Raw genomic sequence first — 69,533 nt, forward strand, 5'->3', positions numbered from 1 at the left:
TTCTTTATAGTTTCTTATGAATGTGATGCCACAGAAAAGTAAAAAAAAAAAAAAATCAATTACTTGAGAAACACTGGAAGGAAATTCTAATTTTAGTTATGCACAGACACAGAAACTGTTAGAAGGCAGCTCTAGAACTGATCCCACCCTTTGCCTTATGCTCGCCTAAGCTCTGGATTTCTTAACCAGAGGACCATTTATTGCTTTGCCATATACGTTCTTATGACTGGTCTTCCTGGATGGTTCAATAGTGGTGGTTTCTTGTCATGAGGTGTGTAAGTTTCCTGTGAGACACAGATAAATCTGCCACTATGGCATTCAGGAAATGACAACACTAACTTTGAGTGAGATAGTTAAACAGAGAAGAAAGGAAAAAGGAGTCTAAAGCTGAGACAAAATATGAGGAAGCAACCATTCTGGAAGAACCCTGCAAAATTTATTTAATGAGATTGCGATTAGCTTGGTCACAGAAAGTATGGGATAGCTTCTAAGAGGAATCTTGGGGATAAAGGATTATGAGGTGGGGAAAAAAGATTTCAATCCAGTGAAGCAGAGTAGGCTGCCTTAAATAAAATTAAAGCAGATTTCTAACTCAGCAAAAACAAGGTCCAGGAACCTAGGTATCTGCCTGAATTCTGGCTCCACTCTCACACCCACGTGTAACCAGTCACCAAGCTCTGCAGATTTTGACTCTGGCAAAATGTATGTCCTCCTCTTCATCAGTACCACCTTAGTTCAAGGCTTCATCTCTTCCATGCTGGACTCTATCAGTGGCCATACATTTCTTCTCTTTATTAGTTTTATTCCTTTCAGTCCACATAAACCCTGCTATCCAAATCCAAAATGATTATGTTCTGATCGTGGTTGAAATGCCCTCAAGAGCCCTGAAATATTTAGGAGTTTATGGGTGCTGCTCCCCTTATGTGTCTTCTACAGGCTCGGAACTGAGCTGGCAAATAAAGTCAGATTAAAGAGAAAATATCAGCTTTAATAATGACCATACTAGACTAGATCATGGGACTTATATTTGAGCCAAATGGAGGTTTTCTCTACTCTTCTGTCAATAGACTTTGGGACTTGCTGAGAGTTGTGTTCAGCCAGCAGAGGACCCTGGCTTCTGTGACAACTCACGGAGATAATTACACATGGAAACATGAGCAGGAAGATATTATTTTCTGCTTGAGGACAAGAGAAGAGAGGGAACAAGAGGTCATGAGCTGACATCTTCAACTCAACTCACCAATCAGATGAGCCTCTCTTCCCATGCAGAGGAACAAATAGTAGGAATAAAGGGGCATTGGTAAAAAGACCAAACGAATTTTACTGAATGGTGTTCTTTCCTGGGAATGGAGTGAATGTGTCTTCCACGCTACGAAAATACAGGGGTTTTCCCACCTTCCTACCTTTGGGCCTTACCTCTTGTGGATGGTCCTGCTTGTACCTTTGCATCTGCCATTCTAAAGTGCCTGTGGATACCTGAGCAGCCCGGATGGGTCCCTGCCCTCTTACCATGCTGCTTTCTAGGCCTAGAACTTCTCCATCCTCCCAAGTCTTAATTTGTTTGATCAAAATCTTTCTTTCAATATTCATTTACTCCTTAATCTCCACTGCACCCACTCACGTTCTGTACGGAGCTCCACCACAGCATGTGAGACACAAGTATGTTTACTCTTCTCTGTCCATATTCCGATGCTAGAATGTGATTTCCTTAAGGGTAGAGACCATATCCTTTTATCTATGCATATCTAGTGCCAAGTATATTACCCATAAAGTAGGGGACATTGAATAAAACTCTACTGAGTAACTGAATGTATGGATGCATGCATGAATGAATGAATGATGATTATGCTTAGGAATCATACTTTTATGAACTGTGAAAAAGTTATTAGCAGAGTGTGTTAGAAGAGTGAGCAAAAAAAAAAAAAAAAAAAAAAGTGGTGAAACAAGATAGAAAGCCATCAGTGTAATCTGGATCTTGGTTCTTGCTTTTTTCTTCTACTGCAGCAGAACTGATGCTCACCAGCCTGCCAGAAAGACACTCACAGGAAGCTGCTCTGGCTTACTCTATTAAGGGTTGGTGTAGTCGATGACCCATGGTTCACAGCTCCGCTTTGTCCTCTTGCCTGAAAAGTCATAACTCATCCACTTTCTGGAAAACTCACACTTATACAATTAAAACAGAAAGTAGAAAGGTTTGAACTGAATTGTCTTTGACCCCTAGGCATCCCTCCCCACCTGCTGTTCTCAGGGGGCCCAGGCCACCTGCCAGGAGGTATTTTCACACTCAGAGAGAATACTGCTCCCCATCACAGATGCTGCTCTGATGTCTTCCAGGAGCCTCCTTAAGTCTTCCTGTGTCTCTGCCTTCCCTTAGACACCAAGGCTGGGTTCTCCTCCACTTACACTATAGGAAGGAATAGGTATGTCTTCTTTAGTAAGGATTTACCATAGCTTCCATTCCTACTAAAGGAACTGATACTCTTCGTGAAGTAGAAAAAAAAAATGAACTTTGTAAAACTCCAGTCCCCTAGAGGTATCAGTATCTAAAACTACAACTTACTCTTGCCTTCTCTGACTCTGGGGTGTTGCTATCTTCAAATCTTCCAGGGAGTTAATGAACTCTAGCTTCCATGCATTCACACCCTGTCTGAATTCTCTGTCATGCTATTTGGCCCATGTAGAGCCCTAGTGGACTTCTAGAAATAATAAATTTCATTGTAAAAAATCTTCTGGACAGAGGGGCCTGGCTCTGTCTAAATTACGTTGGAGAGTGTCTGCACAGAAAATATTTGGATTTCTGCTAGCCTGTTCTGCTAGGAAGTTCTTCCACAAACAGCATCACCTCTATGGAACTCTGAAAGTATCTAGTTACTGCCTTGGACAGGACATTATTAGGGAAAGCCCCACCCAACAAAGACATATCATGCTGTTCAAGGTAATTACAGTAATTATTTAAACTTCTACTATCACTACTGCCATAGCAATGATGACGACCATGACTATGACTACTTCTACTGCCATTTATGCAGCAATTACTATAATAAGTAATTCACATATATTATGACATTTAATTCTCTCATAGTGACTTTGGAACCCCAAGCTCAAAAGATGCTATCTAGGGATCTTGGAAGTTAACCTGCTTCATTTTTTATTTTTCCATGCTAACTGTCCTAGTAATCAACTTCATCAAGTAGGAGGTGTGATTTGTTTTATTCTGACATGTTTCATGAAGACTTTATTTGTCTCTGTCTCAGTCTGGCATGCCCCAACTTGGCATGGAACTTTACGTTCCATGCAAGACATTGAACACGGTTCACAGAGACGACTGTTGCTTTGCATCTGGCAGAATAGGCTTCAGTATGTTACCACCTGTGGAATTTCCACGTTAAGCGTTCACCTGGTTGATCTAAGAGGTGTTTATACGTATGTCCAATGCTGCTGCTTTCTGATACCTGTGACTCCATCCTGTTGGTGGCAAAATGTCCTTGCACAAAGAGTGTTGTTTTCTCTCACTTTGATCAGACCTACAAACACACAATTTTATTCCTGCCACTATTACCTTAATTTTTAAGTTGCTTCCCACCCTCCCCCCCAAATATCCGTTAATCTTCTTAATCTCTGGCCATGGTCCCTGGCGTGCATTCAAGTTTAGGTATGCTTCCAGAATATGCCTATTCACAGGTAAATTACTGCCATCTGTCAGATACAGAGTAGCATCCACATGGAACGTGTTAATCATCTTAGAGGATTTGTTGCCACCTCTGTGACCCACCCACCTCATTTCTGCTGCTTTCCACCTGTATCTTTTATACCAACTGTGAATTTTACCTCATACCATTTGCTAAGACCTTAAGAAATATTAATTTTTTTTAACCAAAGAGGCCACATTTCCATAGAGGGTATATAGAAATCAGTGAAGGGATATAGATATTTTGAAAAATCTCCTTAATGTCTATGAAAAACCTGTACCCACCACCAATCCTCCACCAACTTTCTCATGATCCTCTCTTTACTCCTTTCCTTAATTCCCTCCCGCCCACAAAATTTCTATACCTTCCACGTTGGTCAGAACGGGGAGGAATTATAGGCCACCTAGAAACCCATCCGGTAGGCGAGACTTGATGACAAGGTCAGTGACTAGCTTTGGTTCTTGGGGGGGAACAACTTTCTCTTTCAAACACATACAGACCATTTGCCCATGCAGGAAGTTAAAGTAGTATTGTTTTCAACACTTAAAGATGGGAGAGGCCATAAAACCTAGGTTTTGTTTTATGTGAGTCTTTAAAAAGTACATAAATAGAATATGTTTATTGTAAGAATAGTAGAAAACACAGATAAGCAAAATGAGGAAAATAAAACTCAGCTTTAATTAGATTTTTCGGATGTAATTACATTAACACTGTGGTTCTAATTATCTCAGACACTTTTTAACCGGTGAGCAGGGGGGGTGATGTGCAGCAGATAAAATGCACTCTGAAGCCACTTTTTTCTTAACCATATATCCTAGACATCTTATCTTGCTATTAAATATTCTTCTACAGAATTATTTTAATGGCTGTTTGGTTTTCCATATCATTTTGACACATAACTTATTTTTAACACTCATCTCTCCTTGTGAGATATTTTGTATTTTCTTTTTATATTCTTATAAGCAAGGCTTTAATGACCATCCCATATAAATATAAGCATTTCTCAAACTAAAACTATGATAATAGTGAGAATAAAATGTTAAGTATTCAGTTGTTAAAAATTCAATGTTAAGTATTCAGGTAAATGTAAGTACCTGAGCAGGATACACAGAGTCTATGAATACTTTATTTTCAGTTAGTGCCCAGTTTAAAAGGACCTATTATTTTGTGGTTTAGAGTTTCATCCTGCGTAAGGTTCATTTATGAGACAACATCCACCGGGACTATATCTGATCAAAGTGAGTGTGATAAAAGGTGTTCACATGATGCATGCTTTGCTTTGTGTGGGTTAACTATATTAGGATCAGCCTGGGGTACAAAAGGAAAAATGGCAATGTTTTCAGCAATATGCAGCAAGTGTTTTAAGGTTTAGTAAAACATAATTCTAGAAAGTCAGCGATTGACTAAAGAAAATTTTACTTAAGAAATACGAGCTATTGAAACAATGGCCTTATTATTTTAGGACATTCAGAAACAATATATCAAGATAATATGGCACAGTGTTTAAGAGCCAGACTGTGGAACTGGGCTCCCTGGGTTTGAATCCCAGCTCTTTCACTACTGGAAATAGACTATGCTGATTTTGATCATTTTACTTGCTGCTATGGTCTGAATATTTGTGTCCTAGAAAAATTTATCTTGATACTTAATACAATAAGAATAAAAGGTGGATACCTTTTATTTATTTTATCTCTCATTACTAACAATTTAGTCTCCCTCGAGCACAGAGCTGTCATTCATTGTATAGTCACAAGGTAAGTTGCAAACCCAACCCTTGACTAAAGGGATTGTCAAGAATACCCCTGTTGGATATTTAGTGACTCTCCTTGATTTCGTTAATCAGTAATGAATTTCATTAACTCATTAATAAAAGCTGGATCCTTTTAGGGGTCATGAGGGTGGAATTCTTATGAAAGGGATTAGTCTTCTTGCAAAAGAATCTTGGGGGGAGTTGGTTTGCCCCTTCCATCATGTCAAGACACATAGAAGACACCATCTGTGAGAAACAAGGCCCTCATCAGACACGAAATCTACTGGTGCCTTGATCTTAAACTTCCCAGCCTCTTGAACTACGAGTGATAAATTTGTGTTTTTAAAAAATTACTCAGTCTAAGGTATTCTTTATAGAAGCCCTAATAGGCTAAGACACTTTTCTTTACTAGTGCCTCAATTTCCTCAGTCATGTGAAAGGAGATAGTGCCAACTGCAGAAACTCGCTGAAGGTAATAAATAACTGTAAACACGAGACACTTAGAACTGTGTCTCTGACTCATTACAACCCATATGTAAATGTTTGCTCTCATCATGAGTGTCAGGGTCTGGAATTTCTCTGGCACTGAAAGGATCAGCTATAATTGTTTTAGCCCAGGTGTCCCCAAACTACGGCCCGCATGCGGCCCCCTGAGGCCATTTATCTGGCCCCCCGCCACACTTCAGGAAGGGGCACCTCATTCATTGGTGGTCAGTGAGAGGAGCACAGTATGTGGCAGTCTTCCAACGGTCTGAGGGACAGTGAACTGGCCCCCTGTGTAAAAAGTTTGGGGACACCTGTTTTAGCCCTTATATAGGATAAAAGGATAATGGTAAAATGTGGCACTCTTCTACTTCCTTTTTTGCTAATTATACAAAACCTATTCTGAAAACCACATTTCATCCCCTGCTCAGAGGCTCCAGGTGGTGGCCAAGAGTACATCTCTTTTCAAATAGCTGGATCAGGTCCTCATGCTGCTGTGGTCGTTGCTGGTTATCTTCGGTGAGTTCAATAATTTGGCTGAGATCTGAAGTGGCAGCAGAATGAGGTCTACAGTTCCCAAAAGGTTGGAGGTTTTATCGGACCCAGGGAATGGTGGGGGTGCTCAGGTCCTTCCTCCAGCCTGGGCTTCAGAGGCAGATGCAAAGAAGTAGGCTGAGGACGATGAAATTGCTGCACATCCATTAAGCATTAAGCACAATGCTTAGTGTTCAGGGTAGAACGCTTTGCCATTTGCTGGTCATGAATTGCTATTTTAATGTCTTAGATCTCATTGAATAAGATGTTCTCATAGTAAAATGTTCATAATATTGGCATTTAGTATGCCCTTCTCCTCCATGAACACTGATTATTTAATTGTTATCTATAAGATTTGGGTTCAGCAGATGCATTGAGACCCTTTGCTAATGTTCTTCTGTTTAATGTGGACGATGAGGGCGATGACAGCTGCTGCTAGAAAATAAGATTCTTGGCTGGGAGCGGTGGCTCATGCCTGTAATCCCAGTACTTTGGAAGGCCGAGGTGGGTGGATCACCTGATGTTAGGAGTTCGCGGCCAGCCTGGCCAACACGGTGAAATCTTGTCTCAACTAAAATGCAAAAATAAGCTGGGTATGGTGGCAGGTGCCTATAATCCCAGCTACTTGGGAGGCTGAGGCAGGAGAATCCCTTGAACCCAGGAGGTGGATATTGCAGTGAGCCAAGATCACACCACTGCATTCCAGCCTGGGTGACAGAGTGAGACTCCATCTCAGAAAAAAAGGAGATTCCTTTCTCTATGCTGTGGAGGCACTAAATAAGTATTTGTTACTGGAATAAAAGGGCTCTAACATAAAATATGGCCACAGGAAAAAACTGATTTATTGATTTCTTTGAACTCTCATGATGTATGTTTCCTGATGAGCCCTTTATGATCATGTTGTCATGTCTGTCTACCACTTGAAAAGTCTGAGTGTGAGGTAGACTTGTGGGGGATGGCGGAAGAAAAATGAAATCAAGGAGAGTTACTAAATATCCAACGTGGGTATTCTTGGCAATCCCTTTAGTCAAGGGTTGGGCTTGCAACTCGCCTTGTGACTAAACAATCTATTTCTCTAATCTCTCCTTACTAACAATTCAGTCTCTCCTCGAGCACACATCTTGAGAGATTAGGGAAACAGAAAAGAAAGAAAAAATGGAAAGAAGTTTTTGAGCAATTTACCAGAGTAATATAAATTTATCAATTATAAGGGCAAATGCTGTGTGCTAATCTCTGGCTTTTGATCTCCTCACAGCTGCAGTCAATGAACAGGCAGGTGAGTCCTCCTTGTCTTTGTTGTTGGTCTCAGGTGTATCAGTTACCCAGCTACCCCAGGGTTCTGTCATGGTGGCTCTGGAAAGCCTGTGAAGACGTCCTAACAGTACTGCCCTCCAGGCCGACGTGTTCTGAGGTCACGCAGCCTGTTTCCGCCACTGCTTGCATGTCTGGACGACCAGGTCCCACCCAGCCTTCTCAAGGTCCCAGATGCTTGCCTCTGCTTTAAAAGCCTGGCTGTATTGAAGGTCAGTAATGTCTGAAAGAAGGCGTGCAGATTGGAGAACAATTTGGAGAGAATTGTTTTCCTGCCCATAGGACTCTAATGCCTCAATACTGTCTGGCTGCACGCTGAATGTTTTCACGGCTCTGCAAAGTTATTTATAGAGGAAAATGTCAGAACTACAAACTTCTGCAGGGTCAATAAACGTGTCCTCATTGCTTCTCTAGCTCTAGCTCAGGAGTCAGCAAGCTTTTCTTGTAAAAGGCAAGAGAGTAAAGAGGCTAAGCTTTTCAGGTGTGTGCTGTTAACTGTGGTAGCAGGCAAGACCATACGTAAATGAATGAGGATAGCTATATTCCAATACCATTTTGTTTACCAAAACAATGTTGGCCAGCTCACAGGCCATAGTTTGCCAACCCCTGCTCTAGATTTAGTATTTAGTTTTGAGTTTTTAAAAATACATGTATTACTGTTCTAATCATAAAGACAGACATAAAGCTAATTTTATTTTACTCTGAGTTAAATCTGTGCTTAGTGAAGAAAGTCAATGGGAAAATTTTTTATTTTTTTTTTGAGAAAAAGAATAATAAGAAAAAGAATAAAGAAGAGGAAGATAGCGAAAGAGGAAGAAGGAGAGAGAATGGGGGTATTGCTTTGTTGCCTGGGCTAGAATGCAGTCTAAATATGGGTATGCCTATAATTATCCTTGATAATGGAGACATGAAAGAAAATGAGGGAAGAGAGTAACAAACAAGGAGCCAACCAACATTTCGTTTAAACTTCTAAGTTGATATGATGTGGTACTGATAAGAGTGTATATTTTGTGTAAAGTGGAGAGTTCTATAAATGTTAATTACGTTTACTTGTTCCAGATCTGAGTTCAAGTCCTGGATATCGTTAATTTTCTGTCTCATTGATCTGTCTAATATTAATGCTGAAGTCTCCCACTATTATTGTGTGGGAGTCTAAGTCTCTTTATAAGTCTTGTATGTCTGGGTATTCCTGTATTGGGTGCGTGTATATTTAGGACCTTTAACTCTTCTTGTTGTTGCATTGATTCTTTTATCATATATAATGTCCTTCTTTGCTTCTTTTGATCTTTGTTGCTTTAAATACTATTTTATCAGAGGCAAAAATTGTAACTTCTGCTTTTTATTTATTTATTTTTGCTCTCTGGTTGGTTGGTAAGTCTCTCTCCATCCCTTGTTTTGAGTCTTTGTGTATCCTTGAATGTGAGATGGGTGTGGATGCAGCATGCAGTTTTAGTTTTTTGTCCAAATTGCCTGTCTTTGAATTGAGGAATTTAGTCAATTTAAATTTAGAATTGATAATGATATATGTGAGTTTAATACTGTCATTTAATATTAGCTGGCTATTTTGCCCATTAGTTTAGGTAAATTCTTCATTATATTGATGTTCTTTACTTTTTAGTATTTTTTAGAAAGGCTGATACTGTTCGTTCCTTTCTATGTGTAGTGGTTCTTTCAGAAGCTCTTGTAAAGCAGGCCTGGTGGTGATGAATTCTCTGAGTGCTTGCTTGTTCACAAAAAACTTTATTTTTCCTTCACTTACGAAGCTTAGTTTGGCTGGATGTGAAATTCTTGGTTGAAAGTTCTTTTCCTTTAGGATGTTGAATATTGGTCCCCACTCTCTTCTGGCTTGTAGGGTTTCTGCTGAGAGATCTGCTGTGAGTCTGATAGGCTTCCCTTTGTGGGTAACCTGACCTTTCTCTCTGGCTGCCCTTAGTATTTTCTCCTTCATTTCAACCCTGGTGAATCTGATGATTATGTGCCTTGGAGTTGCTCTTCTTGAGGAATATCTTTGTGGTGTTCTCTGTATTACCTGGAGCTGAATATTATCCTGCCTTACTAAGTTGGGAAAATTTTCCTGAATAATATCCTGAAGCATATTTTCCAGCTTGGATTCATTCTCTTTGTCACATTCAGGTACACCTATCAAGCGTAGATTAGGTCTTTTCACATAGTCCCATATTTCTTGGAGACTTTGCTCGTTCCTTTTTATCCTTTTTTCTCTAGTCTTATCTTCTTGTTTTATTTCATTGAGTTGGTCTTCGACCTCTGATATCCTTTCTTCTGCTTGATCAATTCGGCTGTTAAAACTTGTGCATACTTCACGTAGTTCTCGTATTGTGTTTTTCAGTTCCATCAATTCACTTATTTTCCTCTCTAAATTTTGTATTCTTGTTGACATTTCGTCAAACCCTTTTTCAAAGTTCTTAGTTTCTTTAGATTGTGTTAGCATAAGTTCTTTTAATTCACAGGAGTTTCTTATTATCCACGTTTTGAAGCCTGCTTCTGTAATTGGAACACACTCGTTCTCCATCAAGCCTTGTTTCATTGCTGATGAGGAACTGGGATCCCCTGCTGAGGAAGAGGCGTTTTGATCTTGGGTATTCTCAGCCTTTTTTGACTGTTTTCTTCCCTTCGTTGTAGATTTATCCATCTGTGGTCTTTATAATTACCGTCTTTGTAATTGGGTTTCTGAGTGGACGTCCAACTTATTGATTCTCAGCGCCGAAATCTGAGCAACCCACTGCGCCGACCAAATCAGCGGCGTTAAGATTGATGGTGCTTTTCTTTTTCTTTTCTTTTTTTTTTTTAAAGAATAAAGAAGAGGAAGAAAGAGAAAGAGGAAGAGGGAGAGAGAATGGGGGTATTGCTTTGCTGCCCGGGCTAGAATGCAGTCTAAATATGGGTATGCCTGTAATTGTCCTTAATAATGGAGACATGAAAGAAAATGAGGGAAGAGAGTAACAAACAAGGAGCCAACCAACATTTCGTTTAAACTTCTAAGTTGATATGATGTGGTACTGATAAGAGTGTATATTTTGTGTAAAGTGGAGAGTTCTATAAATGTTAATTACGTTTACTTGTTCCAGATCTGGGTTCAAGTCCTGGATATCGTTATTAATTTTCTGTCTCATTGATCTGTCTAATATTAATGTTGAAGTCTCCCACTATTATTGTGTGGGAGTCTAAGTCACTTTATAAGTCTTGTATGTCTGGGTATTCCTGTATTGGGTGCGTGTATATTTAGGACCTTTAACTCTTCTTGTTGTTGCATTAATTCTTTTATCATTATATAATGTCCTTCTTTGCTTCTTTTGATCTTTGTTGCCTTAAATACTATTTTATCAGAGGCAAAAATTGTAACTTCTGCTTTTTATTTATTTATTTTTGCTCTCTGGTTGGTTGGTAAGTCTCTCTCCATCCTTTGTTTTGAGTCTTCGTGTATCCTTGAATGTGAGATAGGTCTGGATGCAGCATACAGTTTTAGTTTTTTGTCCAAATTACCTGTCTTTGAATTGAGGAATTTAGTCAATTTAAATTTAGAATTGATAATGATATATGTGAGTTTAATACTGTCATTTAATATTAGCTGGCTATTTTGCCCATTAGTTTATGTAAATTCTTCATTATATTGATGTTCTTTACTTTTTGGTATTTTCTGAAAGGCTGATACTGTTTGTTCCTTTCTATGTGTAGTGGTTCTTTCAGAAGCTCTTGTAAAGCAGGCCTGGTGGTGATGAATTCTCTGAGTGCTTGCTTGTTCACAAAAAACTTTATTTTTCCTTCACTTATGAAGCTTAGTTTGGCTGGATGTATAATTCTTGGTTGAAAGTTCTTTTCTTTAAGGATGTTGAATATTGGTCCCCACTCTCTTCTGGCTTGTAGGGTTTCTGCTGAGAGATCTGCTGTGAGTCTGATAGGCTTCCCTTTGTGGGTAACCTGACCTTTCTCTCTGGCTGCCCTTAGTATTTTCTCCTTCATTTCAACCCTGGTGAATCTGACGATTATGTGCCTTGGAGTTGCTCTTCTTGAGGAATATCTTTGTGGTGTTCTCTGTATTACCTGGAGCTGAATATTATCCTGCCTTACTAAGTTGGGAAAATTTTCCTGAATAATATCCTGAAGCATATTTTCCAGCTTGGATTCATTCTCTTTGTCACATTCAGGTACACCTATCAAGCGTAGATTAGGTCTTTTCACATAGTCCCATATTTCTTGGAGACTTTGCTCATTCCTTTTTATCCTTTTTTCTCTATTCTTGTCTTCTTGTTTTATTTCATTGAGTTGGTCTTCGACCTCTGATATCCTTTCTTCTGCTTGATCAATTCGGCTGTTAAAACTTGTGCATACTTCACGTAGTTCTCGTATTGTGTTTTTCAGTTCCATCAATTCACTTATTTTCCTCTCTAAATTTTGTATTCTTGTTGACATTTCGTCAAACCTTTTTTCAAAGTTCTTAGTTTCTTTAGATTGTGTTAGCACAAGTTCTTTTAATTCACAGGAGTTTCTTATTATCCACGTTTTGAAGCCTGCTTCTGTAATTGGAACACACTCGTTCTCCATCAAGCCTTGTTCCGTTGCTGATGAGGAACTGGGATCCCCCAGTGAGGGAGAGGCGTTCTGATCTTGGGTATTCTCAGCCTTTTTTGGCTGTTTTCTTCCCTTCGTTGTAGATTTATCCATCTACGGTCTTTATAATTACCGTCTTTGTAATTGGGTTTCTGAGTGGACGTCCAACTTATTGATTCTCAGCGCCGAAATCTGAGCAACCCACTGTGCCGACCTAATCAGCGGCGTTATGATTGATGGTGCTTTTCTGACTCTGCACCAAGAACCGACGCTCCGAGGCGCCGGCAAAACCGCCTCGCCGGTCACAAGAGTCGCGCTGGCGACCCGTGGGGCTTCTCCGCTGGGAATCTCCTGGTGCGTGAGCAACAAGAATTCATGTGAAGGTGTGGCGTCCTCTCGTTCTTTGCGTTTTCAGTGGGAGCTACAATCCCGAGCTGCTAGTGATCAGCCATCTTGGGTCTCTCCTGGGAAAAAATATTTTATTCTGTAAACAGAATCTTCACATGAGGCAAGACAAAATCTAAAGTAAGGGAGAATTGTTTCTTTGTCTATTGAATGTTGGCTACCAGGTGGAAGGGGCTCTTTGAGCTCTAAGGAACAGTGTGGGGATAAGCAGATCCTGGCCTCACCTTGAATAGAACAAGAGCATCCAGGGAGAGCTTCAGGGGTCCTATGTGGAGTGTGTTGAGGAACAAGTCTGGTCTCTCGCATTCATTCTGCCCACATAAGGTCCCAGAGCTCCACCCTGTGATACCTATCCCTCCACTGTCTGGATGAAAATTAGGGGAAACCTCAATCAATACTCAAGAGGTTTCTGATCATTAGTGGAATCATGCCAGGGTGGCAGGCTCCCTGAAGTGAATCACCTACAACCATTCAGAGAACAGGGTAACAGCCACTTCATTCTCTTACCTTTCCTTTCCTTGCACAAGAGCTTCTTAGAAAGTTGAGATGGTCTTCTCAAGTTTGAGATCTTTTCTTTTTAAAAAGAGTAAGAGGAAATTTAGTCCAGCATGAGGTATTGGAAAGAGCAGGACTTATATAGCCAGAAAGACCAAACTGAAATCATGGCTTTGCTATAAACCTGCTATGTAGGCTGGGCATCACTTGGCCTCTGAACCCCAGTCTTCAGGGAAAAGTTTCTGGTCTGTTGAGAATTACACTCCTCTGCAGGGTTTGAAAATGCTAATCAGCATAGCAGCTGAAAAGGTCTTTCTGTCCCCATCCATTGCCTCAACTGGTCTTCTACCCCATTTCCTCTTTTCAGCCCCACCCATACGCTGCACTTACCACCTGGGACCTTGTCCTTTCATATGATGTTCTGAGAAATACCATTTGCTTTTGGTTTTCGCTGAGAAATACCATTTGCTTTTGGTTTTCGCTGAGAAATACCATTTGCTTTTGGTTTTCGCTGAGAAATACCATTTGCTTTTGGTTTTCGCTGAGAAATACCATTTGCTTTTGGTTTTCACTGTAATGATATTTTTTTCACTGAAATTCTTGTGGAAAAAACATGATTCAGTCCCGTACATCTTGCCCCAAGTTAAATCTTTGTGCTCCTACTTATTTGCTTTTCCCAAGAACTTCTCTGTTCACAACCTACCCTTCTCCCTGCCCCTTACCATTGTCCCTCCAATGCAGTTCTCCTCTGTACTCTCGGGGGGTCAGGAAGATTCTACTGGGCACCTCTGTAGGGAGAGCCACTCTCGGGCAGTTGCTGGAGGGTTTGGAACTCCCTGAGGATGAACAAGTCAGCATTAGGGCTTATTGCCCTTCCCTTCTAGGGCCTCTGACTCCTTGCACTCCACTAATGGTGCATGCACGCAAATTAGAGCTCTTGCGGTTGCACCCCAGTGACAGCCAGTGTGGAGCCAGCACACTTCTGCTGAGGCCTCCAAACTGCCAGGTGGTTGGCATCGGAGCAGTGCTGGAAGCAAGTGGATACAAACTCTCACACAAACCCTGTTCTGACTCTTTGGGTTCCCTCATATGGAACTGTGGACCAACTTGTCTACCTCATAGGTAGGACATCACTCTCAGGGGTTTTGACTTCAAATCACCTTCATTTATTCAGTTCCCCTGAATCCACCCCACCTCACAGACCTGAAACCCATTATTTTGGTTGCTCTTGAAGTGCAGTTACGATGTCCTCTTATTCCTCCTCAGCCATCATTAGCCTTTGCCACAAAGACATCCCCCATTGAGGCTGCGAAGATGTGTGGCTGAGTGGTCTGTAAATGCCAGCACCATCGTGTGCTTCTCACAGAATCCTTAAGGCAGCCTGATGAGAGGCAAATGCTCTTTGTTGTTCCATTTCTCAGATGAGAAACTGTAACCGAACACAGGTCCACCTGCCCACTGCTTGCAAAGACCAATTAACAAGGGAGACATCTGGAAGAAAGACAGTGACTTTTTAATTCAAAAACTTAGCTGAGGGGAAGCAGTGCAGGCTCCTGCCTTGAAAGTACCACTTCAGCTTCTGGGGCAGAAGGCAAGGGCTTTCAAAGGGGCACTTGGTGTGAACAGCATCCAGGGGATGCAAGGTGGTGCAAGTCTACATGATTTGCTTTGGATGGCATCTGGCTGGCTGGCACCAGTGTGGGCAGAGCTAGGTTGTAAATTGAGGCAATCTTCTGTTGGGAGAGAATTCTGGAGGCACCAGGTTTGCTTCGAGTTTCTGTCTCTGGAACCTTTAAGTAAACATAGATAAGCTTTCAGTGCAAGGAGTGGCTTGTGGAGAGAAGGTAAAGATTCTAATTGCGTTCCTAAAGAGCTAAGTAGGAGATGGGGGAAGGAAAAAGGTAAAAATACTTTTTTTTTTTTTTTCCTTAGAAAAATAGGATAGTTTATTACAAAACCGAGGTTCAAAGAGTAAAGTGCTTTGTCCAGTATCACACAGGTAACAAGAGGAGACTTGGATTCAAAGCAGTGTGATCTGGCTTTTCACCACTAGGTTCAATGTTCTGAGAACTGAAATCAATCAGTATCCCCTGGTGAGACTCTCTGGCTGCATCTTTACTTCCTGCCTCTAAGCTTTAGCCTCTCTCCCCAGCGATTCCTCTTGGGGGCTGCAAGTCAGCTCACCCAGCTGCTCCCACTTGCTGGTCTGCTATTAGGGACTCAGGATCATCCACTCCTCACTGCTCTCCACCCTCCGGCTTGCTCTTGGGGCAGTCTGCCTCTTACCAAGCAGTTTGAGGACACGAATCATCCCTAACGCCCAACTCAAAGTCTCACTTTGTCAGCGGTGGCTGGAGCCAGTGAGACTGCCTGTCTTGCCCTTTTCGACAGCGTCTCTAATCATGACTCCTCTTCCTATCACCAGGGGCGTTCTCTACAGGAATCTCTTCTGTTTGTGGAGGAAGACTGTACCAGTGGTTTAAAAGTCAGCTTGATTCCAAGTCCCACAGTGGAGTTTCCATGAGATCTAGTATCCATTTGCAAAGGAGGCTACCAGTCTTGAATTAAGTTAGTTATTTCTCCAACACACCTTTTCTGCCCTTCTAATTTCATTTTAAAAAATTAGATTGTTCCCCAATGTCCAACAGGTAATTCTAGTTCTGTTGGAACGGCCAGTAGCAAACCATACATTTTTCCAAAAATGATACTTCAAAACTCCACGAATCTCCTGTGACTTTTTGGCTCTAGCTCTGCAGTAGTATTTTATGAGTCATCACATCTCTTATTCTATTGACTTCTACTTCCTTCTACACATCTGACAGTCCTGACACAATTGAATAGTGATAAGAAGATTTTTATTTGAGGTATAACTTAATTCTTTCTTTTGTGGTCAAAATCCTCTACTATAATCCTAAAATATCATGAAGATGTCAAAAACACAAAATATAGTCTGGTACCATAAATAAGTGAAGTGACAGGGTCAAAATAAGGAAAGCAACCTCTGGGGAGGACATTTGTCTTTGGCAATAGCTTTTTTCTTCATATGATCAGTCTCTAGGAACTGAGTCTTGGATTAAAAATAATCTCTACTTCATTGAATAGATGAGAAAAATGTTTTCTGTAAGCATTCAAGTAGAGAATTAAAGATACTGGATCTTATTCCAGTAACTGGCTTACTTCCAATAATCTAGGCCGCTTGATGCTTTTATCTGGTAAGGCAAGAAGAGGGAATGAGACCTGAATTTCTAACACAGTGTAGAGCTCTGAGGGCTGCATGAAGGCATGGTGGGGGGGGGCGGTGGTGGTGAGAAAATAAAGTGCCCACTGAGGACAGTGGTTTCCCTGTGTGGTGTCACTGGTGGAGAAGGCTGAAGATGAGGAGTTTATCAGAACATTCCTTCATGAACAGTAAAAAATCAAGTTTACTTTGACACCCCTGCAATAGACGGAATATTTGTATCTCCCTCAAATTCATATGTTGAAACCCTAATCCAGATGTGATGGTATTTGTAGGGGGGGCCTTTGGGAGGTAATAAGATCGTGAGGGTGGAACCACCATGAATAGGACTAATGCCTTTATAAGAGTCCAGAGAGCTAGCTGGTTCTTTTTTCTACCATGTGAGGGTAGAGCGAAAAGTTGGCAGTCTGCAGCCTAGAAGATGGCCCCCACCACAACCCGACAATGCTGGCACCCTGACCTCAGACTTACAACCTCCAGAACTGTGAGAAATAAATCTCTGTTATTGATAAGCCACTTAGCTTATGGCATCTTGTTACAGCAGCACAAGCTGTAACAACCCCTCAAGAAACATGGGATGCAAGTCTCAGTAATGAAGGCGTGGGTTGGAACCTCTTGTTTTACGTTGTCTAAAGTAGAGGCTGTGCCTGGGAGCACCCCACTGCCAACGAAGCCTGTCTGGGTTCTCTGCAGAAATGGCAAATCGAGTTTCCCTCCTTCCCTTGCAGGCAAGCTGACCCTTTCGGCGCCCTCTTCTGTCTTTGAAGGAGACAGCATAGTTCTGAAATGCCAGGGAGAACCGAATTGGAAAATCCAGAGGATGGCTTACCACAAGGATAACAGAGAGTTATCTGTTTTCAAAGCAGTCTCAAGGTTCCAGATCCAAAGTGCAGTTTTAAGTGACAGTGGTGACTATTTCTGTAGTACCAAAGGAAAGATGTTGGTCTCGGATAAAAGATCAAATATAGTAAAGATCAGAGTCCAAGGTAAAACCCTCGCTTCTTTGGGATGGGCTGGGTAAGAGACCACAGCATCAAGGCAGGGTGGGTACTGGGTAGGCGGAAGCTGCTCATGGCCAGATCTAGACTGAGACGCTTGTGGTTTGACCATCAGGGGAGCCATGATGGGTAAGAGGTGTCCGGCTCTGAATGTCTTGTTTGCTGGAGTTGCTTCTTACCGGAAGCTTTTCAGCAGGAACCTTAGACCTCACTGCTTTGGGGACTGTTGTGACCCTTCTCTCTAGAGCTATTTCAACATCCTATGCTGATAGCCAGTGACTTCCAGCCCATCGAAGGGGGTCCAGTGAGCCTGACATGTGAGACCCGGCTTTCTCCGCAGAGGCTGTATGTTCAGCTTCGGTTCTGCTTCTTCAGAGAAAACCAGGTCCTGGGGTCAGGCTGGAGCCGCTCCCCAGAGCTCCAGATTCCTGCCATGTGGAGTGATGACACAGGGTCTTACTGGTGCAAGGCAGAAACGGTGACTCCCAGGGTCAGCAAGCAGAGCCTCCAATCCCAGATTCATGTGCGGAGTAAGTATCGGTGAGGCTGGGCCTGGAGAGAAAAGATAGGAGTGCTATAGCTTCAGTTTGAATTGCTAATCTTCTCGTTTCCTTGTTCAACTCCTGTCCTTGAAGAAAGTGAACATTAAGCTAGAAACGCCCCCCCACCCCATATTGCTCCTGACTTCTTTCTTCATAAGAATCAGAAATGGACTAAGCCCCTTATCATTTTTTTTATTAAAGTAATATTCATTGATCAAGCCTTGATTGATCACTGACTGTAGGCCTTGTCATTTAGCAGTGGGTGGGGTACTTTGAAAGACAAACCCCCTGGTTTCTAATGGCTCTCCAAATGTCTCCACATGCTGAAATTGCAACACAAATTGACTTATCGGAAGGCAATGTGGTGCTATAGTGTATAGCGCTATCTGAAGCTTCAGGAAAAGCAGATCTGAGTGAACGGAGTGGTCAGAGGAGATGTTGTATTTGGTTGAACCTTGAAATTAAGAATGATAGAGGAATTGTTATTGGGACTGTGACTTTTCCAAGGCAGGACTGATGATATCAGTGCCCTCTATATTCTGTGCAAAAGGCATCTGTCTGCAAGTGACTCTTTCAAGAAATTGAACAGTTTCCTGTCTCATGGAGTGGATGATCCATCACAAATTCTTTAAATATCACCATCCATGAAATTAGCCAGGGTTAGGCCATACAAATATCTTTATCCACATTCGTCAAGGATAATTGTCATAGATTCCTTACCTCCATAGGAATGCTTATAATGGATTCTCTATACAATCTCCACATCCCCACTCCTTGCGTTGGAGAATGGAATCGGTCAAACCCTGTTCCCAGAGTTTCCCTTAGAGTTCTCACCTGTTATCTTATATCCATCTAGGAATTCCCATCTCTAATGTGAGCTTGGAGGCCCGGGCCCCTGGGGGACAGGTGACTGAAGGACAGAGACTGATCCTGCTCTGCTCAGTGGCTGGGGGTACAGGAAATGTCACGTTCTCCTGGTACAGAGAGGCCACAGGCACCAGTCTGGGAAAGCAAACCCAGCATTCCCTGTCAGCAGAGCTGGAGATCCCCGCTGTGAAGGAGAGTGATGCCGGCAGATATTACTGTCAAGCTGACAACGGCCATGAGCCTATCCAGAGCAAGGTGGTGAATATACCTGTGAGAAGTGAGTGACACTCTCATTCATATCTGCCATAAATTCCCAAACCAAGGTCATGGTCCACAGGAGTCCTGAGGAAATTTCAGGAGGCCCCAGGGATTAGTGTTGTGGAGAACCAAAAGCAATTTGCAAATGGGTTACCCTTGCAGGTTAGGCTGCTGACCTGTTTCTTTTTGTGGAAGGAAATATAAAGAGGGCTGCAGCTGATTATGAAGCATAAGCATTCTTGCCATACTACAATAGGATAATAAAACATCCATTACAGGCCGGGTGCGGTGGCTCAAACCTGTAATCCCAGCACTTTGGGAGGCCGAGGCGGGTGGATCACGAGGTCAAGAGATTGAGACCATCCTGGTCAACATGGTGAAACCCCGTTTCTACTAAAAATACAAAAAAATTAGCTGGGCATGGTGGCGCGTGCCTGTAATCTCAGCTACTCAGGAGGCTGAGGCAGGAGAATTGCCTGAACCAGGAGGCGGAGTTCGCGCCATTGCACTCCAGCCTGGGTAACAAGAGCGAAACTCTGTCTCAAAAAAAAAAAAAAAAAAAAAAAAAAAAAAAAAAAAACATCCATTACATGAAACCTTGGGGCTCTGGGCCAGGGAGTGTCATGGATCTACAAGGTTTGTAGTGGTAACAGCCTGCTTCATTTTATGTCATTTCCTTCAACGTGATTACAGTTTTTCTACCTTGCAGAGATTGCACTCAAAGGGAGACGTGTTATTGGTGATTTACTGGTGTGGGAAATCACCCGGTAGCCCAGTGGCCATTTCTATTCTAACCCATTCCTACAGTTCTCAACCAGGCTGAACAAACACACCAAAACATATGCTTAGAAATGCTCCTATGTATCAGTTTTCCCAGGAACAACTAGAATATTATAGAAATCTTATAATTATTTCCTGATAAAAAAATTACAGGATACAAAACAAATGAAATGAAAAGAGGGCTGGATGGGCACAAGAAAACAATCAGATGAGAACAACATATGACTATGTCTGTAGGTAGCACCCCGGAAATGATATTCTCCCCAAACTTCTAAATATATTGCTGAGAAAATTACCTCTGACTGTTGTAGCGGGAATGTGAGAATGGAAAGGACACGATACCCACGGGGCCAGGCCCTTTGCTGAGCCTGCAGGATGGGAGTCTGTGAATCTATTGCAGCATCACAAATCTTTTCTGATAACCCCTCTCTGTGTCTGTCAGTTCCAGTGTCTTGCCCTGTCCTCACCCTCAGGGCTCCCAGGCCCCAGGCTGTGGTGGGGGATCTGCTGACGCTTCACTGTGAGACCCAGAGAGGCTCTTCCCCGATCCTGTACTGGTTTTATCATGAGAATATCACCCTGGGGAACAGCTCAGCCCCCTCTGGAGGAGGAGCCTCCTTCAACATTTCTCTGACTGCAGAACATTCTGGAAACTACTCCTGTGAGGCTGACAATGGCCTGGGGGCCCAGCGCAGCCACGCAGTGCTGATCTCCATCTCAGGTGGGTGGGTGTTACCTGGATACAGAGTATGATGACAATGGCTGTGTCTCACCAGTCTGGAGACGTCTGCTATGCGTGAGGAGGGGGGAGCTGATCTCAGCGTCCAGCTGTTCCTCTGCTCCCCACACTGAAGAGTGAGTACAGACTACACTTCAATGACCTCTTCCGGGAATTTGTATTTGCCTTCCCTACATAGCATTTACAAGAAGGGCCCAAGTCTTTAACCTCTGGGGCTGAAGCACTGCTTTCTTTCCTCAGGACCTGATGGCTATAGAAGAGACGTCATGACAGCCAGAGTTCTTGGGGGGCTGTTCGGTGTCCTCGGTTCCATTGCTGTTGCTTTGCTGTTGTATTGCCTGTTCCACAAGATATCAGGTTGTATTGACTATTTGGATTTTCTATATTTTGCTATGACCTTTCCACTACTGATATCGATTGAAATTACAAAAAAAAAAAAAAAAAAAAAAAAAAAAAAAAAAAAAAAAAAAAAAACAGAAAAGAAAGTAAAGAAACCCTCCAAAATCCAATAATTTTTTTTTTAGGCTTCAAATTCTGCAAAGTCCTGTGTAATGCTCAATGTGGTCATACTGCTAATTACACAATATGTCATTGTCCCCTGTGCATAGTCACTTGAGATTAAAATATTTACACATTCCCTCCATGTTTGACTCTTAAATTAAAAAGTCTAATTCTTTTTTTTTTTTTTTTTTTTACTTTTTTTTTATTGCATTTTAGGTTTTGGGGTACATGTGATGAACATGCAAGATTGTTGCATAGGTACACACATGGCAGTGTGCTTTGCTGCCTTCTGTCCCCTCACCTGTATCTGTCATTTCTCCCCATGCTATCTCTTCCCACCTCCCCACCCCCACACCCCTCCCCCATTTCCCCCCAACGGACCCCAGTGTGTAGTGCTCCCCTCCCTGTGTCCATGTGTTCTCATTGTTCAACACCCGCCTATGAGCAAGAATATACGGTGTTTGATTTTCTGCTCTTGTGTCAGTTTGCTGAGAATGATGGTTTCCAGGTTCATCCATGTCCCTACAAAGGACGTGAACTCATCGTTTTTGATGGCTGCATAATATTCCATGGTGTATATGTACCACATTTTCCCTATCCAGTCTATCATTGTTGGGCATTTGGGTTGGTTCCAGGTCTTTGCTATTGTAAACAGTGCTGCAATGAACATTCGTGTGCACGTGTCCTTGTAGTAGAATGATTTATAATCCTTTGGATATATACCCAGTAATGGGATTGCTGGGTCATATGGGATTTCTATTTTTAGGTCCTCGAGGAATCGCCACACTGTCTTCCACAATGGTTGAATTAATTTACATTCCCACCAACAGTGTAAAAGTGTTCCTATTTCTCCACATCCTCTCCAGCATCTGTTGTTTCCCAATTTTTTAATGATCGCCATTCTAACTGGTGTGAGATGGTATCTCAATGTGGTTTTGATTTGCATTTCTCTGATGACCAGTGATGATGAGCATTTTTTCATATGTTTGTTGGCCTCCTGTATGTCTTCTTTTGTAAAGTATCTGTTCATATCCTTCGCCTATTTTTGAATGGGCTTGTTTGTTTTTTTCTTGTAGATCTGCTTTAGTTCTTTGTAAATTCTGGATATCAGCCCCTTGTCAGATGGGTAGACTGCAAAAATTTTTTCCCATTCTGTTGGTTGCCAATTCACTCTACTGACTGTTTCTTTTGCCGTGCAGAAGCTGTGGAGTTTGATTAGGTCCCATTTGTCTATTTTGGCTTTTGTTGCCATTGCTTTTGGCATTTTGGTCATGAAGTCCTTGCCTACACCTATGTCCTGAATGGTTTTGCCTAGATTTTCTTCTAAGGTTTTTATGGTATTAGGTCTGATGTTTAAGTCTTTAATCCATCTGGAGTTAATTTTGGTGTAAGGTGTCAGGAAGGGGTCCAGTTTCTGCTTTCTGCACATGGCTAGCCAGTTTTCCCAACACCATTTATTAAACAGGGAGTCCTTTCCCCATTGCTTGTTTTTGTCAGGTTTGTCGAAGATCAGATGGTTGTGGGTATGTTGTATTTCCTCTGAGGCCTCTGTTCTGTTCCATTGGTCTATATGTCTGTTTTGGTACCAGTACCATGCTGTTTTGATTAGTGTAGCCTTGTAGTATAGTTTGAAGTCCGGTAGTGTGATGCCTCCTGCTTTGTTCTTTTTGCTTAGAATTGACTTGGCTATGCGGGCTCTCTTTTGGTTCCATATGAAGTTTAAGGTGTTTTTTTCCAGTTCTGTGAAGAAGGTCATTGGTAGCTTGATGGGAATAGCGTTGAATCTGTAAATTACTTTGGGCAGTATGGCCATTTTCACGATGTTGATTCTTCCTAACCATGAACATGGAATGTTTCTCCATCTGTTTGTATCCTCTCTTATTTCGTTGAGCAGTGGCTTGTAGTTCTCCTTGAAGAGGTCCTTTACGTTCCTTGTTAGTTGTATTCCTAGGTACTTTATTCTCTTTGTAGCAATTGTGAATGGCAGTTCGTTCTTGATTTGGCTCTCTTGAAGTCTATTACTGGTGTATAGGAATGCTGGTGATTTTTGCACGTTGATTTTGTATCCTGAGACTTTGCTGAAGTTGTTTATCAGTTTCAGGAGATTTTGGGCTGAGATGATGGGGTCTTCCAGATATACAATCATGTCATCTGCAAATAGAGACAATTTAATTTCCTCCTTTCCAATTTGGATACCCTTTATTTCTTTTTCTTCAGTGATTGCTCTGGCTAGAACTTCCAGTACTATATTGAATAGGAGTGGTGAGAGAGGGCATCCTTGTCTAGTGCCAGATTTCAAAGGGAATGCTTCCAGTTTTTGCCCATTCAGTATGATATTGGCTGTTGGTTTGTCATAAATAGCTTTTATTGTTTTGAGATACGTTCCATCAATACCTAGTTTACTGAGGGTTTTTAGCATAAAGGGTTGTTGAATTTTGTCAAAAGCCTTCTCTGCATCAATCGAGATAATCATGTGGTTTTTGTCTTTGGTTCTGTTTATGTGGTGAATTACGTTTATGGACTTGCGTATGTTGAACCAGCCTTGCATCCCCGGGATGAATCCTACTTGATCATGGTGGATGAGCTTTTTGATATGCTGTTGCAATCGGTTTGCCAGTATTTTATTGAAGATTTTTGCATCTATGTTCATCATGGATATTGGCCTGAAATTTTCTTTTCTTGTTGAGTCTCTGCCGGGTTTTGGTATTAGGATGATGTTTGTCTCGTAAAATGATTTGGGAAGGATTCCCTCTTTTTGGATTGTCTGGAATAGTTTCAGAAGGAATGGTATCAGCTCCTCCTTGTATGTCTGGTAGAATTCAGCTGTGAACCCATCTGGACCTGGGCTTTTTTTTGGGTGGTAGGCTCTTTATTGCTGCCTCGACTTCAGGCCATGTTATTGGTCTATTCAGGGTTTCGGCTTCTTCCAGGTTTAGGCTTGGGAGGATGCAGGTGTCCAGAAATTTATCCATTTCTTCCAGGTTTACTAGTTTATGTGCATAGAGTTGTTTGTAATAGTCTCTGATGATGGTTTGGATTTCTGTGGAATCTGTGGTGATATCCCCTTTATCGTTTTTTATTGCATCAATTTGGTTATTCTCTCTTTTCTTTTTTATTAATCTGGCTAGTGGTCTGTCTATTTTGTTGATCTTTTCAAAAAACCAGCTCCTGGATTTATTGATTTTTTGAAGAGTTTTTTGTGTCTCTATTTCCTTCAGTTCTGCTCTGATCTTAGTTATTTCCTGTCTTCTGCTAGGTTTTGAGTTTTTTGATCTTGCTCCTCTAGCTCTTTCAATTTTGATGATAGGGTGTCAATTTTAGATCTCTCCTTTCTTCTCATGTGGGCACTCATTGCTATATATTTTCCTCTAGAGACTGCTTTAAATGTGTCCCAGAGATTCTGGTATGTTGTGTCTTCGTTCTCATTGGTTTCGAAGAACATCTTTATTTCTGCCTTCATTTCATTGTTTATCCAGTCAACATTCAAGAGCAAGTTGTTCAGTTTCCATGAAGCTGTGCGGTTCTGAGTTAGTTTCTGCATTCTGAGTTCTAACTCGATTGCATTGTGGTCTGAGAGACTGTTTGTTATGATTTCTGTTCTTTTGCATTTGCTGAGGAGTGATTTATTGCCAATTATGTGGTCAATTTTAGAGTAGGTGTGATGTGGTGCTGAGAAGAATGTATATTCTGTGGATTTGGGGTGGAGAGTTCTGTAAATGTCTATTAGGTTTGCTTGTTCCAGGTCTGTATTCAGGTCCTGGATATCCTTGTTGATTTTCTGTCTGGTTGATCTGTCTAATATTGACAATGGGGTGTTAAAGTCTCCCACTATTATTGTGTGGGAGTCTAAGTCTCTTTGTAAGTCATTAAGAACTTGCCTTATGTATCTGGGTGCTCCTGTATTGGGTGCGTATATATTTAGGATCGTTAGCTCTTCTTGTTGCAGTGATCCTTTTACCATTATGTAATGTCCTTCTTTGTCTCTTTTGATCTTTGTTGCTTTAAAGTCTATTTTATCAGAGATGAGAATTGCAACTCCTGCCTTTTTTTGCTCTCCATTTGCTTGGTAGATCTTCCTCCATCCCTTTATTTGGAGCCTTTGTGTATCCTTGCATGTAAGATGGGTTTCCTGGATACAGCACACTGATGGGTTTTGGCTTTTTATCCAATTTGCCAGTCTGTGTCTTTTGATTGGGGCATTTAGTCCATTTACATTTAGGGATAGTATTGTTATGTGTGATTTTGATGCTGTCATTTTGATGCTACCTGGCTGTTTTGTTGGTTAGTTGATGCAGATTCTTGATTGTGTTGATGCTTTTTTACCATTTGGTGTGTTTTTGGAGTGGCTGGTACTGGTTGTTCCTTTATATGTGTAGAGCCTCTTTCAGGAGTTCTTGTAGAGCAGGTTTGGTGGTGATGAAATCTCTGAGTGCTTGCTTGTTCACAAAGGATTTTATTTTTCCTTCACTTATGAAGCTTAGTTTGGCTGGATAGGAGATTCTGGGTTGAAAGTTCTTTTCTTTAAGGATGTTGAATATTGGCCCCCAATCTCTTCTGGCTTGTAGGGTTTCTGCTGAGAGATCTGCTGTGAGTCTAATGGGCTTCCCTTTGTGGGTAACCCGACCTTTCTCTCTGGCTGCCCTTAGCATTTTCTCTTTCATTTCAACCCTGGTGAATCTGACGATTATGTGCCTTGGGGTTGCTCTTCTTGAGGAATATCTTTGTGGTGTTCTCTGTATTTCCTGGATTTGAATATTGGTCTGCCTTGCTAGGTTAGGGAAGTTTTTCTGGATAATATCCTGAAGAGTATTTTCCAGCTTGGATTCATTCTCTTCATCACATTCAGGTACACCTATCAGACGCAGATTAGGTCTTTTCACATAGTCCCACATTTCTTGAAGATTTTGTTCATTCCTTTTTGCGCTTTTTTCTCTGTTCTTGCCTTCTCTTTTTATTTCATTGAGTTGATCTTCGACCTCTGATATCCTTTCTTCTGCTTGGTCAATTCGGCTGTTGAAGCTTGTGCATGCTTCACGAAGTTCTCGTGTTGCATTTTTCAGCTCCATCAATTCACTTATACTCCTCTCTATGCTGTCCATTCTCGTCAGCAGTTCGTCCAATCTTTTTTCAAGGTTCCTATTTTCTTTGCGATGGGTTAGAACATGTTCTTTTAGCTCATTGTAGTTTCTTACTACCCACCTTCTGAAGTCTGATTCTGTCATTTCATCACCCTCCTTCTCCATCCGGTCTGGTTCCCTTGCTGGTGAGGAGTTGTGATCCCTTTTAGGAGGAGAGGTGTTCTGGTTTCGGGAGTTTTCATCCTTTTTGTGTTGGCTTCTTCCCATTTTTGTGGGTTTATCCACCTGTTGTCTGTCTCTGTCCCAGGGAGTTGGAGCTTTATGAGTTTCCGTTGCACTACTGCCTTTTTTGATTTTTCTTTCAGGTCGGACCCGCCCAGCTAGCAGCACGCCTAGCCTCTACCTGCCCGCAGGGGCTTTGCTGAGCTGCTGTGGGCTCCGCCCAGCTGCCCTGAGCTCTTCCCTGCAGTCCTTTTTATATGGGCGTAGTTAGAACTGTCTCGGCAATGGTGGCCCCGCCTCTGTTATGGTGGACTCTCTCTGTTGTGGCAGGTTGCCTCGGCAACGGCGGGTTGCCTCGTAGTGGTGGAGAGTCTCAGTAATGGCGGAAGCCCCTCCCCCACGGAGCCGGACCGTCCGGGTTCAGCTGTGCTTGGTTTGGAGGGCTCAACCCAGAGGGTTTCCAATTACTGTTTTTGTTTTCGTTGTTGTTGGGGGTAGAGGGGTGGGACCAACCGAGCCTGATCACCTGGCTCCCTGACTCAGAGTCTTTTCTTTTAAGTTGAACGACCCCGCGTTCCGGTCGCTTGTTGAAAAGGCGCCAGGATCTCCCGTGCTGCGACTCACGGAGTCGGCTCGAACTGCGGCGCCGGCTCCTGGCAGATTTTTTGCCTAGGAATCTCCTGGCCTGACTCGCTATTTCAGATGAATGGGCTATTCTGCCGTCTCAGGGCTCTGCTCGCCAGCTAAGAGGGCTCCCAGACCAGTGGCTTTTTTTTTTTTTTTTTTTTTTTTTTTTTTTTTTTTTGAGACGGAGTTTCACTCTTGTTACCCAGGCTGGAGTGCAATGGCACGATCTTGGCTCACCACAACCTCCGCCTCCTGGGTTCAAGCAATTCTCCTGCCTCAGCCTCCTGAGTAGCTGGGATTACAGGCACACACCACCATGCCCAGCTAATTTTTTGTATTTTTAGTAGAGACGGGGTTTCACCATGTTGACCAGGATGGTCTCAATCTCTTGACCTCGTGATCCACCCGCCTCGGCCTCCCAAAGTGCTGGGATTACAGGCTTGAGCCACCGCGCCCGGCCAGCCAGTGGCTTTTGTACGGAGAACCGCAGCAACAGGGAGTGGTCACAGCAGCCGCGCGGGCGGAATCAGCCCCACGGGGGCCAAAACAGCCGCACCGGCTGGGACTGCGACGCTGGCGACCCCTCTGCCTGGGTATCTCCTGGTCTGTGGGCAATAAGAGTTCATCTGGAAATGCGGCGTCCACTCACCCTCTGCACTTTCACTGGGAGCTGAAGTCCTGAGCTGTTCTTAGGCGGCCATCTTCCCAGCATTCCAAAATTCTAATTCTTAACTACCATTTAATAATTTTCAATAGACATAATTACCTTATGTAGAATGGAGCAAAATGTAAAGAGGAGCTAGATTTAAAGGAACTAAAACAATGTAATGTGCTCTTTTTTCTTTTATTTATCCATTTAGTATTAGCCACCTTCTTTATGAAAAGAGCACAGACTCCTTGAATTCTGGGATCTATGATATAGATCATAAGAAGCCATCTTCACCCACATATCTGGCTGTTGATGCTGGCTATATGTTCCAGCTTCAGCTGAGACTCAATAAGAGCACATAGATGCAGCCTCTCAACATCACCTGGATTTCCTCACAGCATGATGACCTCAAAGCAGTCAGACTTTTAACATGCTGGTTCAGGCTCCAAAAGCAAGTGTAGTAATGAAGCTGCAATACATTTAATCAACTAATTTCAAAAATTATGATGTCGCATCACTTACACCACAATGTTACTGTGTCCTGGTGCTTCACAGTTGCCCAGGTATCAGTGGAGAGGGCACAGACTTTCCTTCTAAGTGGGAGAACTGTCAAAGAATTTTAAGCCACATTTAAAAAATTTCCACATAGAACACCATGAGTTCCAATCTACTATGTCTTTAAATCCCACAACACTCTCAAAAGCACAAGCCTCTTGACTGTCCTCTCTGGAATCAGCGAATGCTCCATGGAACAAGCGATTCCAGAAGTTAGGTTTTTCTCTCTGAGCCCCTCCCCTATTTAGTTGAAGATTTTTGTGTCTATGTTCATCAGGGATATTGGCTGGTAGTTTTCTTTTTTGTTTGTATTCATGTCCAGTTTTTGTATCAGGGTAATTCTATCATTGCAGTATGGGTTAAAGAGAATTACATTCTCTTCAATTTTTTTTTTTTTTTTTTTTTTTTTTTTTTTTTTTTGGAATGGTTTGGGGAGGATTGGTATTAGTTCTTAATACATTTGGTAGAATTTGGTCTAAAGTACTTTGAATATTTTATCTCATTTCTCTCTTGGCCTGTAAGGTTTCTCTGAGAAATTCACTGTTAGTGTGAATCACTGAGTGTGTGTGTGTGTGTGTGTGTGTGTGTGTGTGTGTGTAGGTGATTAGATGCTTTTCTCTTGCTGTTTAAAAAATTCTCTCCTTGTATTTGACTTTAGACTGTTTTATTATAGTGTGTCATGGAAAAGACCTTTTTGCATTGTATCTGTGTGAAGATCTCAGAGGCTTTTACATCTGGATGTCTAAATCTTTTGCTAGACTTTAGTTTTCATCTATTATTTCATTAAATAGGTTTTCTAACCTTTTCATTCTGTCTTTGTCATCTGGGACCCCAATAATTTGAATGCTTTTTAAAAGGTATTCAAAAAGTTTGCCAATTATTGTTTCTCCAAGTGACTTAATCACATACCTATAGTGGCAATGCTGGGCCAGGCAGGGGAAAGGGTCCTAGGCTCCTGGGCAGCCAGCATGGCTTGGGCATGTGACAGTGACAGGACTACCCTCTGAGTCCCAAACAGTGCAAACTGGTGTTGGTAGTGGCTGTGGTAGGCTGGACAGGTGGTGCATGTGGGTAGGCATCAGTTGGGGTGATAGTGGCAGGATTGGTAAATCCAACCTCAGGCCTCCTGGATGAGGATTAGGTACCATGGTGGTGGACTGGGCTGTGTAATTCCCTGGTCTCTAGGCTGTGTGCTCTGGTGTGGTCAGGTGGAGGGCAAAGCCATGCTGGGTGGGCTTATCCTCACACTCCCTGATCCTCTCTGCTCTCCTGTCTCAGCAAATTTTCGCTATCTTACTGCCTTTTCAATGCTTATAAACAGACTTTAAAACTCTTTTGCCCAGCCTTTCTAGTTCTTAGTAGAAGAGTTCATCTTTGGTATGTTAATGAGATGAGTCTCAACAGAGGGACTCCTGGATAGCTTCAAGATAAGAGCTGGTTTTTGGAAACACCAACCTTGTGATTAGAGGGTTGGAACTTCCAGCCCCACCTGTGGACCTCTGAGGACAGGAGAGGGACTAAAGATTTATGTAACCACCAGTTGCCAATCATTTAATCAATCATACCTATGTAATGGGAGCACTATAAAAATCCTAAACAATGGGATTTGGAGAGCTTGCCAGTTGGTAAATACATCTATGTACTGGGAGGGTAGAGCACCCCATTCCCATGGAGATGGAAACTCCAGTGTCCAGTACACTTCCAGACATTGCCTTACCTAACTTTTTTCATCTGGTTTTATATTTGCATCTTTTATAATATCCTTTAAAATAAACTATTAAGAGTAACTGAAGTGTTTCTCTGAGTTCTATATAGAAAATTACTGAAACTGAGGAGGGAGTATGAGAATCCCCAATTTACAACCATTTGGTCAGAAGGCTATGAAGCCCATGACATATTATTGGCATCTGGAGTTGAAGGCAGTTTTGCGGGACACAGCCCTTTACCTATGGGGTCTACACTAACTCTGAGTAGCGTCAGAACTGAGTTTAATTGTAGTTAGTATTGTAAGAGTTGGAAAACCGACTGATATGGGGGAAGAAAGACTCACAAATCCAGTGACAGAAGTGTTGTGGATAAAAACAGTTAGCTATACTAAATATCAAATACTATTCAGATCTAACTTTAATGCTCTATTCTGTTTGTGTGTATGTCAATATGTGTGTATGTGTGTTTGTGTGTATGATTTGAATGCCTTTGCTTTATAGCAATACATTTATTTCTTCTATCAAGGTTGTTCCCATCATGACTATGTTATTCTTACAGAGTTTTTCTGGATGTTATTGCTTATTTATTTTTCCCCACAAGCAATATAATCAAGTATCTCTCAAATTGTTTTTGTTAGGATTCTCTTAAATTTTGAGATTAAGGAAGAATTGACAGCTTTATAATGAGAAATTTTTCTATCCAAGAGCATGTCTACTTTTGGAAAATGTTGAGTCATAGTATTTTAGGGTTTTACTTATATAGGCTTTCATCATTTCTTGCTAAGCTTAGTCCTGAAATATTGATTGATTTTTGCTATTGTAATTGATTCATTGAACCAGGGTACTCTTGGAGTGCAACCATAAAACCTAATTTTTTGTCTCCCTCTTCCCGATGCCCATTCACACTCACTATTAGGGGCTTATATTTTCCCTTACTCTGTTTGAAATCTCAGGTAGGCCCTAGTCTATCCACTTACTCCTTGGATTCGTTGGTTTTCATACTGCTTATAAAGGCATACCTGAGACTAGGCAATTTACAAAAGATGTAAATTCACTATCACAAGAACGGTACGGGGAAGACTTGCCCCATGATGAAATTACCTCCCACTGGGTCTCTCCCACAACATGTGGGAATTCAAGATGAGATTTTGGTGGGGACATAGACAAACCGTATCACTTCTATGTAATTTTAGGCAAACAACAACAACAACAACAAAAATGTAGTTTCTCCAAAGAGTCCTTGTTCATTAATCAGTGTGCTTGGTCTCCTGTAATAATGATGAAAAGCTTTCTGAATCACAGAGTTAAAGCACCCACCCACTCACCTGAGACCCTCTTCAGGTCAGCCTTCTGCAGTGTGTAAAGTTTTCTAGCCAGATGTTTCTCTCTTTCCTCAACTGGCTTCTGTTTTTGAAGCCCCCATGGTTGGAATTGATTTCCTCTGGCTCTAACAAAGCTGACTCTCCAAGTTTGCTGGATTGAGAAAATCAGCTCTTATTTTGGTGGGATGCTTCTGGATTCTCCAGAGCCCTCAACTATTAACATTACCTACCCTTCTTGCAGGTGATTCATTTTTCTCCAGCTGAGCGGTTAACATCTCTCTTCAGTTTCTAAGAATCTAGATCCTTATTCCCCTTCCCCTCTACCCTCGTTTTGGAACCCCATACCTTTCAGGCAGTCCTCTTGGGCAGATTTTGAAATGGCTTCAAGCTAGGCCTCTCTTCCACAGGGCTCAGATCCATCCACAAGAACACTCACACACCATTGCACCCTCCTGTAAATATGCAGCTCCTGCCTTAGGCAGATGATCATACCTTCCCTGAAATGAATGTTCCTTCACCTGCTTTTCAAGAGGAAGTTTGCTCCTTAAGATTCCTCAGGCATGTGTCCACACAGGGCACTCCTCCCCGAACCAAGCTGGCCTTAATACTGTCCTCGGATTGACTATAGACTCCTCATCTCCCTTTTCTTATTTACTTTAGAAAACTTACAATTGTAAATCCTTTCTCTGCCTCTTTGAGAAACAAATTTCTCCTAGCCTCTTGTCAGTTTTACAACCCAGAAATGTCTATCTCTAGGACTTGGGAGCTGTCCCTTTGAAACGTAATCATCTAGAAAGATAGCACCTCTATCTCTTATACGGTAAAACTTAGAATTTATTATTTGTTTTACCAATTTTGCTTTTTAATTCTAGAATTCTGCTTTCATCTTTGTTAGTTATTGCCTTTCATTTTTGTTAGTTTTATTCTTTTGAACAAATTGGATATTTAGTTTTCCGTTTTTTCTTATATATTTTTATATGTATTCAGTTGCTTAAGACTTGCTTCCTTTAAATTGACAAATTATAGACATACGTCAATTTTTTCAGTTTTGTTATGAATTACCAGTTCCATTATGATCAAAGAATATTATTTGTATCATGTCTATTTTTGAGATATTTTGGAGGTTTTCTTTGTGAATCAATGTATCATCAGATTTTGTTATTCAAAAGTGCTTAGATAGTAGAATTATTCTGAAGTCCATTTTAAAATAATTTCTTCAAGGAGTTGCTAGAAACATATAGACGGATTTAATACGTGTTTGAATATGACTGATTTAATACGTGTTTGAATATGACATGCTTTAATGACAGTTTGGCTTGGTAGACAATTCTGAGGTCATTCCTGTCCTTGAAGACTAAACAAGCTAATTATAAAGAAGTTTTACCTTCTCCTTGGCAAACTAAATCAAAGTCAATTTTCTAGCACTGTTTTCTGTGAAACCTAACAAAGTTGAAATATTAGCAGAGCTACTAGCAGCATTTTCCATGATTGGCAAATTGCATCTAAACTGGGAGGACTTTGACCAGGATTATAAAGCCTGATGGGAAGCACAGCTGGAGCATCCTCAAGTGCACTGTACCTCTTGAAATTTAGCATGTGTCTTATAGGGGTGACCTCTGGAAGCTACACTCATACGCTCACAGGTGTTACAAATGATAATGATTTCTACGAAGCATGAAGCTTTTGAGCCAGGGTGACCCCTATACACATCCACTGTTTCCTGAGCTATTAATGGCATTAGTGGCATTGTTTCCTGAGCTATTAATTGGAGGATTAGAAAATATCTTCTGGATCACTGTGAGAACTCCCTCTGAAGACACAGCTGATGTATCGATGGTGAAATGCTACGTTTCTTGTTTTACATCTCTCTGCAAAGCAAAATGCTGCAAGAGATGGCCTAGTGTGCCTTACAAATGTCAATATTCAGCCTAACCCCAAGATCACTGCTACAGACTAGGTGTTGCAAACATTTAAAAATTAAGAATGGCTAGCCGGGCGTGGTGGCTCACGCCTGTAATCCCAGCACTTTGGGAGGTCGAGGCAGGCAGATCATGAGGTCAAGAGATTGAGACCATCCTGGCCAACATGGTGAAACCCCGTCTCTACTAAAAATACAAAAATTAGCTGGGCGTGGTGGTGTGTGCTTGTAGTTCCAGCTATTTAGGAGGCTGAGGCAGGAGAATTGCTTGAACCCGGGGGACAGAGGTTGCAGGGAGCCGAGGTTTTGCCACTGCATTCCAGCCTGGCACCCGGCGACAGAGTGAGACTCTGTCTCAAAAAAACAAAAAACAAAAAACAAAACTTTCAAAAATTAAGCATGGCTGCATAAAATCTACTCCAGAAGAGTAATAAGATAAAATTAGTGTCATCAGTGGTTAAAATATGTTATTTTATGATAGTTAAAATAACATTGTACAGGTACATGAATAAACAAAGAGACAATCGAACAGAATAGAAAATCAAGAAGCACTTCGCAGTTCAGGCAGGGTTTGCCATTTGAAGTGGCATTTTAAATCAGTGGGGAAAAAAAGAATGAATTGTTTTTCTGACAACTAGTTGTGTTGGAATAAATATGTAGCCATTTAGATGAAATACAATTGGATGACTCTTCTATATCCTATGTCTCACCAGCTGATCATACACAGTTAAGTCATGTCAAAATTTTAAGAGATAAAGCTTCCTTCTCTAAATGAATTTTCTTTTATTTGCTTTTCAGGAGAAAGTTATGCAACTAGTGAACCCAGGTGAGAATTCTTTCTGGTAAAAATTTTAATTCTAGAGGTCTCCTTCATTCGCAGTTTTAAATATCCACTGAACTCTGCTTGTACATAGAGATGGAGGCTATGTAAGTACATGGCATCTTTCTATAATACTTACTCTTGTCTCTGCTGCATTACATTTACACCACCAGGGCACTGTTTTATTGTGGTCCACATGAGCCTAGGTGTTATCTTGTATAGGATTAGATATATTTAACTTAATTTATGAATTCATATATTTAAGATTATTGAATACATATAATGAATAAGTAAGTTTTTGTTAGGTATTTAGAGAAATGAAAATACACATAAAATGTTATTTCCTCAAGGGACATACTGTCTTATAGGTATGTAATATAAGTCCAGAGTACAAGAAGGAGTGAAGGAGATAAAGTCATGAGAAAAAGGCAGGCAAAATTTTACAGCAGTTTATAAGAAAGAAAATGATTCTGGAGCAATATCATTGTCTTATCTATAACTTTTGGAAAAGCCAAAGATGAGGAACATTTTGGCCAAATCAAAGTAGTCTATAAAAGGGACATAAAATCACCCAAGCATAGAGTCATGATTCATGACTTCTACCTGCTCTCTCCCCAGCCTGTCTCCCCGCTGTTCTCACTCACAGCCCTGGAGACTCATGCAGTTAATTCACTTCCTCACAGAGGTGCTTCCAGGCCAAATCCTCAGGCATCCACCCATTCCAGCCCAATCCCAGACATGGAGGAGCTGCAGCCAGTGTATGCCAATGGTGAGTTTCTCCACTGGGAGGGGCTCTGAGGCTGAGGCAGAAAAGAAAGAGGAGACAGAAGTAGAGACCCGTCTAGCCACCCCAACCCCTGAGGCCCAGCCATTCCCAATAAATAAATGACTCTCTCAGAATTGTATTGGAGTTGGGAGGAAGCCAATCCAGATCATTAAGCCAGGGTCTGGGAAGATGTGTGTGAAGTTTGAACCCTTGGCCACCAACATCTGTGAACTCTTGTCTTCTCTCCGCAGTGGGCTCTGTAGATATGGATGTGGTTTATTCTCAGGTCAGGAGCATCCAGCAGCCAGAAGACTCAGGTGAGAAAAAGTAAAATGGTTCTTGTCAGATGCATATTCGCAGGCAAGTGATGCATTGTATGCAATAGAGGCTTTATTTATTTATTTTTGAGACGGAGTCTTGTTCTGTCACCCAGGCTGGAGTGCAGTAGTGCAATCTCAGCTCACTGCAACTTCTGCCTCCCGAGTTCAAGCTATTCTCTTGCCTCAGCCTCCCATGTAGTTGGTCTGACAGGCATGCCCAGCTAATTTTCATATTTTTAGTAGAGACAGGGTTTCATCCTGTTGGCCAGGCTGGTCTCAAACTCCCAACCTCAAGTGATCCACCTGCCTTGGCTTCCCTGAGTGCTGGAATTACAGGTGTGAGCCTCTGCACCTGGCGATAGACTTTAATACACTGCTTGCCCTTGATATGAAATCTGTTGATCCAGGAGGGAGCAAGAGACACCTGGAGATATTCTCTTGTGAAGAAAGCAAACTTAAAAAAAATAGGGAGATGGTCTAATGAGTCTTCATTTGAATGGGGTTAGATAGTCAGGGAGAATCTAAGATACAAGGCAAAGGAAGGAAATCAGGCAAGAATGAGCATGTCTAAAGTCCAAGAGGAATTCCTTCAGGTGAACAAGGTCATTAAAGTGTCTCTTTTGAAGGATCTGCAGTCTTCACATGGGATGGGAGGAGTAACTGGATGAATAAACCTGACCTAGAGAATTTTTACTTTGCCATGTAGCTTTGCAGGAATTGTAGAGTTCTGCAGCAGTGCAGAGGAATGTCCTTTAAGCTTCTGCCCCAGTGCCCTTAAAACTATAACCCTTATTCCAACAACCCTAAAAGCTGTCCTTTGTTCTGTGTTCCTGGTTGCCTCTGATGGAGCCAGTGGCTGTTGACAGCTTGGCTGATTTCCTAGTCAGTGGTCATCTAGCTACTCTCCTCTGAAGTTGGGTCCTCTGCCCGCCTTGCTTAGATTCGTGCCACTTCGGCTTCCTACAGCGAATTGATTACCCTATCATTGTCTTTCTCTATCTGACCAGCCTAGCAGAATCAAAATTTGCCTTCATTTTCACTGGATGTTCATTTTCCAAGCCCTCTAGCTATAAATCTTCGGGAGAAGGAAAGAGATTTCATCCCACTATGCATGCCTGGAAAGAAAGGGAAAAGCAGCAGACATCACTAAGTAGCACCTGCAACCACTCAAAATGCTGTGTAATTCAGAATCTGTCTTCTGTTATCTATGCTTCTGCTCCAATTTCCTTCTATATAGTGAGGTGAACCACACAGGAACATAGGGAAACAGCAGGAAACAGCCCTGGCAGGATACTGTAATAGAGAAATCAAGGAGAAAAAAATATAAAGACAGCGACCTACGGGAAGTTGCGTTAGAGAAGGGAAGGGCTTTGTTAGTAAGTGGTGGAGGGCTTGGACAATGGATAGAGTCTTAGAAGGACTTCAGCGTTAACAACTTTAAGAAGGATTGTACAGAACAGGAGAAAATGGAATTCCACACACTAAGCATAGTAGTTCTATGTTCTGGGGCATGAAGTCTGGGAGTGAGGTCTAAGTGAGAATGCAGGGGCTCAGAACTATTACTTTTTTCTTAACAGCAAACATCAGGACATTTCTGGAGAACAAGGTGAGCTAGACTCCTTGGAAGTTCTTGATCTTTCTTTCGTCCACGGTATTTCTTTCCTTGATCACTTAGGTCCTTATTCCTGTATGTCTCTCCCAGGACTGCCAAGTCATCTACTCTTCTGTGAAGAAGTAATAATACTTGGAGGAACCAGAGGGGAAGATCAACAACGAGAATGGGGCATTATTAAGACTCGCCATAAAACCTTACGAAAATGCTCGGGCCTTATCACCTGCCACAGCCAGAATGTGCTTCGGGAGCCATCTCTTGTCATCATTTTTGTTCTGATCATTTTCCTTCTCCAATATCTTCTTTTACTTATTAATAGTCATTGAACTGCTACTACATCCAGACACTGTGCAAATAAATTTCTGCTACCTTCTCTTAAGCAATCAGTAAGTAAAGAGTTGAGGAAAGAATGAATAGGAGATACAAGGTCTCACCTTCACCTACTATGAGGGGATGAGAACAGGACTCGTGGTGTATTAACTTTTTCATGTGCTGCTGAATGCAGTTTGCTAGTATTTTGTGGAGAATTTTTGCATATATGTTCATCAGGAATGCTGGCTTGAAATTTTCTTTTTCCATCGTGTCTCTGCCAGATATTTGTATCAGGCTGATGATGGCTCCATAGAATGAGTTAGGGAGGAGATCTTCCTCCTTGATTTTTGGGCACTGTTTCAGTAGGATTGGTACCAGTTATTCTTTGTACATCTGGTAGAATTCAGCTGTGAATTCATCTGGTGTAGGGCTTTTTTGTTGGTTGGTAAGCTTTTTATTACTAATTCAACTTGAGAGCTTGATATTGTTCTATGCAGGGTTTCTGTCTCTTCCTGGTTCAATCTTGGGAGATTCTGTGTTTCCAGGAATTTATCCATTTCCTCCAGATTTTATTCTTTATGTGCATAGATTTGAGTGTAAATATAACTTATATTCACTAGGAAACAAAAAAATCTTTATGACTTGCTTTATTGCAATATTTGCTTTATTTTAGTGACCTTGGACTGAACCTGCACTATCACCAAGGTAAGCCTATAGTAGCAAAAATGTGCTTTTTGACACAGTAAATATGCGTATTTGCAATAAACTATTGTATTACTTTTGTAAGTGTAAAGAATGAAACATAAATACTCTATGGATTTGATACCATCATATTTCCTTTTTTTCTGTGAATATATATTTTCTTTTTTTTTCAACTTACATTTTGGGTTCAGGGGGTACATATGTGGGGGTGTTATATGGGTAAATTGCATGTCACAGGGATGTGATGTACAGATTATTTTCTTATCAAGGTAATGAGCATAGTACCCAATAGTAGATTTTCAGTCCTTACCCTCCACCCTTCAGCAGGCCTCAGTGTCTATTGTTCTCTTGTTTTTTAAAGAAAAATTCTAAATTCTGGGGGGTACCTAGTAAGTGTATATATTTACGGGGTACATGGGATGTTTTGATTCAGGCATGCAATGTGTAATAATCACACCATGAAGAATGGGGTATCCATCCTCTCAGGCATTTATCCTTTGCATAAAAAATTCAATTATAATATTTAAGTGATTGTAAAATATAAAATTATTATTGATTATAATGGCACTATTAAGTAATAGGTCTTCATCATTCGTTTGATTATTTTGTGCCCATTAACTATCCCCACCTTACACCCTATTGTTCCCTTCATTGTGTGCATGTGTTTTTTCAAAAAATTTTATGGCTGTGAATGTACATTTTCACTGATATTTTTTCATTGAAAATTTTAGATGCAATGTAATTCTTCTTTATTTCTGGAAATATTTTACTGATAACTCCCATTTAAAAAAATTTCTGTGATCATAAGACTCTGTGTTAAAACATTTCTTCTGGATTGAATTATCTTTAGAATTATTATAGGTACAAAACTGATCAAAACCATGGAAATAAATTACAGATTTTTAAAAAAAGTATTAAACATTAAATCCACCTTTGAATGATGCAGTGGAGTTCCACCTTTGAATGATGCAGTGGAGTACATATATATATATATATATATATATATATATATATATATATAATTTTTTTTTACTGCACTTTAAGTTCTGGGGTACATGCGCAGAACACGCATGTAGTTTGCTGCCTCCATCCCCCCATCACCTATATCTGGCATTTCTCCCCGTGTTATCCCTCCCCAACCTCCCTACCCTCTGCTGTCCCTCCTCTATCCCCTGCCACAGACCCCAGTATGTGATGCTCCCCTCCCTGTGTCCATATGTTCTCATTGTTCAACACCCACCTATGAGAGAACATGTGGTGTTTGATTTTCTGTTCTTGTGTCAGTTTGCTGAGAATGATGGTTTCTAGATTCATCCATGTCCCTGCAAAGGACATGAATGCATCCTTTTTTATGGCTGCATAGTATTCCATGATGTGTATGTGCCACATTTTCTGTGTCCTGTCTATCATCAATGGGCATTTGGGTTGGTTCCAGGTCTTTGCTATGGTAAAAGTGCTGCAGTGAACATTTGTGTGCATGTGTCTTTATAATAGAACCATTTATAATCCTTAGGATATATACCAAGTAATGGGATTGCTGGATCAAATGGAATTTCTGTATCTAGGTCCTTGAGGAATTGCCACACTGTCTTCCATAATGGTTGAACTAATTTACACTCCCACCAACAGTGTAAAAGTGTTCCTATTTCTCCACATCCTCTCCAGCATCTGTTGTCTCCAGATTTTTTAATGATTGCCATTCTGACTGGCGCCAGGTGGTATCTCAATGTGGTTTTGATTTGCATGTCTCTAATAATCAGTGATGATGAGCATTTTTTCATATGTTTTTTGGCCTCATATATGTCTTCTTTTGAAAGTGTCTGCTCATGTCTTTCACCCACTTTTGAATGGGTTTGTTTTTTCTTGTAAATCTGTTTTAGTTCTTTGTAGATTCTTAATATTAGCCCTTTGTCAGGTGGGTAGATTGCAAATTTTTTTTCTCTTTCTCTTGGTTCCCAGTTCACTCTAATGATTGTTTCTTTTGCTATGCAGAAGCTCTGGAGTTTAATTAGGTCCCATTTGTCTATTTTGTGTTTTGTTGCCAATGCTTTTGGTGTTTTAGTCATGAAGTCCTTGCCTACGCCTATGTCCTGAATGGTTTTGCCTAGGTTTCTTCTAGGGTTTTTATGGTGTTAGGTCTTATGTTTAAGTCTTTAACCCATCTGGAGTTAATTTTAGTGTGTAAGGAAGGGGTCCAGTTTCTGCTTTCTGCACATGGCTAGCCAGTTTTCCCAACACCATTTATTAAACAGGGAATCCTTTCCCCATTGCTTATTTTAGTCAGGTTTGTCAAAGATCAGATGGTTGTGGGTGTGTGGCATTGCCTCCAAGGCCTCTCTTCTGTCCCATTGGTCTATATCTCTGTTTCTGTACAACTATCATGCTGTTTTGATTACTCTGGCCTTGTAGTATAGTTTGAAATCAGGTAGCATGATGCCTCTGGCTTTGTTCTTTTTGCTTAGAATTGTCTTGGCTAAGTGGGCCTCTTTTGGTTCCATATGAAGTTTAAGGTGTTTTTTTCCAGTTTTGTGAAGAGGACAATCAAAACATCTGGAGACAACAGATGCTGGAGAGGATATGGAGAAATAGGAACACTTTTACACTGTTTGTGGGAGTGTAAATTAATTCAACCATTGTGGAAGACAGTGTGGCGATTCCTCAAGGATCTAGATATAGAAATTCTGTTTGACCCAGCAATCCCATTACTGGGTATATATCCAAAGGATTATAAAACGTTCTATTATAAGGACACATGTACACAAATGTTCATTGCAGCACTGCTTACAATAGCAAAGACCTGGAACCAACCCAAATGCTCATTGATGATAGACTGGACAGGGAAAATGTGGCACATATACATCATGAAATACTATGCAGCCATAAAAATGATGAGTTCATGTCCTTTGTAGGGACATGGATGAACCTGAAAACCATTATTCTCAGCAAACTGACACAAGAACAGAAAATCAAACACCGCATGTTCTTATTCATAGGCGGGTGTTGAACAATGAGAACACATGGACACAGGGAGGGGAGCATCACACACTGGGGTCTGTAGGGGGAAACTAGGGGAGCGACAGTGTGGGTGGGGATAGCATGGGGAGAAATGCCAGATATAGGTGATGGGGAGGAAGGCAGCAAACCACATTGCCATGTATGTACCTATGCAACAATCTTGCATGTTCTTCACATGTACCCCAAAACCTAAAATGCAATAAAATATATATTAAGAAAAAGAAGAGTAAAATTTGACAAGTGGAACCTAATTAAACTAAAGAGCTTCTGCAGAGTGAATGAAACTATCAACAGAGTAAATAGACAACCTATGTAGTGGTGGAAAATGTTCACAAACTGTGCATCCAACAAAGGTCTAATATTGAGGAACTTAAATAAATCTATAAGCAAAACCCCAAATAACTCCATTAAAAACAGAATAGAGGACATGACAGACACTTCTCAAAAAAGACATGCAAGTGACCAAAAAAAATCCTCATCATCATTAATCACCAGAGAAATGCAAATTAAAACCACAATGGAACACCGTCTCATCCCAGTTTAGAATGGCCATTATTAAAAAATCAAAAAGCAACATATGCTGGTAAGGCTGTAGAAAAAAGGGAATGCTTATACACTGGTAGTGGGAATGCAAATTTGTTTAGCCAATGTGGAAAGCAGTTTGAAGATTTCTCAAAGAACTTAAAATAGAGCTAACATTCCACATAGCCATCCCATTACTGGGTATATACTCAAAGGAAAATAGATCATTATACTAGAAAGACACATGCACTAGTATGTTCACCACCAGTCTATTTACAAAAGTAATGATGTGGAATTAACCTGGGTGCCCATCAATGGTAAATTGGATAAAAGAAAATGTGGTACATCACACACTAGAAAATCTAGAAGAAAGAGAGAAATTCCTGACATATATACTCTCCCAAGACTGATCAAGGAAGAAATTGAATCCCTGAACAGACCAACAACAAGCTCTGAAAATGAGTTAGTAATAAATAGCTTAACAATAAAAAAATTAATAAATACTTAAAATCCAAAGACAAAATGAATTCACAGCTGAATTCTACCAGATGTATGAAGAACAGCTGGTATCATTCCTGCTGAAACTATTCCAAAAAATTGAGGAGGATGGATTCCTCCCTAACTCATTCTATGAAGCCAGCATCATCCAGATACAAAAAGCTGGCAGATTCACTCTACTGACTGTTTCTTTTGCTGTGCAGAAGCTGTGGAGTTTGATTAGGTCCCATTTGTCTATTTTGGCTTTTGTTGCCATTGCTTTTGGCGTTTTGGTCATGAAGTCCTTGCCTACACCTATGTGGATGAACCTGGAAACCATCATTCTCAGCAAACTGACACAAGAGCAGAAAATCAAACACCGTATATTCTCGCTCATAGGCGGGTGTTGAACAATGAGAACACATGGACACAGGGAGGGGAGCACTACACACTGGGGTCTGTTGGGGGGAAATGGGGGAGGGGCGGGGGGTGGGGAGGTGGGGAGAAATAGCATGGGGAGAAATGACAGATACAGGTGAGGGGACGGAAGGCAGCAAAGCACACTGCCATGTATGTACCTATGCAACAATCTTGCATGTTCATCACATGTACCCCAAAACCTAAAATGCAATAAAAAAAAAAAAAAAAGCTGGCAGAGATACAACAAAATAAGAAAACTTCCAATATTCATGATGAGCATTGATTTGAAAATTCTCAACAAAATATCGGCAAACTGAATCCAGAAGCACATCAAAAAGCTTATCCACCACAATCAAGTAGAGTTTATTCCTAGGATGCAGGGTTTGTTCAACATATGCCAATAAGTAAGTGTTATCATACAAAGAGAACTAAAGACAAAAATCACATGATTATCTCAATAGATACAGAAAAGGCTTTCAATAAAATTCAACACTGGTTTATGGTTAAAGAAAACCTCTCAATAAACCAGGTATTGAGGGAACATACCTCAAAATAATAAGAGCTATCTATGAGAAACCACAGCCAACATCACACAGAGTGGGCAAAAGCTGGAAGCATTCCCCTTGAAAACCAGCACAAGACAAGGATGCCCTCTCTCACCACTCCTATTCAACATAGAATTAGATCTTCTGGGCAAGACGTTCAAGCAAGAGGGAAAAAAAATAAAGGGCATTCAAATAGAAAGGAATACAAACTATCCCTATTTTCAGATGACATGATTCCATATTTAGAAAATCTCACAGTCTCAGCCCAAAAGCTCCTTAAGCTGATAAACAACTTTAGCAATGCCATAGGATACAAAATTAATGTGCAAAAATTAGCCACATCTCTAAATGCCAGTAACAGTCAAGCTGAGAGCCAAAGAAGGAGCACAATCCCATTCACAATAGCCACAAAAAGAATAAAATACCTAGGAATACAGCTAACCAGGGAGGTGAAAGCTTTCTACAAGGAGTACTATGAAACACTGTTCAAAGGAATTGGAGATGACACAAACAAATGGAAAAATATTTGATGCTCATAGATAGGAAGAATCAATATCATCAAAATGACCATACTGCCCAAAGCAATTTATAGACTCAGTGCTATTCCTATGAAACTACCATTGATGTTCTTCACAGAACTAGAAAAAAACAACTACTTAAAAATTCACATGAAACAAAAAGAGCCCAAATAGTCAAGGTAATCCTAAGCAAAAAGAACAAACCTGGAGGCATCACATGTTCCAACTTTAAGCTATGCTGCAGGGCTAAGATAACCAAACAGCATGGTACTGGTACAAAAACAAATACATGAAGCAATGGAACAGAACAGAGAACCCAGAAATAAGATTACATATCTACAACTATCTGATCTTCAACAAAATTGACGAAAACAAGGGGGAAGAATTTCCTATTTAATAAATGGTGCTGGGATAACTGACTAGCCATATGCAGAAAATTAAAACTCCTTCCTTACACTGTATACAAAAATTAACTCAAGATGGATTAAAGACTTAAATGTAAAGCCCAAAACTATAAAAACCTTGGAAGATAACCTAGGCAATAACATTCTGGACATAGGAATGAGGAAAGATTTCATGACAAAGACACCAAAATCAATTGCAGCAAAAGCAAAAATTAATGCATGGGATGTAATTAAACAAAAAAGCTTCTGCCTAGCAAGGGAAACTATCAACAGAGTGAAGAGACAACATACATAATGGGAGAAAATTTTTGCAAACTGTATCTGACAAAGGTCTAATATCTATCATCTATAAGGAACTCAAACAAATTTATAAGAAAAAAACATTAAAAAGTGGGCAAAGGACATGAACAGACACTTCTCAAAAGAAGACATGCATGCAGCCAACATTCCTGATAAAAAGCTCAACATCACTGATCATTAGAGAAATGCAAAACAAAACCACAGTCAGATACCATCTCACACCAGTCAGAATAGCTATTACCAGAAAGTTAAAAAATCACACATGCCATCGTGAGGTTATGAAGAAAAGAGAATGCTTATACACTAGGAGTAGGAGTGTAAATTAGTTCAACCATTTGTGGAAGACAATGTGGCAATTTTTTGAAGACCTAAAAACAGAAATACTGCTATATACCAAAGGGGATATAACTTATTCTATTATAAAGACACATACATGCATATGTTTATTGCAGCACTATTCACAATAGCAAAGACATGGAATCAACCTACATGTCCATCAATAGTAGACTAGATAAAGAAAATGTAGCACATATGTACCATGGAATACTATGTGGTCATTAAAAAGGAGATCATATTCTTTCCAGGAAAATGAATGGAGCTGGAGGCCATTATCCTTCACAAACTAATCTAGGAACAGAAAACCAAATACCACATGTTCTCACTTATAAGTGGGAGCTAAATGATGAGAGCTCACAGACACATAGAGAGGAACAACACACATTAGGGCCTATGAGAGAGGAGGGTGGGAGAGGGAGAAGATCAGAAAAAAACAAAAAATGGGTACTAGGGTTAATGTCTGAGTGATGGAATAATCTATACAACAAACCTCCATGATACAAGTTTACCTACATAACAAACCTGTACAGTTATCCCTGAACTTAAAAGTCAAATAACAAAAAAAAATGTGGTACATAGAACCATAGAATACTACACAGCCATAAGAGAGAATGAAATCATACCATCCGCAGCAACATAAATGGAGCTGGAAGTCATAACCCTAAGCAAATTAGTGCAGAAACAGAAAATCAAATATCACATTGTTCTTAGTTATAAACGGGAGCTAAACATTGAGCACGTATGGACATAAACATAGGAACAACAGACACTATGGCCACTAGAGCAGGGAGAGAGAGAGGGGAGCATGGGTTTAAAAACTACCTGTTGGGTACTATGCTCATTACCTGGGTACAATATACCCACATAACAAATCTGCATAGGTACCCCCTGCATCTAAAATAAAATTTGAAATTTAAAAAAAGAGTTAAAGATACATTGACTTGGCCGAGGCGGGTGGATCACGAGGTCGAGAGATCGAGACCATCCTGGTCAACATGGTGAAACCCTGTCTCTACTAAAAATACAAACAATTAGCTGGGCATGGTGGCACGTGCCTGTAATCCCAGCTACTCAGGAGGCTGAGGCAGGAGAATTGTCTGAACCCAGGAGGCGGAGGTTGCGGTGAGCCGAGATCGTGCCATTGCACTCCAGCCTGGGTAACAAGAGCGAAACTCCGTCTCAAAAAAAAAAAAAAAAAAAAGATACATTGACTTATCTCAAGATTTCTTCAAGTACCAATTAAATCTGGACAGTTGGTGTGATGTATATTATTTCCTGAAAAGTGATCTTAACTGAAGTGTTGAGAACATTAAAAGAAAGTTATGTTTATACAAAATTGTAGTCCATTAAGTGTGCAATAGAATTAAGTCAATAAAAGCAATGTACACATCTTAACTAAAAAATACTTAATTGCCTAAAGAATGCTAATGGTCACATAAGCCTTAAGTTAGTTATAATCTTTTTGCTGATAGGCAGGTCTTGCCTCAGTGTTGATGGCTGCTGACTGGTCAGAGTCGTGGTTGCTGAAGGCTAAAGGGGCTGTAGTAATTTCTTAAAATAAGACAGCAATGACTTTTGCTGCATTGGCTGACTCTTCTTGTTACAAAAGACTTCTCTGCAGCATGTGATGCTGTTTGAAAGCATTTTTCCTGCAATAGAACTTCTTTCAAAATTGGGTCTGACATCTCAAACCTTGCCGCTGCTTTATCAACTATGTTTATGAGATATTTAAAATGCTTTGTTTTCATTTCAACATTGTTTACATCTTCACTAGGAGTAGATTCCGTCTGAAGAAGCCATGTTCTTTGCTCATCCATAAGAAGCAACTCCTCATTCATTCATGTTTTATCATGAAGTTGCAGCGATTCTGTCATATCTCAGACTTCACTTCCAGTTCTAGTTCTCCTGCTGTTTTTACCACATCTTCAGTTACTTTCTTCACTGCAGTTTTGAACCCTTCTAAGTCATCCATGAGGGTTGGAGCCAACTTCCTCCAAACTTTTGTTAATGTTGATATTAGGACTTCCTACCACAAATCATGAATGTTCTTAATGACATCTAGAATGGTGAATCCTTTCCAGAACATTTTCAATTTATTTTGCCAAGATCCATAAGAGAAATCACTATCTAAAGCAGTAATAGTCTTGCAACATGTATTTCTTAACTTGAAACTCTGACCTACCCCTTGATCCATGGGCTGCAGAATGAATGTTATATTAGCAGGCATGAAAACGACATTAATCTCTTTGCATATCTCCATCAGAGCTTTTGGGTGACCAGGTGCGTTGCCAATGAGCAGCATCATTTTGAAAGGAATCTTTTATTCTGAGCAGTAAGTCTTAATAGTGGGCTTAAAATATTCAGCAACCTATGTTGTAAACAGATGTGCTGTTATTCAGACTTTCTCACTCCATTTGTAGAATACAGAAAGATTAGACTTAGTGTAACTCTTAAGGGCCCTAGGATTTTCAGAATAGTAAATGAGCATTTGCTTCAACTTAAAGTCACCAGTTGCATTAATACCTAACAAGAGAGTCAGTCTGTCCTGTGATTCTTTGAAGCCAGGCATTAACTTCTCTTCTCTAGCTGTGAAAATTCTAAACGGCATCTTTTTCCACGATAAGGTTGTTTCACTACATTGAAAATATGTTGTTTAGTGTAGCCACATTTATCAATTATTTGAGCTACTTCTGGATAATTTGCTCCAACTTTGACACAGCACTTGCGGCTTCACCTTGTACTTCTGATGTTATGGAGACGGCTTCTTTTCCTAAACTTCATCCACCAACATTTCCCAACTTCAAACTTTTCTTCCATAGCTTCCTCACCTCTCTCAGCCTTTATAGAATTGAAGAGAGTTAAAGACCTCACTCTGGATTAAGCTTTGGCTTTTAAGAGAATGTTGTGGCTGGCTTGATCTTCAATCCAGACGATGAAAACTCTCTTCATATCAGCAAAGACTATCTTCCTTTCTTATTATGGATGTGGTCACTGCAGTAGAATATTTAATTTCCTTCTAACTTTTCCTTTGCATTCATAACTTGGCTAACTGGCACAAGAGGCCTAGCTTTTGGCCCATCTCAGCTATTGACATGCCTTCCTCACTAAGCTTAGTCAGTTCCAGATTTTTACTTAAAGTGAAAGACATGTGACTCCCCTTTTCACTCGAACACTTAAAGGGCATTGTAGCGATATTAATTGAACTAGTTTCAATACTGTTTTGTCTCAGGAAGTAGGGAGGCCCAAGGGGAGAGAGAGAAAAGGAGAAAGGCCAGTCTGTGGAGCAGCCAGAACACACACATTTATCAGTTATGTTCACTGTCATGTGTGGGCATGGTTTGTAGAGCCTGAAAACAATTACAATAGATCATTGATTACAGATTATCATAACACATATAATAATAATGAAAAAGTTTGAAATATTATGAGAAGTACCACAATGTGCCACAGAGATACAAAGTGAGCACATGCTTGGGAAACATGGCACAAACAGACTTGCTGAATGCAGGGTTGCCACAAATGTTCGATTTGTAAAAAACACGGTATTTGCAAAGCACAACAAAACAAGATATGCTGGTATATAAATTTAGACTGAAACATGCTAAATGCCAACTTAAAAATAAAAGTCTATGAACCAAGAAGCTTCAAAGCAGTTGGCCTAGCCAACCTCCTGGTATATTTCTTCTGGCCAATTATGCATGAGCCACTGGTTCAGGAGACTCAAAATTAACCTCATAGTAGCATCTGGTACCACCCTAGCAATGAGGAAATACTTTTTTCTTTTCTTTCTTTCTTTCTTTTTTTTTTTTTTTTTTTTTGTTGAGATGGAGTCTTACTCCATTGCCCAGGCTGCATTAATAGCAGTGGCACAATCACAGCTCACTGCCACCTTGACCTCCTGGATCTAAGTGATCCTCCCACTTCAGCCTCTGAAGTAGTTGGGACCACAGCAACCAGAGGTCCCAACTACTGCACCCAGCTAATTTTTTTTTTAATCTTTGGTAGAGATGAGGTCTCACTATGTTGGCTAGGTTGGCTTCAAACTCCTTACCTCAAATGATCCTCCAGCCTTGGCCTCACAAAGTGCTGGGAGTACAGGTGTGAGCCAGTGCACTCAGCTGTGAAAAATTGCTCTTAGCAATTATTTGCACCCAACCATCCTTGGGAGATGGTACATACTCCCATTATTAACAGTAACTCTGGAGTAAATTGCTCCAGAGGAATATGTATGTTTCCCTGCTGGTCCTTTCTCACAGATTTTCAGTAACACTGTCCTTCTGACCAGCTCAGGAAGCACGTATATGCTGTCTCAGACAGGTGAGATTTTGAACTCTCAGATATGCAAATGCTTGGTGGTTTTCTCAGGCCCTGACTGTTCTGCTTTCACATACACCTGCTTAGAAAATACACAATTTTTTTCTGGGTGGGTAGACACTGGCCTTTTAAAGCCTCAGCTCACAAACTTACTTTGTTTTATTTGCACTTTGTCTTTTCATTAACAAACTTATCTTTGTGGACAAGATAGCTTCAGGGTCTTACTATTAAACTGTACATTGGAAATACCATATAAACAAGGGGCAAACCTGTGCCCATCAAAAAACCTGTACAACTATTATATATACATAGGGAAACAAATACAAGGAAGCAGAAGCTGCTTAGAGATGAAGAGGCAGATTAGAGGTAAGAGAATGCTTTCTGGATGAGATCTTTTCTCTCCCCCAGATTTTTCGGAGCTGATCGTTGCCTATCCCAGCAGAACAATTATTCTACCACTCAGTGGTAGTGGAGTAATTACTAGGGCAGTATTAGAACCCAGCCACTGTGGGAAGCAGATAGCAATAGGCACAAGTATACTGCTCTTGAGAATTCCTGTCTCTCCATCACCATCCACAGTGGGTTGGGCAACTAGGGAATGATTGTGTCCAGATAGAGCTCTAGAGGTTTTCTGCCTGAGACTAATCCTCAACACTCTCTCAACACACCAAACCATGACAAGTTAAATAACAGCCAACAAGAGATAATAAATATAAAAATTATAATCGTCAGAATTAGTATCTGACAGATGAATTGATTAGCACATAGAATAATACTAAAGAAAAAAAAAAACAGTGAGCTGGAAGACCAAGAAAAACTCTTTAAAAAATACCAAGAAGTGGTACAGAGAAGGAGAGTATACAAGTTAAGAAATACGAATGAGGGCATAGGAAGTGTCAATATCTCTATGATTCAGGTACTGCATACAGGTAAAAGGGAGGAGAAAACTTATGGAAAAAATAATAACGAAAAATTTTACAAAATCAGAAAGACTAAAGATTTCACAATGAAAAGTGTCATAATTTTCTAACTGAATTGATTTTAAAAGCCTAAATATTAAAGTAAAATTAAGGAATATCAAAGACCAAGGGAAAATTGTGAAATATTAAAGAGCATAAAGCATTATCCGTAAGTCACAAGAATGAGACTAGCCTAAGACTTCTTAAGAATAACACTAAATGTAAGAAGTCAATGGAAAATGTTTTCAAAATGTTCAAAGCAAAAAGGCAAACCTATAATTTTATATCCATCTAGACTTCCATTTAACTGTGAGGGTGAAGGAAGATTTTTTCCTTTGGTATTATAGCCCTGAAAATCTTATACACACACACTTACGCATGTGCATACACAGACACATACAAAACACTAAAAACATTCTTAGAGGAAGTGCTATAGTGAGATGAAAAATAAATGCAGAAATAGGCCACAAGATATGGGAAGTGAGTTTGAATAAATAATATAATTTTGTTGTTTAAGCAAGAAAAAAAATGCAGAGAAAGAAGAAGTAAAATAAAATTCTATTACTTTAACTCAAGTTGTTTTGAAGACATGTAAATAAATACTGTTATTCATCTTAGTAAATGAGTAGTTACCACCAGAAATAAGAACAGATTACTGCCGGGCGCGGTGGCTCAAGCCTGTAATCCCAGCACTTTGGGAGGCCAAGACAGGTGGATCACGAGGTCAAGAGATCGAGACCATCCTGGTCAACATGGTGAAACCCCGTCTCTACTAAAAATACAAAAAATTAGCTGGGCATGGTGGCATGTGCCTGTAATCTCAGCTACTCAGGAGGCTGAGGCAGGAGAATTGCCTGAACCCAGGAGGCGGAGGTTGCGGTGAGCCGAGATCGTACCATTGCACTCCAGCCTGGGTAACAAGAGCGAAACTCCATCTCAAAAAAAAAAAAAAAAAAAAAAAGAACAGATTACCTTCAGAGCAGCATAGGAAAATCCACCCCCTTACCCTGCTGAGCCTCCTGTGGCTGCCACTGAGCCGAAGATGGCTGTCCCTCCCATTTACACCAATCTTGACAAATCTACCAGGATGTCTTCACCAAGCGCTGTAGATTAGGATTAATAAAACTTCATTTGAAAACAAAATCTGGGAATAGACTGGATGTTACAAGCTCACGCTCAGCCAATCCTGAGGCCACCAAAGTGAAAGGTAGTCTGGAAACCACGAACAGATGGATCAAATATCGTCTGATATTTACAGAGAAGTGGAACACTGACAAGACGCTAGGCACAGGGATTACTGGGAAGATGAGCTTTTTATGTGGACTAAAGCTGACCTGACCTGTGATTCAGCCTCCTCATCTAACACTGGTGGCAAAATGCTAGAATCAAGAGAAGGTACAAGTGAGAGCACACCAACCTGGGCTGCAGCCTGGATTTTGACATCTCCAGACCTTTCGTTCAGGGTGCTCTTGTGCTGAGTTATAAGAACTGGCTGGCTGGATGCCAAAGATATTTTGAGATCAGAGTCCCAGGTGACCTAGAACAACTTTTTGCAGTTGGCTTCAAGACTGATGAATTTCAGCGTCATGCTACTGTAAATGATAGTATTTGACAGCTCCACTTACCAGAAGGTGAATAAGACTTTGGAAGCCATGTCAATCATGCGTGGACAGCAGGAAATAATAACACTTGCTTTGGAATAGTAGCCAAGTAGCAGATAGATCCTGATAACTGCTTCTCAGCTAAAGTGAACAACTCCAGTGAGACATTTAGGATACATTCAGACTCCAAAGAAGTTAACAGACTAATTCTATCAGTTTTGCTAGATGACAAAATGTCAATGCTGGTCTAAACTAGCTCGGTCTAATACTTGAATTTTTTTTTTTTTTTTTTTTTTTTTTTTTTTTTTTTTTTTTTTTTTTGAGATGGAGTCTGGCTCTTTAGCCTGGGCTGGAGTGCAATGGCGTGATCTTGGCTCACTACAACCTCAGCCTCCCGGGTTCAAGCGATTCTCATGCCTCAGCCTCCCAAGTAGCTGGGATTACAGGCATGAGCCACAATGCTCAGGTAGTTTTTGTATTTTTAGTAGAGACGCGGTTTCACCATGTTGGCCAGGCTGGTCTCAAACTCCTGACCTCACATGATATTCCTGCTTCGGCCTCCCAAAGTTCTGGGATTTCAGGTGTGAGCTACTGCACCAGCCTAAGACTAGATTTTAAGCATAAATCAATACTGTAAAATTATTTAATTTTACACTATTTTGCAGCATAGCTACCTTCAAAATTTAATGTACCCTTTTATGTTGTATGTCTAGGATGCAAGCATTGTTAGATATTACGATAAATCTCTGGGTTAAAGTGTGTTTAAGGTGTTACCCTTTCAGAGATACAGAAGAAACCTGATTTCCAAAAGGTCCTTTCAGTTGGAGATTTGGGAGGAATTGGTGGTCCCTCTAGAGATTTTGTTTTTGTTTTAATTTAGAAACAGCTGCAAGTGGGAGCTGATAATGTGTAGGCACTTTGTAAAATCATACTGAGTAAATGAAATTATGACCTCTTGAGAACTGAACCTTGCTTTCCTATCCTAATGAGCGACTCATTGCTTGATGGTGTGTACAAATTTATCTGAAGGAGACCTTTTCAGATGTATATTCATGGTCTATTTCTATTCTAGTCCAACACCTTTTTTACACCAAAAGTAATTTCCAGGGTGTGATAGCTATTTCATTTGTGCCATTTGTAGGTAGCAAGGGTGATGAAGCCAGTAATTCAAGACTGATATGATTTAGATTTGTGTCCCCCCAAAATCTGATGTTGAATTATAATCCCTAGTGTTGGAGGTGGGGCCTGGTGGGAGGTGACTGGATAATAGGGTAAAATTCTTATAAATGGTTCAGTACTATCCCCCTTGGTACTATATAGTAAGTGAGTTCTCATAAGACATGGTTGTGTAAAAGTGTGTAGCACCTCCCCCTGCTCTTTTTTTGTTCCTGCTCTGGCCACATAAGACAGGCCTGCTTTCTCTTCACCTTCTGCCATGATTGAAAGTTTCCTGAGACCTCCCCAGAAGCAGAAGCTGCTATGCTTCCTGTATAGCCTGCGGAACCATGAGCCAATTATACCCTTTTTTCTTTGTAAATTACTCAGTATCAAGCATTTCTTTATAGCAAGACCAGAATGGACTAATACAAAAAATTGGTACCAAGGAATGGGGCATTGCTATAAAGATACCTGAAAATGTGGAAGCAGCTATGGAATTAGGTAACTGGCAGAGGTTGAAAGAGTGTAGAGGGCTCAGAAGGCTGGAAGATGAGGGAAAGTTCAGAACGTTCTAGAGACTTGTTAAACTGTTGTGATCAAAATGCGAATAGTGATATGAACAATGAAGTTCAGGCTGAGGAGGTCTCAGATGGAGATGAGGAACATATTGGGAACTAGAGCAAAGGTCACTTTTGTTATGCATCAGCAAAGAACCTGGGCAGGGCATTGTGCCCCTGTCTTAGGGATCTGTGGAACTTTAAACTTGAGAGTGATGATTTAGAATATCTGGCAGAAGAAATTTCGAAGCAGCAAAACATTCAAAATGTGTCCTAGCTACTTCTAACAAACTAATGTAAAACTGGAACTTATATTTAAAAGGGAAGCAAAGCCTGAAAGTTTGGAAAATTTGCAGCCTGGCCATGTGATAGAAAAGAAAAGCCTATTTTCAGGGGAGGAATTCAAGCAGGCTGTAGACATTTGCATAGGTAAAAAGGAGTCAAGTGCTAATAGCCAGGACAATGGGCAAAATGTCTCCAAGACATTTCAGAGAACTTCTTGACAGCCCCTCCCATCACAGGCCCAGAGGCCTAGAAGGACTGAATGGTTTTGTGGCCCAGGCTTCAAGCCCTGCTGCCCTGTGCGACCTCGGGGACATTACTCTCTGCATCCCAGCCACTCCAGCTTTAGCCATGGCTCAAAGGGCCCCAGATACAGCTTGGGCCACTGCTTCACAGGGTGCAAGCCATAAGACTAGGAAGCTTCCAGATGGTGTTAAGCCCGTGGGTATACTCTTCTCAAGTACAAGAGTTGAGGCATGGATGCCTCCACCTAGATTTCAGAGGATCTTTGGAAAAGCCTGGATTTTCAGGCAAAAGCCTGCTATAGGGGGGAGCCCTCATGGAGAACCTTTAGTAGGGAAATGTGGAGGAGAAATGTGGGGTTGGAGCCCCCACACAGGGTCGCTAGTGGAGCTGTGAGAAGAGGGCCACCAACCTCTAAGCTCTAGAATGTTAGATCCACTGATAGCTTGCACCATGCTCCAGGAAAAGCCGCAGGCACCCAATGCCAGTCCATACGAGCAGCTGTGAGGGCTGAACCCTGCAAAGCCACATGAGCAGAGATGCCCAAGGCTTTGGGAGCACACTCCTTGCACCAGCATGCCCTGGATGTGAGACATAGAGTTGAAAGAGACTATTTTGGAGCTTTAAGATTTAATTACTTCCCTGCTGGGTTTCAGACTTGCATGGGGCCTATAGTCCCTTTATTTTGGCTAATTTATCTTTTTTGGAATGGGTGTATTTACGCAATGCCTATATCCCCATTGTATCTTGAAAGTAACTAACTTTTTTTTTTTTTTTTTTTTTTAACAGACTCATAGGTGGAAGAAACTAGCCTTGTCTAAGATGAGAATTTGGACTTTGTATTTTTGAGTTACTGCAGAAATGAGCTGTGACTTTGGGGGTCTGTTGGGAAGGCATGATTGTACTTTACAATGTAAGAAAGACATGAGATTTGGGAGGGATCGGGAGTGGAATTACATTGTTTGGGTCTGTGTCTCGACCCGAATCTCTTGTTGAAATGTAATCCTCAATGCTGGAGGTGCGACCTGGTGGTAGGAAGTTGGATCATGGCAAAGGTTTCTAATGGTTTAGTGGTTTAGCACCATCCCCCTAGTGCTGTTCTCGTGATTGAGTTCTCAGAATATCTGGTTGTTTAAAAGTGTGTAGTACCTCCCCCATTTCTCTCTTCCTTCTGCTGTAACCATCTGAGACATCTTGCTCCCGCTTTGCCTTCCATTATAATTGAAAGTCTTCTGAGGTCTCCCCAGAAGCAGAAGCTATTATGCTTCCTCTACAGCCTGCAGAACTGTGAATAAGTGAAACTTCTTTTTTTTTTTTTTTTTAATGACCCAGTCTTGGGTATTCCTTTATAGTAATGTAAGAATGGACTATTACAAAGACTTAATTTTCTCCCAAGTTGTAGGCTTATTGTCCTTGCATCAGAGAATGAAATAGCTTCTAAGAATACTAGATGCACTAAAAGTCTGGAAAATTCTCTGCAGCTGTAATCACACTTCGAATCTAAAATGGACTTCTGTTATATTCTTATCAATTTATTTTCTTAACAGTTTAATGGGTATGGTTTAGAGTCTTCTATTTTGTGTGGAATTAGATTATTTTCTTCAAATGCTATAATTAACATCACTTAAATAAAATTTAATTAAAATGTTAAAAATTCAAATTCTATGGTAAAAACTGGTAGGCACAAAGACATATTTTTTAAACAGGTAAACAGAAATAACCAAATAAAACTGCAGAATTGGGTCCTATTAGCATAGTAATTACAATATTGTAAATGAGTTAAACATAACAATAAAAAAGCGTAGACTCTTAGACTGTATTTTTAGAAATCCAACAATACATTCAGAAACATATCTATAACACACTAAACAAACAAATAATATCAACTTAATTTAACATAATTTAATTTAAATAATGCTATTTGGGGTACCACTTCTAACTGAAACTATTTTTTGTTTCTCATTTTACCATAAAAATGAATGTCATGGTAATAAAATTCTTCTTCTCCTAGAAATTTAAGCAGGCTCTATGGTTTCTCTGTTCACTCTTAGGTAATAGGTAAGGTAAATATTTAACTCTCAATTGGCTAATTAGGACGTTAAGTTCAAGCCATTAACTAAAATTTGAAACTTCCGCTTCTCTCAGCCTAAGTTTACTTCATGCTAAAAAGCCTACAGTAAAAACAGAGTACAAAATATGTTTTATTACAACTCTTTTCTCCCCTCTAGCTGGCATCAACAACTTTTGGCATAGGAAAGCAGGATTAGAAAGGCTCAGGCTTCTGATGACATAAGCATACAGATATTTAAAGCCGCTGTCTTTCCTTTTTTGGAGACTCTAATTGGTTATTCAGAAATTGCCTGCTGGGTCTTTCCTTTTGAAGTTTCCATGAGCCACGCAATTGCATCTCTAGTCTAGGTGATAATTTGTTACTCCTTCTTCAGCTCTGAGTATGTACCTCCCAGCTTTTTATTTCTAGGTCTCTCCACATCTCTAGGTGGCCTTATTAGACAAAACCTGAGATGAACACACTCTGGCTCCCTTTCAGTCTCTCTCCCTGTCCTGTGAGATCCTCTTCTGAGGAATGCACACTTTTGGTGTCAACAAACTCAGAGAAAGCTCTCTCCCAGGCCCATCATCAAAGCACTTAATATGCCCTTTTTAAAAAAAAAATTTTTTAAACTTATACTTTAAGTTCTGGCGTACGTGTGCAGATCATGCAGGATTGTTACATAGGTATACATAGGCCGTGGTGATTTGCTGCATCCATCCCTCCATCACCTACATTAAGTACTTCTCCTAATGTTATCCCTCCCTAATCTCCCCTCTCCCTGCTATCCCTCTGCTAGCCTCCCCACCGCCCATCAGGCCTCAGTATATGATGTCCCCCTCCCTGTGTCCATGTGTTCTCATTGTTCAACCCCAACTTATGAGTGAGAATATGTGGTGTTTGGTTTTCTGTTCTTGTGTCAGTTTGCTGAGAATGATGGTTTCCAGGTTCATCTATGTCCCTGCAAAGGACATGAACTCATCCTTTTTTAATGGCTGCATAATATTCCATGGTGTATATGTGCCACATTTTCTTTATCCAGTCTATTGTTGATGGACATTTGGGTTGGTTCCAAGTCTTTGCTATTGTAAACAGTGCCACAATGAACGTATGTGTGCATGTGTCTTTATAACAGAACTATTTATAATCCTTTAGATATATGCCCTGTAATGGGATTGCTGGGTCAGATGGTACTTCTATTTCTAGATCCTTAAGGAATCGCCACACTGTCTTCCATAATGGTTGAACTAATTTATACTCCCACCAACAGTGTAAAAGTGTTCCTGTTTCTCCACATCCTCTCCAGCATCTGTTGTCTCCAGATTTTTTAACGTTTGCCATTCTCACTAGTGTGAGATGGTATCTCAATGTGGTTTTGATTTGCATTTCTCTAATGACCAGTGATGATGAACTTTTTTTTCATGTTTGTTGGCCTCATAAATGTCTTCTTTTGAAAAGTGTCTGTTTATATCCTTCACCCACTTTTTGATTGGGTTGGTTTTTTCTTGTAAATTTGTTTAAGTTCTTTGTAGATTCTGAATATTAGCCTTTGTCAGATGGGTAGATTGCAAAAACATTTTCCCATTCTGTTGGTTGTTGGCTCACTCTAATGATAGTTTTTACTGTGCAGTAGCTCTGGAGTTTAATTAGATCCCATTTGTCTATTCTTTCCCTCTAGATTTCTCAGAAAGGAGTCAGACCAGAGTCCACTGTGCACCTCTGAATACAAGGAACACATTTCAAAGTTGTCTGATACTCCAAAAAGTATCAGACCCAAGGCAAGGGAAGTATTACTCCAAACCTGTCCTCTTGTAGTGAGGAGTAGGGAAAGAAATCCCGCACAAAACTCTGCCCAAAGAAGTATTTAACAATCTCTTATTTCTTCTCTCTCCTAAACCTTTTATATTCCTTAAGCAAATGAGGAGTTTAAGAGTCACGGAACATCTTCTCAGAATATAATCTAAAAGTCACATATGGCTATTTGCCATTTTATTTTGAAAATTTACATCTATTGAATCATAATATCTAATCAAAACTTTTGTTTTAACCACTTGTTATACATTTAAAACAAATCAGAAAAGTTGAACAAAAAATGTAAGATATTCAAAGTAAATATTGGTCCAAATTCAAAGTAAATATTGGTCCAAAAAACATCATATATATATCATGCTTCCATACCCATGGAGCAATACAGTCTCCAAACATAGAGCAACAAGTCAGAACTACAGGAGAAGAAAATTTAAATCAATAATTGTAGTTGAAGATTTTAATATAACCCTTCTGGAAACCAATAGATAAAACTAAACAAAAATATAAATGTGAGTAATAAATTCAAATACAGATAAATTTATATGAAATTAAAAATTCACATTGTTTAAGAGTACACATGGAGCATTCAAATGAGTCAATTATAAATTCAACAAAAAACTAACATCATATGTTTTTAAACCACAATACAACAAAATTCAAAATTGATTAAAGAAGACAGTAAAAATAGCCCCATATCTGCCAGAAGAAAAAAAACTTACTCAAAATTATACTTTAATTAAAGAGGAAATCATAAAGAATATCATAATATACCAGAGAATGATTATAAAAATGTAATGTAAAAAATATAGAATACAGCTAAAGCAAGACTTGGAGGAAATTTTATTGAATTAATTAACAATTATTTATTGAATTAATAAAAAAAGAAAAATTAAAGTCAAGGAACCTACCATTCAACTCAAAAAGCTGGTAAATGGAACTATAGAATGCTTCCCTTCAAAAAGGGATGGAAATGTAAAGAAATAACAAAAAATTATAGAATAATAAAAAAGAACTCAGAAAGAGAACGAGCAAAACCACTAGCTGTTTCTGTAAAAAGACTAATGAAATTAACAAACATCTAGCAAGACTGATGAAAAGAAAAAGAAGAAATGTGTTAAAAAAATTACCCTTTAATAATATAAAAATTTAATATTTAAACATTTAAAATGTAATATTAATAATATTAAACATTACCCTTCAATAATATTAAAGAGGAGGTAGCTACAACATATAGAGATTTAACAAAAGATATAATAAATAATTGCATGTCAATAAATGTGAAAGTTTTACTGTTGAATATATTAGGAGGTCCCTCTGGAGAGATCCTGAATTCCAGGCATGCTCTTGTCCAACCCTATTGTGCTGGCAATGCTATTTACCTTGATAATAATAATAAATAATGTCTGCCAACATAGTGTGATGTCACTTTTAGATGTCAGCTTGACTGGATTAAAGAACAATTAGAGGACCAGTAAGCACTATTTTGGGGTATGTCTGTGAGGGTATTTTCAGAGGAGATTGCCATGTGAGTCGGAGTGGACTAAGTGGGGAAGATCTGACCTCAGTGAGAATATATACCATCCAATCAGCTAGGGGCCCAGATAGCACCAAAAGGCAGAAGAAACGACTTCCTCTTCTCCTGGAGCTGGGACACACTCTTCTCCTCCTGTCCTTGGACATCAGGACCCAGGGTCTCTGGCTTGGGCCTCCAGAACTTAAGCCGGTACCCTCCCACCCTTGGTTTCTCAGGCCTTTACTTCAGGCTAAGAATTGCCCCATCAACCTTCCTGGTTCTGAAGCTTTCAGACTTTGACTGAGCCACATTACTGGCAACCCAGGGCCTCTGGCTTGTAGCCAGCCTGTTGTGTGACTTACTAGTCTCCATAGTCACACGAGCCAATCCCCTAATATATCCTATTGGTTCTGTCTTTCTGGACAATCATGGCTAATTTTTTGCGCATTGGTCTATTGACATGAAGAGCCACAAACTGAGTCACGGTCTTGATTTGCAGAGCAATAGAATTGTATCCTTCAGTGGAAACGTGCTTTCTTCTAAGATTTCTAGGCAGAGCCCAAAGTCATAAAATGTTGGCCTGGCGCGGTCGGCCTGTAATCACACTTTGGAAGGCTGAAGCCGGCAGATCACGTGACTGAGGTCGGGAATTTGAAACCAGCCTGGCCAACATGGAGAACCCCCAGCTCTACTAAAAATACAAAATTAGCCGGGCATGATGGCATGCTCCTGTAAGCCCAGCTACTCGGGAGGCTGAGGCGGGAGAATCACTTGAACCCGGAAGGCGGAGGTTGCAGTGAGCCGAGATCACACCATTGCACTCCAGAAAATGTTGACAGTTGAATCCCACTTTCACTCCTTAGTTCTCAAATCCAAGTACTCAACAATAACATATATGGGCACAGAAAAAATAACACTGGTCTGTGTTTTAAAAAATAATAACAAGTTCCCATTTAAACCTAGAAGGGAGAAATCTGAATGAAAGAAAAACAAATCCACAACACCACAGTGGGCCAGCATTCTTATCAACATTGCCTGGAGACCCTTTTCATTGCAGAAAGGCAAGTAAAAGAATAAAAAATATAAAGATTAAGCAAGAAGTAAAAGAAGAAATATTATCCACAAATACTATGAATGCAAATATAGCAAATCCAAAAGAGCATATAGGTAAGTTGTTGGAATTAACACAAGAGTCTAGAAACATTACTGAATAAAAGCAATTAGTATATAAAAATCAGTAAATACCTTTCTCATCAACAAAAATAAAATAAAATGTACTATATATATATCATTTTTGATAGCACGCTTAAGAATAAGGAAGACGAGACATTCTAGACTTCTACAAAAGTAATTATAAAAGCATTAGAAAAAGTTAAAGACCTAGAAAATAGAGAAACATGCCATATTTAGCAGTTAAAGGTTTTAATATGATAATAACTTCAATTTTTCCCAAATTGCTCTATTAACATAATGAAATCTCAATCTTAATCCTAAAAAGGTTTTAATTTTGTTTATTTTTTATGGAATTTAACAGTTGATTTTAAAATTGGTATGCATATACAAATGCAAAGGGCAAAGAATAGTAAGACATTTTTGAAAGAAGATAAAGACAAAATATTTCAGATTGAAATATATTTTGAAGCTATAAAAAGAGTGATGCAGCCACAATGATAAACAAATCAATGTAATCATATAGATAATTCAGAAACTGAACGATACATATGCATACACTTCAGTTATAATAAACATAGTACAGGAGGAGGCAGAGGAAGACTAACAAATAGAAATCTCCACAATCATCCCTCCTGCAGGAACACCAAATTTTAACAGCTATGAAAAAGCACCATCATGAGAACCAAAAATCATGAAAAAGCACCATCATGAGAACCAGAAATCAGGTGAGCAACCACAGTACCTGATTTTAGCTTTATCTTACTGAAGGAGGCACTGAAGAGAGTAGGAAAGACAGTCTTGAATTGCTGACACCACCCCTCCCCATTTGCCTGCCAGCAGCTGGGTGGCACATAGAGAGAATCCACGCAGTTAGGGGAGGGAGAACACAGTGACTAGGGAACTTGGCATTAAACTCAGTGCGACCTTGTCACAGCACTGAGAGAAAAGCAATGCTGGGTTCTGCCAGTGCCCACCCATGGAGGGAACATTTGGATTAGCCCTAGCCAGAGGGGAGTAGCCCATCTCAGTAGTTCAGAACCTTTTCTTTTCTTTCTTTCTTTTCTTTTGAGATGGAGTCTCACTCTGTTGCCCAGGCAACAGTGCAGTGATGCAATCTCAGCTCACTGCAACCTTTGCCTCCCGGGTTCAAACAATTCTCTTGCCTCAGTCTCCCAAGTGGCTGGGACTACAGGCATGCACCACCATGCCTGGCTAATTTTTGTAATATTATTAAAGACGGGGTTTCACCCTGTTGGGCAGGCTGGTTTTGAACTCCTGACTTCATGATCCACCTACTTTGGCCTCCCAAAGTACTGACATTACAGGTGTGAGCCACCGTGCCCAGCCTATAATTTTATGTTATTTTCTTTCTCTTCTCTTCTTTTCTCTCTCTTCTCTTTTCCTTTCTCTCTCTCTCTCTCTCTCTCTCTCTCTCTCTCTCTCTCTCTCTCTCTTCTTTTTTGAAACAGAGTCTTGCTCTGTTGCCCCGGCTAGAGTGCAATGGCACAATCATGACTCACTGCAACCTCTGCTTCCCAGGTTCAAGAAATTCTCCTTCCACAGCCTCCTGAGTAGCTGAGATTACAGGTGCCTGCCACCATGCCCAGCTAATTTTTATATTTTTTAGTAGAGACAGGGCTTCATCATGTTGGTCAGACTGGCCTCAAACTCCTGACCTCAGATGATCGACCCACCTTGGCCTCCCAAAGTGCTGGGATTACAGGTTTGAGTGTCACTGTGCCTGGCCAGAACATTTCTTAGCAAGCCTTGTCACTGTGTCACTGTGTCACTGTGGGCTAAAGAGCTCCGAGGTTCTAGATAAACCTGAAATGCAGTCTACGACACAAGGACTGCAATTCCTAGGCAAGTCTTAGTGCTGGGTGGGCTTAGAGCCAGTGAACTAGGGTAGCACGTGACCCAGAGAGACACCAGCTGGGGTGGCTAAGAGAGAGTGTTTGTGCCACCCTTTTCAAAACCCCAGGCAGCGCAGCTTGTAGCAAAGAAGTTGACTCCTTTCTTCTGCTTGAGGAGAGGAGAGGGAAGAGTAAACAGGACTTTGTCTTGCAGCTCAGCCACCATGGGATAGGGAATTGGGCAGAATTGTAAGGCCCCCATTCCAAGCCCTAGCTCTCAGATGGCATTTCTAGATACACCATGGGCTAGAAGGGAATCTGCTGCCTTGAAGAGAAGGACCCAGTCTAGGCAAGATTTATCACCTGCCGAATAAATAGCCCTTGGGCCCTCGATAACCAGCAGCAATACTTAGGTAGTAAACTATGGGCTTTTGGTGAGACTCTGAGACATCCTGGCTTCAGGTGAGACCCAGTACACTCCCCCAAAAGGAAATCAGTAAATTAAAGAGCTATCTGCATGCCTATGTTTGTTGTAGCACTGTGCACAATAGCCAAGATTTGGAAAAAAGCTAAGTGTTCATCACAGATGAATGGATGAAGAAAATGTGGTACACATGCATAATGGAATAGTATTCAGCCATAAAAAAGAATGAGATCCTGTCATTTGCAACAACATGGAAATGGAGATCATTATGTTACGTGAAGTAAGCCAGGCACAGAAAGATAAACACATATTTTCACTTATTTGTGGAAACTAAAAATCAAAACAATTGAACTCATGAAGATAGAGTAGAAAGATGATTACCAGAGGCTGGGAAGGATAGTGGAAGTATGGAGGAAAGCTAGGGATGGTTAATGGGTACAAAGAAATAGAATAAATAAGACCTAGTATTTTATAGCATAACAAGGTGACTATAGTCAATAATAATTTAATTGTATATTTTTAAATAACTAAAATAGTATAAATGGATTGTTTGTAACAGAAAGGATAAATGCTTAAAGTGATGAATACCCTATTTACCATGATGTGATTATGACCCATTGCATGTCTATATCAAAGTACCTCAGAGAGCTCATGAAAATATATACCTACTTGTACCCACACAATATAAAAATTAAAAATTAAAAAAAAAACATAGTACAGAGAATAGAATAACTTTCTATGATTGATCCTGGGATAATGAGATATCAAAATAGAGTATAATAAGGTTTCACCTTTTTATTACTACATATGTGAACAACAAAAAATAATTCCAAGTGAACTATAAAACTAAAAGGGAACTAGGTTTTCAGAAGTTAACTTAGGACTATATCTTTATAAGTTAGAGTAGAGAAGATTTCTTGAGCAAAATGGCAAAGATAAAAGAAAAGATTGATAAGTTTGACTACATTGAAATTAAGAACTTCTATCCAAAGACAGAAGAAACTGCAAAACAGGGCCTCAGAGTGAGAGAAAATATTTGCATTACCTAAACCCAACAATGGGTCTGTATCCAAAACTACAAATCACGAAGAACTACAGATCTAGAAAGAAAAGACAAACAACTCAATAGAAAATTGACCACAAAACTTGAGCCCTTCACAAAAAAGAAAATCCAAAGATAAAAAACCTGTAAAAATATGGTCAACCTCATTAATAATAAGAGAAATACAAAATAAAATAGTGAGATAATACTACACACCAATAGCAGTGGCTAAATGTAAGCGGAGCAATGAGAACTAGGCTGAATGTAAATTGGTTCAAACACTTTGTAAAATATTTTGGCACTATCTGCTAAAGCTGACATGCATATGTACTACCCTGTGACCCAAAAATTCAATTTCTGTATAAATGTGTGCTTATATATACCAAAATGTTCACAATATCCATACTATCACTGTAATATGCAAAAACTTGATACGACTCAAATGGCCATAAGTGATACAATGGACAAACAAAAGTGATGCATTCATACAATAGAATGAATTTAATAGAAAGTTAGAACACAGCAATAAAAATAACCTAGAATAAATGCATGACTAAATCTCACAAACATAATGCTGAATGAAAGAAGCAGGATACAAAAGAATATGAATAATTTGATCAAATGAATATATAGCACAGAGACAGGCAAAACTAATCAATATTGATTAGGTTTGGGTAGAGCAAAGTGAAGTGATTACTATAAAAGCTAACACCTAGGAAATAGGAAGTTGTGATGAGGAAGAGGCATGCGAGGACTTCTGGGGTCCTTATGATATCCTATTTTATGATCAGGGTGGTGATTATATGGGTGATTGCTTTACAATAATTTGTTAAGCTAAATGCTTTTGTTATATGTACTATGCTGTACATATAACATGTGGAAAACAGCCTTAAAAAAGAATAGACTGGTGGTGAGAGATTGGACTAGGGCCATGACAATAAAAAGAGAAGCAAGAGGAGTCAAGAGTAATTTTATCAAACAGCAATGGTACAGCTGGGAATGACAGTAGAAAAGAATCAAACAGAATTTTCAGGTTTCTGGCTTAGGCACCTGAGTGAATGGTGATGGGGACACCTGAGGGAGTACAAATAGTTAAAAAAAAAAAAGATTACTTCAATTTTGGGTATGTTAATGTGGAGGTGCCAGTAGACACATGAAAGATAATGTTCAGTGAACGTTGTCTATTTGATCTAGGCTCCCTAGAGTAAGGAGAGAAATCTATTTAATGAAGTGAAAATCGAACGCTCTGAAAAAAGCCTGAAAATAATCCTACCACTGCACAAAGCTGTCAAGTGCCTCCATGTTGTGTGTAATAAAACTAAATCTAATTTCACATATGTCGATGTTCAAGGTTTTGCTTTTTAACCATTCTATGCCCACTTTTAGTGTGCTTGAGGTCAGATGTATTTAGTCCACCATTTTGACTCCCAAGGGACATTTGACCCTAAGGCAGAACTTAGCTACTTCCAAGTCTTTCCAAGAGCTTTGCAGTCAGTAAACCACAAAGCTGCAGTGCCTTTGCTCTTGGGCTCTGTGTGCATTCTGCTTTTAGGTCCCATCTGTGTGTGTCCTTCATATCGTATTTTAGCGCAACAGAACACAATGGCCAGCTATCGGAATCAAAAAGGTCACTATAAAGGGAGAGGAAAATAAGAGGGAGGTGAAGTCAGAGAGAGAGAGAATTTTATTCTATTTTATTTTATTGAGTGTTAAGTTTTCAAATGTTAGGATCATAAAGATGGAATGTCTCATTCTAGGATGAAGTACAGGTACAAGTGAGGTTAGATCTCTACCATATCTGGCCATAGAATAGCTATAACTTTCTCGTCTCCTTACTCAAGTGGAACCCTTTCTTTAACAAACATTTATATCATGTTTGATAGCAGACTTAAGTAAACACCTTGTTCAATAATGTACTTATTTCATATTTGGTTTTCACATAGAAATTTGTTTATATACCTTTATCATATCTAACACTCTTCAGAAAAACTAGATACTTTCTTTTCTTTTTTTTTTTTAAGGATCCTGTCTCATTTCTTTTCATATTGCCAACAGTAGCTATCAGAATTTCTGAGAGTTGTCACCCATGCTCACGAAGCTGCTCCCCAGGACCAACCCTTCTCTTGTGGGTTTCCTCTAGGGACCACTGGTGGGCAGTGGTATAGAATTTTTCAAGAAAATTCAGAAAAATATGTTAGCTATAAACACAAATGTCAATTAGAATCCAAGGCTAGAATCTGGCTATACGTTTTTCATGCCAAATTAAGTTTGATAAGGAGTTCCAAGGTTCTTCAGTAAGATTAAACAAAGAGATCCTCCAATAGGAAAATTGTAACAATGTTCAGTTGCCACAAGTTTTACCACAAACCTTTTTTTCCCCCTTTTTAATATCCCTGGGAGAAATGGATGTTCAAAGATGAAATCTTTTTGTAGGAAAAATTCCACAGTAAAATCCAAATAAACTAAAGCCTTAAATCAAATCATCTTTAAGAATTTAAAGTAACTTCTGACACCCAATTTCTTATATTCTGCTTAATCTCAACTAAGTGTAAGTTTTCAATGTCTGGATGAAGCTAAGATTGTTTTAGCAATTGCTGCTGTACTGTCTCATGGCTGAATTGAATCATTTCTTTCAGAACGTTGGAGATTGGCTCAATGCCAAGACTCTCATAAGCCACAGTTTTAATAAGTTCAAAGGATTAATAAGGGATAAAACATTATTACAGCACAAGCCACAATCACTGAATTCTAGAAAGCCAACCCCCAACTCTAGAGCAGTAATACTAAGCAGACTTACACTCTTAGAACCATATTTAATGTCTCTACAGACCCTGACAGAGATCCACTTACATATAAAGAAAGAAAAGCAGATAAATAAATTCATTTTTTAGCTTCAGCAGAATGCCAGTCATTTGGTGCCAGCGGATGCCGGGGACTCAGAACCTTTGAACTTAAACTCAATTGTGAGAAAACTCCCAGCACAAGGTTAATGTTGACACTTAAGCATTTACTATTTTAAGGAGGGCTGGGAACCATTCATTTTGTGCTTTTTTTTTTTTAAAGAACAAAAAGCATTTTTACTTTAAGAATAAGCTTCACTTCAAAGATAGTGAAAATTCACTCATAAATTCTTACTGAAATCAGTAGTTACATAGGAAGATAAAAATGCTTATAGGCTGTCACAGGCTGATCACAAGGCTTTATAATAAAGTACCCTATTCTTAGCTTTAATATCCTGTATAAGCAAGCATCACATGTGCGGTAGCAGTATCCCTTCTGCTTTCTGAGGATGCCCTACTCTGTAATAGAGTAGTTTCTTTTATTTTCCCCAACTTTTATTTGAAGTGCAGGGGTACATGTGTAGGACATGCAAGTTTGTTACATAATCAATACGTGTCATGGAAATTTGTTGTACAGATGATTTCATCACTCAGGTATTAAGTCTAGTATTCAATACCTATTTTTCCTGATGCTCTCTGTCTTCCCACCCCCCACCCTCCAACAGGCCCCAGTGTGTGCTGCTCCCCTCTGTGTGTCCATGTGTTCTCATCATTCAGCTCACACTTTTAGGCAAGGATATGCAGTGTTTGGTTTGCTGTTTCTGCGTGAGTTTGCTGAGAATAATGGCTTCCAAGTCCATCTATGACACTGCAAAGGACATAATACCGTTCCTTTCTATGGCTTCTGCATAATAGTATTCCGTGGTGTATATGTACCATGTTTTCTTTGTCCAGTCTATCATTGATGGGCACTTAGGTTGATTCCATGTCATTGCTATTGTGAATACTGCTGCAATTAACATATGCATGCAAGTATCTTTATAATAGGATAATTTATGCTCCTTTGAGTATATATCCAGTAATGAGATTGCTCAATCAAATGGTATTTCTGCTTCTAAGTCTTGGAGGAATCACCACACTGTCTTTCACAATGGTTGAACTAATATATTCTCTCACCAACCATGTGTAAGCTTTCCTTTTCCTCCACAACCTTGCCAAGATCTGTTGTTTTTTGACTTTTTGATAGTAGCCATTACAACTGGTGTTAGATGGTATCTCATTGTAGTTTTGATTTGCATTTCTCTAATTATCGGTAATGTCGAGCTTTTTTTGTCTATTGGTCACATGTATGTCTTCTTTTGAGAAGTGTCTGTCCATGTCCTTTGCCCACTTTTTAATGGGATTGGTTTTTTATTTATTTTTTCTTGCAAATTTCTTGAAGTACCTTGTAGATGTTGGATGTTAGACCTTTGTCTGATGGATAGATTGCAAATATTTTCTACCATTCTGTAGGCTGTCTGTTAACTCTGGTAATAATTTCTTTTGCTGTGTGGAAGCTCTTTAATTAGATCCTACTTGTCAATTTCTGCTTTGTTGCAATTGTTTTTAGTGTCTTTGTCATGAAATCTTTGCCCATGCCTATGTCCTGAAGGGTATTGCCTAGATTTCTTCTAGGGCTTTTATAGTTTTGGGTTTTACATTTAAGTTCTCAATCCATCTTCAGTTATTTTTTGCATATGGTGTAAAGAAGGGGTCCAGTTTCAGTTTTTCACATACGGCTAGCTAGTTCTCCCTGCACTATTTATTAAATAGCAAATTATTTCCCCATTGCTTGTATTAGTCAGGTTTGTTAAAGATCAGATGGTTATAGGTGTGTGGTCTTATTTCTGGGCTATTTTGTTTCATTGGTCTATGTGTCTGTTCTTATACCAGTACCATGCTGTTTTGGTCAACATATACTAATGTTGTCTTGTAGTATAGTTTGAAGTCAGGTAGTGTGATATCTCAGGTTTGTTCTTTTTGTTGAGGATTTTCTTGGCTATTTGGGCTCTTTTTGGTTCCAAATACATTTAAAAGTTTTCTTTTTTTTTTCTAATTCTGTGAAGAACATCAATAGTAATTTAATGGGCATAGCATTGAATCTAGACATTTTTTTCCATGGTATCATTTCCTCCTATCCATGAGAATGGAATGCTTTTCCATTTCTTTGTGTCATCTCTGCTATCTTTGAACAGTGGTTTGTAGTTCTCCTTGAAGAGGTTCTTCACTTTCTTTATTAGCTGTATTCCTAGGTATTTTATTCTCTTTGTAGCAATTGTGAATAGGAGTTCATTTACAATTTGGCTCTCTGCTTGTCTATTGTTAGTGTATAGAAATGCTCGTGATTTTTGCACACTGATTATGTATCCTGAGACTTTGCTGAAGTTACTTATCAGCTTAAGCTTTTGAGCTGACAGGGTAGGGTTATCTAGATATAGGATAATGTTATCTGCTAACAAAGATAGTGTGACTTCCTCTCTTCTATTAGTTCTTTCTTGCCTGATTGCCCTGGCCAGAACTTCTAATACTATGTGAATAGGAGTAGTGAGAGAGGGCATCCTTGTCTTGTGCCGGTTTTCAAGGGGAATGCTTCCAGCTTTTGCCCATTGAGTACGATATTGTCTGTGGATTTCTCGTGCCCCATGATGCAAGATTCAACATATGCAAATCAATAAATGTGATTCATCCCATAAACAGAACTAAAAACAAAAGCCACATGATTATCTCAACAAATGCCGAAAAGGCTTTCAATAAAATTTAACATCTCTTCATGTTAAAAACTCTCAATAAACTAGGTATTGAAGGAATCTACCTTAAAATAACATTTTGTGTCTTTCTTTTCCGTTGAATCTATTCAAAGCCTCTTAGTTTTCACTTCCCCTTCGAATGAAGTGCTTCTGACACCTCAGCTCGGAGTTCAGCAAGGGACCTCTTATGTGATATAGCAACTACCCTCTCAAATGAGCAGACCAGCCTCTGCTTGATATGGAATTGTACTGGCCTAAGAAGACTGCCTCCTAGGGAATATTTTCACCTTGCACTTACATTTAGTTCAGTTAGAAAGTGTATCTGGTCAGGTGTGTTTGCTCATGCCTGTAGCCTTAGCACTTTGGGAGGCAGAGGTGGATGGATTGTTTGAGCCTAGGATTTCAGGACCAGTCTGGGCAGCGTAGCCCTCTCTCTATATGAAATAATTTAAAAAATTAGGCCACCTACGATAACTATGCAATCTTGAAACCATGTCAGTAATTGTTTAAATGTTTTCCACCCTTGAGCCTAGAGAACACCGCTTGAATTCAAGAGTGATCCATCCAATTTGCTGCTTGGGCCTGAAAGCAGGGTGAGATTTGGGGTAACTGAGATAGTGAAAGCTTTTCTAGACTTCACTTTAGCAATTTAAAACTAGATTCTTATTGGAGTTTTGCAGCATACAA

General features: G+C 40.0%; 1 protein-coding gene across 3 annotated transcripts; it reads left to right on the forward strand.

Annotated features, from left to right (window-relative positions):
- The first annotated feature begins 3,626 nt into the window (after window positions 1–3,626).
- FCRL2 (Fc receptor like 2) lies at window positions 3,627–38,728 on the forward strand. Of its 3 annotated transcripts, XM_074389903.1 has the most exons (12): window positions 3,627–6,441; window positions 7,712–7,732; window positions 17,200–17,457; window positions 17,715–17,999; window positions 18,868–19,155; window positions 20,359–20,637; window positions 20,896–21,012; window positions 34,032–34,059; window positions 34,737–34,822; window positions 35,071–35,136; window positions 36,717–36,745; window positions 36,842–38,728. In XM_074389903.1, the coding sequence occupies exons 1-12, from the start codon at window positions 6,411–6,413 to the stop codon at window positions 36,875–36,877; spliced, it is 1,524 nt and encodes a 507-aa protein (XP_074246004.1). In that variant the 5' UTR covers window positions 3,627–6,410; the 3' UTR covers window positions 36,878–38,728. The 3 variants fall into 3 exon arrangements, 2 of the variants coding, with proteins under 2 accessions (XP_074246004.1, XP_074246003.1); XM_074389902.1 differs by lacking the exons at window positions 3,627–6,441; window positions 7,712–7,732 and having other exon boundaries at window positions 7,974–17,457; XR_012515041.1 differs by lacking the exons at window positions 3,627–6,441; window positions 7,712–7,732; window positions 36,842–38,728 and having other exon boundaries at window positions 7,974–17,457; window positions 34,672–34,822; window positions 36,717–36,746.
- The last annotated feature ends 30,805 nt before the right edge of the window (window positions 38,729–69,533 follow it).

Source organism: Saimiri boliviensis, chromosome 19 (genome assembly GCF_048565385.1).
Source record: "Saimiri boliviensis isolate mSaiBol1 chromosome 19, mSaiBol1.pri, whole genome shotgun sequence".
Taxonomy (NCBI): Eukaryota; Metazoa; Chordata; class Mammalia; order Primates; family Cebidae; genus Saimiri; species Saimiri boliviensis.

Bases quoted from the DNA above. Each gene is read 5' to 3' on its own strand.
- FCRL2 (XM_074389902.1), top strand. From the start codon at position 17,049: ATGCAAGTCTCAGTAATGAAGGCGTGGGTTGGAACCTCTTGTTTTACG. The intron at 18,000-18,867 runs GTAAGTATCGGT...ATATCCATCTAG, and splicing joins ATCCCAGATTCATGTGCGGA to GAATTCCCATCTCTAATGTG. The intron at 36,746-36,841 runs GTGAGCTAGACT...TGTCTCTCCCAG, and splicing joins GGACATTTCTGGAGAACAAG to GACTGCCAAGTCATCTACTC.